The following is a 72,089-nucleotide window of genomic DNA, read 5'->3' as shown; positions in this document are numbered from 1 at the left end:
TGTCTTACTTAGGCGATATCTTGCTAGGCGATGTCTTGCTTAGGCGATGTCTTGCTTAGGCGATGCCTTCCTCTCGGGCGGTGACACGTCTCGGCGATAACCGATTACGTATACTGCAGAACGCCGCTTCTACACGCGGCGACTACGTTGACTTCTTGACCACCTACCCTTCTCTTGTCCACGTCATCATACCTGATGACCCGACCGGTACACATAAAGATGAAAAACAAGATATAGTGAGGATGATATGCAATTGCAGAATTGAAATGGCCACAAGGTAAACATCAATGGTGGACATGGCCTCCCAAATGATGCACCATACTCATGATTATGAGTGAAACCCAAAAGCAACAAATAAGAGAACTAAGAGACAAGAAGATAAAATGGAATGGAGAAAATGGATGGAAATGGAATGAGAAAACTTATGGTGGTGGGTGAGAAATGTCACGCCACTTGGAGGGTGGCTTTGCTCCAAGATGAGTGTGTTGGCCACCACTTGAGAGCTTCCCAAATCACTCGAGATAAGATCTGAAACCACAATGCAATTCATGCACATTTAATTTGTCTTTCATGGTATTATAATTCATTTGAAAGGACCATACTCAAACGGTAATGGGTTCAAGATGAACTACATATGAAAAAGATTTCCACTGTCATTCTAAGATACTTAAGTCTTGTTGAAATATTTGTCATCTCAATGACATTCTCATGCTTATTACGAGAACCATCAAATTTCATGGTAGTTATGGTACTCATTAATGTCTCAGCAAGAGACTTATCTGTAGTTTGGAAGCGCTCTTCCACAAATCTCATAATTTTTTTTGCACTATCAGTTTTGGGAAGAGCATACTTAATATTACTTGTTATGCTCATTCACATAAATATCAGGCTAAGTTTGTTTGACCATTTTCAAGCCCTATAATGAGCTTTCTCTTAAATTTTGCTACCATTAGTAATAGTAACAGGTTTTTTAACTTCAAAGGCCAAGTCAAGATCCAACACACTTAAGTAAAACTGGACTTGTTCACTCCAATAAAAATAAAATCAATCCACTAAAGAATGAAACAGACTTAGCATGCGAATGTAAAGACACATGAACAAATACTTCAATTAACACATGCTTATCATTAAAACTTTGAGTCATAAACTAAACATACAATATAGATTCATATAACAAACAAACATTCTATGCATACTAATGTTCTCCTTTAGGTGATACATTAATACACAAAACATAATGATGCTAATAATATTAACATTATTTAATAGGACATACACATTAACTAGAAATACTTGTTATCTTTGGATATACAAATAAAACAAATAACATATACTCGCTATCAACAATCATATCCGTTAATTATAAGGACAACTAATCAACCTTTGGGTGATCAAAAAATGCCTTATAATAATGAATTTCAATTAACTTATAAACCAATAATTTAGATCCACTCTATAGGTAATTGAAATAAATTTCATCACTAATTTGGAAATAAATAAAACATGAAGATTTGATCAATTTGGCGATTACAAATCTATCATACAATTAATTCCATAAATAATATCATTCATGAACAAAATATACAAATATATATTTATGCCATTACTTTTATTTATCACTAGTGGGCACACAGGCGCTCTCGCGTATGTGTATCCGCATTTTTTATTTTTTCATTTATATATATTTATATTTAATATTAAAATTTAAAAAAAAATGTTATTATGATTTTTACATAATGATGATGATAATGTCATTTTTTAAACATAATGTATTATAAATTTATATTGTTAATATAAGTGTGTGATCGAATGAACGAATAATATCATAATATGTATACATAACATGTGAGTGATCAATCATGTAACATAGTAATTAATACATTTGGTTATGACAATCACCTTTTTATTTATAACATAATGTATTATAAATTTATATTGTTAATACACTCGCGCCTGTGTATCTGGATTTTTTATGTTTTTATTTTTATTATTATTATATGTATATTGATATTTATTTAAATGAAATATAGATTTATATGTATTCATATTTTTTAATTTTTTTCATAAACTTATGTGTATCTATATTCTATAATATTTGACAATGTATTTGTATTTTATAGTATTTGACAATATTTGTGTATCTGTATTATTTGACAACACTCCACTTATGTAGATACATATAAATTTATGAAAATAAAAATATAGATAGAGATATTGTCACACTTGTGTTTTCACGAATTTTATAATATTTACGTTAAAAATCATATTGAAAAATTAAAATTATTAATAAATCAGTTTGATTTGAAAAAAAAAAATCAAATCAAATCAAATTAAATAATATGTACACTGTTAATAAAATCAAATATAAAAACTGATTATTCAATTTAGTTTTTATTTTAATTAAATATAAAATTTAATTAAATTAATAATATTTTAAAATTCAGTTTCACACCAAACATTGGATGGACACTAATAATTAAGATGAAGCGTTGATTCAATTTTTTTTTGTTTTACCTATTTATTTATTCTATATTTTACTGATTTAGGCATTAGTATATATGAGAAAAAAAGAAGGTTCATTAGTGTCTTTATTTTAATTATTATTAGTATATGTTGGTTCTTGTTATTAATAGGATTTAGAAAAAACATGAGTTTAGTCCTATACAACTTACGCTTTAAAACATTAATTTAGTCCTCATCTTATAATACAAAATATTAAAAAATAACTAATCATAATTAACCAGTTAAAAATTTTTAAAAAAAATAATGTTTACAAAGATATATCTTTAATGACATAATAAAAGTAATTTCTCTTAGCGAGTAATATTTTATTTTTCATTTTTCACTGGAATTAAGTTGCAAATGAATCATTCATCATTAAATCTACCATTGCTTAGGAAATTGGTATTGGTATAAAGTCCTTGACGATAATAGAATTGGAACTTTAATGCTCCATCATTGATCACCATTTACCTTTAAGTTGCAAATGAATCATTCATCATTAAATCTATCTCACACAAAGTACTTTACATTCCCCTTAAGCCAAAAATTTAGTAAGATAAGTGCAATGTACTAAGATAAAAAAAAAACAAAAAAACCACATGTCTCCAACCACAGTACCAACAACATGGCATGATTATATATAGTTATTGTGCATAATGTATTTCTTTATTTTAGTGAATATTTAAAACATATAAATTTTTAACAAAATAATAATATGTAAAAGTAAAAGTGAATCTACTTTACACCATAAAATGGAAAGACTAATCTCGGTAATATTGGTAGCATGTCCATTTCCATTGTAAATGTTGTTGTGATTCTACAAACAACTTTTTCGCCCAAACATCTTCATCTCAATTTGGTCAATTTGGCTTCCATCATGACTCGCTGCAATCAAGGTCTTTTCAAACATTGAAAAGCAAGTAACTACAATGACCACACACCAAATTAGTTACAACAAACAAATTCACCTCTCACGATATAAACAATATTAAAATTGCAGTCACAGAAGGAAGGAATGAATAGGGTGCAGACATTGTTTTGTGTTGAGAAGAGTTGGTATAATAAACTTAAAAGATTGAAGGAGAAGTAAAAGTATGAGCGGAAAGTGACGAAACAAAATGAAGAACACAACAACATATCTTTATCTTAAAAGCATAAAGCTCTAATCCAGTCCACCCATAAACCCCATTTTTGGTATGTACACAATTTAAAACAGAAAAAGCTACCAAAGCGGTCATGTTGTTACTATAGTAAATACTTATACAATAGTAATAGAAAACCAAGATCTCTATAATCCCAATTGTAAAACCAACAAAGCAATTATCAAGCACAGCGACATAAAAAAAAAACTTTGCAATAAAAGAGTAAACCTTGAGAGAAAGATCTTACGGGATGAGAGGAACCAATTCAAAGCTTCAAGGCCTCACCAATGGCCTTATTGACCGAAGAGGCAAGGCACCCCTCGATCCTTCCCAAATACTCAAAGAAAAAATAATTAATGTATTACAAAAAAAGATCACATTTTCTTGTAAGGGAGACACGTGAAGCTACGTGATACTCATTGGTGGGATTGGAGGGTGCAAGGATAAAAAGCGACCAATGCTTCTTCCTGTTCCTTATTCTTTTTTTTTTCAACACTTCCTTCTTATCTTCTTTGTTATTTTCTCTAATATTTTTTTTCTCTCCGAATTTGAATAGTTACTCCCATTATTTATGCAAGTGATCTTGAAAATAAACTCTGATTTTGAAAATAAACTCCCTTTCTTTATGTAACTGAATTTGAAAATAAACTTCCTTTCTTTATGTAACTGATTTTGAAAATAAACCATCTTTTTCAATTCATAACCACTCCTCCACATCTTTTTCAATTCATAACCACTCCTCCACCTTTCTTTCAATTCATAATTGTTCCTCCACATCTCTTTCAATTCAAAACCGCTTTTCCACATCTCTTTCAATTCAAAACCGCCCCACTACGTATACCAAATATTGTAGAAAAAATAAAAAATGACACAATGACCATAATACAATAATAAAATTAAATATTAATATAAGGATAAAATGAGAAAAAAAATTAAGAACAGTTAAGAGGGGAATAAGAAATGACACTATGACCATAATACAATAATAAAATTAAATATTAATATAAGGATAAAATGGGGAAAAAAATTAAGAGCGGTTAAGAGGGGAATCCCCTTTATATATAGGTATAGATAACATTTCCCTCTTGCATGAAAATAAAATTCATGAGTTGTAGTGCAGTGGAAGATTTCATGGTTTTAGTTTGAAATAAATTCATAATGCAACGGAAATAAAGGGATAAATTAAACCTTATGTATCCTCAAACACTATTATTTTTCTTTGCAATATTTATAATTTTAAAATTAGGGTTCATAAGATTGGAAAAAACATCATTAATGGAGAATCATAAATTTGAGCAACCATGACTCTTATACCACATGTAAAATCAAAGCATACAATAATCACTACAACAAAATATCAATACAACGACCCCCACACAAAGACTGTTCAACGAAAACCATCATTAAAAAAAGAGCGGTGACAAACTTGTAATTTTAAAGCAATCGAAGGCATTTATAATAACAATACTAGGGAGGAATCGTTGTTACTATGGTGTTTTTGGCATTTATAACGACGGTTCTGGGGCTGAACCATCATTATATTGAGTTTTCAAATGCCCACACATATACACTGTAAGTCCCTCTTCTTTCACTTTCACACCTCGTTCCTTCTTCACTCTTCCACTTTTCAGTTTCTGCTCCGTCTTCACTCTTCACCACTACAACAGCCGCCGCTCGAGAGCTCCTCACTGCACCGCTCGACGTCGTGCCTTCGTTCCATCAACCTTCAAAGGGTTTGGATTCTTCAAAGCTTGAACACACTTGATTCAACACAAAACAACCTTGAAATGACATAGATGTTTATCTTAATCCATTGATTGAAGATTTGAAAATTTTGTGGAATGAAGAAGGGGCTGATGTGTTTGACGCGTTTGAAAATGAATCTTTCTGATTGCATGTAATGTTATTTTGTACTATCAATGACTTCCCTACATATGGAAACTTGTTAGGTTATAGTGTGAAAGGTTATAAAACATATCCAACATGTGAAGAGAAGACATCATACGAGCAATTGAAACACGAAAGAAAGACCGTGTATCTTGAGCATTATAGATTTCTAACAAAATACCACTTGTATCTTAGATTGGAAAAAGCTTTTAATGGATACCAAGAACATGACATTTTTCCCACTCCTTTAAGTGGCCTTGAAATTTATGAAAAGATAAAAAATGTTAATGTACTGGACCAGAGCGTTGGGCTCGGTGCTCAGGTTGTTACACTAAGATTGTGTGACAACGTAACAGAATGTCTTCCCATCAAACCTACTTTCACTCGAGATAAGGTTCTCGTGAGAGGGGGGTTGTTACAATGAGGTAGCCTGAAATGGTTTGTAAAAGGGATTTGTGATCCCTGGTAAAGGTACACCATTTCTAAGACTGAAACTATTTACTTACTCACTGTTTCTTAGCCTAGTACTGACTTGATCGTTAGAGTGCAATCAACAGGTAGGGCCCCCTCTGTTTCAAACAGAGCCACATTCCAACATCCCAAAGAAAGAGCAAATTCTCGCAGAGGCAGACGGAGTCACGACCTGCTCCCAGAGTCAACTGGTGACCAGATCAACCTGCAAAAACATTTGGCACCCACCGTGGGGCCTGATAAAACTAGGTCCCATCCACAATTATGATCAAAGCTATCAAACGACATGAGGAATACAAGGTAAGGCACCGCTAGATAGAAAGAAGGCGACAACGTTACCATGCATAAACTCATGGAGACTATCCGCACTCTTCAGCAGACAGTGGCGACATCCAAAGCTGATCATAAAAGGGTTTTGGATGAGGTTCGAGCCGAGCAGGCACTCAGGCAAGACCAATTCAAGTTCGAGTTGGATGCGTCGCGCACAGACAATGAGGAATTGTGCAGAGATCTGCAGTGCATGGGGGAACGGGCATTAGGGGAGCACAACCCACCCATTCCAGTTAGGGATCGCCCCATGCCATTCTCCCAGGCGATCATGAATGTCGTGTACCCACCCATTTCATGACTCCAAAAATGACTTTCACAGGTACTGAAGACTTCGAGGCTCACATCACAGCTTTCCACACTCAAATGATGATCCTGGGAGGAACAAACGCCATGGATTGCAAGTTATTCATGGGAACATTCTCAGGCACAACATTGGATTGGTTCATCAGTCTCCCCGATGGACACATCACCTCGTTTGATCAATTCTCTACATTATTCAAGGAACAGTTCATAGTCAACCGTGCTCCACCCCCTGTCTCTTTCGACCTTTTCGATGTGAAGCAGTACCAGGGGTAGCCCCTGAAGGACTTCCTGAATCGGTTTGGGGCACTGGTGGTAAAGTTGTACAACAAGGATGAAGCTATGATGGTGCACGCCTTCAGGAGGGGAATTCTGTCAGGGCCCTTCAGCGATTCCTTAATACTGTGTCGGCCAAAGACGTTTAGCAAAATCCGGCGTCGAGCTGTCGCCCACATCTGTGTAGAGGAAGAGGTAACGGTAAAACGAGGAAGCGTTCGACCGACAAGACCTCGGGAGAACAGTCGAGCATAACCCATGAGGGTACATGAAACTGCGACGGAGAAGACACCACCGCTTAGGCATGGATCTTACAAGAAAAAAAAAGAACCAGACTAGGGCACGAGCGCAGAGAGGCATGCCCTGTAGACACAAGTTCAGAGTAAACCTCAAGGAGCTGATCGCTTATTGTGAGTTGATTTTAGATTCATTGATTTTATGACACTTTTTAAGAATTAAGATCAAAATTCTTAGCATTTTTAAGGTGAGTCACCTAAGGAAAATCCCCACTAGACATTAACTTAACAAGTGTTAAGTAGATGTGAAGGTTAGTTTCCAAAGGTCCAAGGTAAAAACACAATTACAGGTGAAGAATGATGACAATTAGGAGCTGCAAACAAAGGCAAACAATTCGGTACAAGTGGAGGAACTTAAGGAAACATCAATGGAGTTCAATGCCTTCCAAATGATGAACTAAACTCTTGATCGAGTGCCATTCCACAAAGAACCGATTCATTAACTCAATACAAATTGGAACCAAATTCAAATACAAGAAATGAAACACAATGACTGAATATAATCAAGCTACAAATGTAGAATTAAAAAGGAAACACAAGATGAACAAGATTAACCAATTGAAATGAAAGAACAAGACAAAGGAACACAAACAACCGATTGAAATTTACTAAAACATGATTCAAAAATGGAAATGGAGATGAAATAAGAAAGACTTATGTGGTTGAAACCATGAAGGAGAAGAACATGCCACTTGGATGGTGATTGATCCAAGATAAGTGCAAGATGCCGCCACTTGAGAGCTTCCCAAACACTCACAAGATGAGACTAGGTAGGAGAAAGCAATTCTCACAACTCACACAAAATTGTGTATAGTAACTTTACTCTAATTCATTCATCCTTTTTCAAGAGCCAAGCACCTCTATTTATAGTGTTTATAGGGCTGCAAAAGAAGAGGGAAATCTAACTCATAGGCATTATCATTAATCCTCTTGATGATTTGAAAAGGACCATCACCGCGAGGCATAAGTTTGGACTTCCTTTGAGTAGGAAATCTATTCTTTCTCAAGTGAAGCTAAACCCAATTGTCGGGTGCAAAGATTAATGCCTTGTGCCTCTTGTTGGCAAGTTCAACATACTTGCCAACCTTCTTCTCAATTTGCAACTTAATGTGGTTATGCAAGTCTTTAATAAAAGAAGCCTTTTCAAAACCATCCTTGCATAAAGCCTCATCAAGTACAGGAATTGGAAGAAGATTTAGAGGTGTAAGGGGATTGAACTCATAAACAACCTCAAAAGGAGAATGGCTAGTGGTAGAATTTACTACTCTATTATATGCAAACTCAATATGAGGTAGTAAATTCTCCCATACCCTTGGGTTCCCGGAAATAAAGCATCTTAACATTTGACCCAAAGTTCTATTAACCACCTTAGTTTGACCATCAGTTTGGGAGTGACAAGTAGTAGAAAACAAAAGTTTTGTGCCAAGTTTGCCCCATAAGGTCATCCAAAAGTGGCTTAAGAACTTGGAATCTCTGTCGGATACTATACTTCTAGGAAGCCCATGCAAACAAACAACTTCCTTAAACAAGAGATTTGCAATATAACAAGCATCATCAACTTTGTGGCATGGAATAAAATGACCCATCTTAGAAAAACGGTCCACTACCACAAAGATGGAATCCTTACCCTTCGATGTCTTGGGTAGTCCTAAGATAAAATCCATAGAAATATCAACCCAAGGCATTGTTGGGATAGGAAGAGGGGTGTATAAACCATGGGGATGGACTTTAGATTTAGCTTTCCTACATGCTATACATTTATCACAAAAGCTATGTACGGATTTGTGCATGTGAGGCCAAAAGAAATGTTCATGCAATGTTTCTAAAGTCTTATATATCCCAAAATGTCCCATAAGCCTGCCCTCATGAGCCCCTCTAACAAGAGATTGTCTTATAGATCCTTGGGGAACACAAAGTCTTTTTACTTTAAAAAGAAAACCATGATGTAAGAAAAAGTCTTTGTGTCCTCCTTTGGAACACTCTTGATATATTAAATCAAGGTCATCACGATAGAGTTCCTTTATGTGATCAAAACCTAAGTATTGAACATCCAAAACATTTAACAAGGTATATCTTCTTGAAAGAGCATCAACAACCACATTAATTTTACCTTATTTATGTTTGATCACATAAGGAAACTGCTCAATAAACTCCACCCACTTAGCATGTCTCTTATTAATCTTGCTTTGGCTTTTCAAATATTTAAGGGACTCATGATCACTATGGATCACAAATTCTTTTGGAAAATGATAATGTTGCCAATTTTGCAAAGCTCGAAAAAGAGCATAAAGTTCTTTATCATAAGTGGAGTAATTGATATGACCCCCTTTGAGTTTCTCACTAAAATAAGCTATGGGGTGACCCTCTTGAAGGAGGACAACCCCAATGCTTATACTGGAGGCATCACACTCTATCTCAAATGTCTTAGCAAAGTTAGGAAGGGCTAAGATGGGGGCTTTAATCAATTTGTCTTTCAAAGTTATAAAAGCATTTTCTTCCTCTTGTCCCCACTTAAAAACCACACTTTTCTTTACTATGGCATTTAAAGGTGCGACAATTGTACAAACCGCCTATAAAAACTAGCAAGTCCATGAAAGCTTCGTACCTCATTAACATTGGTAGGTGTTGGCCAATGTTGAATTGTTGCAACTTTTGTTTGATCAACATGCACCCCTTTATAACTTATAACAAACCCTAGGAAGTCTATATGATCTAATGCAAAGAAACATTTAGCATGGTTAACATACAACTTCTCCTTCCTAAGGATTTCTAGAACTTTCCTAACATGCTGCTCATGTTGTTCTAAAGGCAAGCTATATCTGAGAATATCATCAAAATAAACTACAACAAACTTGCCAATGAATGCTCTTAAGACATGATGCATGAGTCGCATGAAGGTACTAGGAGCATTAGTCAAGCCAAAAGGCATGACTAACCACTCATATAAACCAAATTTGGTCTTAAAAGCGGTTTTCCATTCACCCCCTTGTTTAATACGAATTTGATTGTAACCACTCTTAAGATCAATTTTGGAAAATATTTTAGACCCATGTAATTCATCCAACAAGTCATCTAACCTTGGAATGGGATGCCTATATTTGATGGTAATGTTATTTATAGCACGACAATCCGTACACATCCTCCATGTTCCATCCTTTTTAGGGACAAGTATGACAGGCATAGCACATGGGCTTATGCTATCTTGTACCCACCCCTTAGCTATTAAGTCCTGATGTTGTTGTTGAATTTCTTTGGCCTCCATGGGATTGGTCCTATATGCTGCACGATTTGGTAAAGAAACCCCGAGCATGAAGTCTATCTGCCGTTTAATCCATCTTAGAGGTGGTAAGCCTTTAGCAGGATCTTGAAACACATCTTCAAATTCCTTTACCAAATTGTCCAAACATGTGGGACTATCTTTAGCCGAATCACTTTCAAGGATCCTAGGAATAGCTAGAAAAATAGGGTTTTGAGAAACTATTACCTTTTTGACTTGTTGTGTGGACATGAGAAGGCTTCTCTTGGAACTTTTTTTATCATTTTCTTTCTCTCTCTTTTCCTTCATTTTAATTTGGCCCTCATGGACTTCCTTTGGAGAGAGAGACTTAAGTATCACCTTGTGCCCATGGAAATTAAAAGAAATTTTGTTGGTAAAGCTATCATGAAAAACTTTTCTATCAAATTTTGTTGGCCTACCCAAAAGAACATGAGTTGCTTCCATTGGGACAACATCACACAAGACCTCATCTTTATATTTACCAATGGAAAAAAGCAATGAGGACTTGTTTGTTAACTATGATTTCCCCAACCTCACTCAACCATTGAAGTTTGTAGGGCTTTGCATAAGAGATAGTAGACAATCCAAGCTTATCTACTACTCTTGTGCTAGCTACATTAACACAACTTTCCTCATCCACTATTAAAGAACATAACCTATCATTAATGAGACATCTTGTATGAAAAACATTTTCTCTTTGACTTTCATCAAAGGGTTTCAAAACTTGACCAAGCATTCGTCTCACTACTAATAGGTCACCTTAATGTGAACTTTCACTCTCTTGCTCACTTGGGGATCTAGAAGGTGTGGAAGATCTAGAGGAATCCGATCTATGCGCATTCACCACCACCCCATCATGTATCATCATATTTCGTTTTGAAGGACAATTAGCCGCTATATGACCATAGCCTAAGCATTTAAAACATTTCTTGAAGATTTAGATGGTGATTTAGGAGTAGAAGTGGAAGGCTTAGAATCTCTAGGTTTAAAAGTAGAGTCTTTAGAAGGATACTTTGAAAAATATTTATTTTTGTTTTACCAAGAACAGTGGTTGTAGTCATCATTATTAGAATTTTTGAAAGAATTTTTCTTTGCAATTTGAGATTCTACCTTGATGGCAAGGTGAACTAAAGTTTCTAAAGAAGAATACTCATAAAGCTCCACTACATCTTGGATTTCCCTTCTAAGACCACTAACAAATTTAGCCATTTTAGCTTCATCACTTTCATGCATATCAATTTTGATTAAAAGCGTTTCAAGTTCTTTAAAATAACCATCAACACTAAGCGTGCCTTGATGAAGTCTTTGGAGCTTCAACAAAAGGTCTTTCCTAAAGTGTGGAGGGACAAATCTAGCGCGCATACATGTTTTTAAATCATCCCAAGAGACCACGGGCGACCTCTTGTTTAGCCCAATGTCCATAAGAGTTTTGTGCCACCATTGCATGACACAATTCATGAACTCTGAAGAAGCTAGCCTAACCCTTTGGTTTTCTAGTGTTGAAGATGGTTGCTGCCCCTTCAAGACATGTGTTCGATGAAGACTTTCATGTACAATTCATGTATATTTCCTTTTGCTTTAAGAATGTCTTAGGTAGAGTTTAGATGTTGTTTAAGAGTAGGCTTTTTGCTGAGTAACTCACCTCTTAACCCCTGACCATGTGATAAGAGCAAGCACAACATTTCTTAAACTGTTTTTCACATGTTTTACAAAAAACACGTTTACTGCATAAAAATAAATATGTTCTTTTCTAAATAAACAGATTCATTTTTAAACTGATGCCTTGGCTAAGTCTTGTGAAAATTAGATTTTGTGCATCAAGTATTTTGACTAAGTCTTCTACCTTTCAAAACGACTGTGTTTAAATAGTTAAAGCCTTTGCTGTTATCGTTTTGAAAAATAAATCTGTTCATCTGTAAATGAATAGATTCTTTTTGACTCTGGTGCCATGTTTAGCTTAAACGGTTTTTAGTTTTGTTCCTGCACCATAATAGCTGACTAAGTCTCCTCACACAACAAATTCTCTAACTGCTTTTTGAAAATAAATCCGTTCATTTTATTTTCAATCTGTTCATTTTATAACAACTTTAACTGTTTTTCAAAAATCTGTTATAAGTTGGTTTTCTATAAAATGAAAACTTGTTTCTGAGTTTAAAAATCGATCATACAATTGAGAAAACGAGTTTTGCATCAGAGAATTAAGGATTTACAAAGAATTAGCATCTGTTCTTGAAAGATTTCGAAAATCAAAAAGTGCTTGTTCTTGTTTGGTTCCAAAGCTTGGTGAGAGGTGCTGCTATAGTTTTAGCAATCTGTTCTACTGGTTTAAGGCAGGTTTCTGCATCCTCAATCAGGTGTAGTCGTTTCACATTTCTTTTCTTGTAAAAGTTTGGTTGTACACTCTTCTTGATAGGGTTTCTTGAAGAGTGTTTAAGCTGAAATAGGGTTTTTCAGCAAGTGTACCTAAGTTCTTGTAGGGTTCAAGAACAGTGGGATCTGTGTTTGTTTGAATTGTGATTTACTGAATTTCACCTTGGTTTAGGTGAAGACTGGATGTAACTCAGTTGAGTGAACCAGTATAATTGCCTTGTGTTCATTCTCCCTTAATCTCTGCACTTAAATTTCTGCATATCTGTTAAACTGTCAAGAAATAAATCTGTTCAATTAATAATAAATTTGTTCTTTCTGGGCTTGGTTCATATTGTTCTTAATTTTTGGAAAACTGTTTGATTTTGAGAAGAACATAAATAACCTGTTAAAAGCCACTGAAACAGATTGTTTGTGATAGGTTACTCAATTACTTGTCAAGCTATCAATTGAACCTTAATCACTTGCTTAAAATTGAAGCTTGCTGTTTTGTGATTCACGGTTTTTTCTTCATTATATCAATGTGTGTGTATCTGGAAAATCAATTTGCATAATCTTGTGATTAACTTGACTGTATAAACATTTTTCAAACACAAACAATGCCAAAATAAATCTGTTCAATTTCAAATAAATCGATTTATTTTATGTACACTGTGATAAATACTGATTATGCGAGAAACTTTTAAAAGATCAATTCACCCTCTCTTGAACTTTGGCACTATTAAACCCAACAATTGGTATCAAGAGCTAGGACTTGTATTTTAATGAAGTTTGTTTGCAATAATGTCTGAGTTTAAAGTGCTTTTTGCTGAGGGATCTACTGTTAATAGACCACCTATGTTCAATGGAATGAATTATGCTTTTTGGAAAATTAGAATGCGAATTTTCATGGAATCTATTGATGTATTAATTTTGGAAGTTGTGGTCCATGGACCCTATGTGCCAATGCAGGTTGTCAAGGATGAAGAAGTGGTGAAGCCAAAATCTGAATGGAATGAGACCGAAAGGAGGAAGGCTCAATATGATCTTGTGGCCAAGAACATCATAACCTCTGCATTAACAATGGATGAGTTCTTCAGGATATCCCAATGTAAGTCAGCTAAGGAGATGTGGGAAGTCTTAGAAGTCACTCATGAGGGTACTGAAGATGTAAAGAGGTCAAGAAAACATTCTCTCATCCAAGAATATGAATTGTTTAGAATGCAACCCAAGGAAAGCATTGCTGATGTGCAGAAAAGGTTCACTCATATTGTGAATCACCTTACTGGTTTGGGAAAGGAATTTGATAGAGAGGAACTCAACATAAAGGTATTGAAGTGCCTCGACAGAAGCTGGCAACCAAAGGTGACTGCCATATCTGAAAGTCGTGATCTGTCAAAGTTGGGAACTGCTGCACTCTTTGGAAAGCTAAAGAAGCATGAGCTAGAGCTCAAGAGACTCAAAGAGCAGGAAACAGCAGAGATAAAACCCAAAGGACTTTCACTGAAAGCAAGTGAACAGAATGAGATCAAGGAGGAAAAAGAAGATGCTGAAAATGATGAAACAATCAGTCTTCTTACAAAAAGATTCAGCAAATTCCTGAAGAAGAAAAGCAGAGATAGGAATCAGCAGAAAAGAAGGTATCCTAAACCTAATGATTCAAATTCCTCTAACTATACTTGCTTTGGCTGTGGCAAAACAGGGCACATCAAAACAGATTGTCCAAACAATCAATCAAAGGATAAATTTGCCAGCAAGAAAGTTGAAAGGAGCAAGGGAAGAAGAGCTTACATCTCATGGGAAGAAAATGAAGTATCTTCAACCAGCAGCTCTTCAACTAAGAATGAGGAAAACAATCTGTGCTTCATGATGAAGGATGAGGAGTCAATCTCTGATTCAGTAAGTGAATTTTCTGTGGATTCTGATAACTATGATCAATTGCTTGGTGCTTTCAAGGAAACACATGATGAAGGAAATAGGTTAGCTATAATATGCAATAAGTTGCAAAAGGTAAATAATGTGCTTGCACCTAAAGTAAAAGCACTTGAGGAAGAATTGCATAAGGCCAAAACAGATTTGGTAAGCCTTGAATTAACATGCTTGCATGCCTCTATTAAAACCTGTGAAAACTGCAAAAAATTGGAAAAACAAGTGGAGTATTTGCTAAAAACCCTTTCCAATTTCACCAAGGGAAGAGAAAACCTTGAGTCTCTCCTTGGCTCACAGAATGCTGTTTTCAATAAAAATGGTCTTGGTTATACGCCTGGAAATGTAACCAATGTCAAAAAGCTTTCAAGTTTTTTTGTTCCAACAAAATCAGGTTTTTCAGCTTTTAACAGTGACAAAAAGGCATCTCATGTAACCTGTTTTTACTGCATGAAATCTGGTCATACCTCTAGGTCATGCATTGCTAGAAAGCATCTTGTTCCTAAGAATTTAGCAAAATGGCTACCAAAGAGAAGGTTTTAATCTGTGCTGGACCCTATACTGAAAAGGGTACCATTTGTATTATTTTTATTCTGTTTTGCAGATTGGCAGCAAGAAAAATCAGTGGTACTTGGACAGTGGCTGCTCCAAGCATATGACTGGAGATCTTACAAAATTCACTAGCTTGAAGCTCAAAGCAGAGGGACGTGTAACCTATGGTGATAATAACCGAGGAAGAATTTTGGGCAGAGGCACTATTGGAACAGGGAATTCAACCACTATTGAGAATGTGCTTTATGTAGAAGGACTCAAACATAGCCTTCTCAGCATAAGTCAACTTTGTGACAAAGGATACAGGGTGAACTTTGAGTCAAAGGGCTGCACAATCTCAAGTGATTCATCTGGTAAGGTACTGTTTACTGGTAAGAGAGTGAATAACATATATCTTTTGAATATCATGGAAACTAACCCTTCAAATGAGTGTTTGCTGTCTAGAAGTGATGAGTCTTGGCTGTGGCACAGGAGGTTAGCTCACACACACACTAATCACTTAAATAAACTGAAATCTAAAGATTTAGTTTCTGGTTTACCTAACATTAAGTTTCAGGATAACAGGCTCTGTGATGCTTGTGTGAAAGGTAAACAAATCAGATCCTCTTTCAATTCAAAAGATATTGTTTCTACAAAAAATCCATTGGATGTATTACATATGGACTTATTTGGACCATCTAGAGTTGCTAGCTTGGCTGGAAATTTGTATGCTTTAGTTGTTGTGGATGACTATAGATTTACATGGACTTTATTTCTTGCACATAAAAATGATGCTTACAATGCCTTTAAAAAATTAGCTAAGGTTCTGCAGAATGAAAATGGTTGCTGCATTAAATCAATTCGAAGTGATCATGGGTGAGAGTTTCAGAATGCTAGATTTGAAAGGTTCTGTGAGAAGCATGGGATATCAAACACCTTTTCAGCCCCTAGGACACCCCAACAAAATGGTGTAGTTGAAAGGAAAAACAGATCATTAGAGGAACTAGCTAGAACCATGTTAAATGAATCTAAGCTCCCTAAGTATTTTTGGGCAGATGCAGTCTATACTGCAGCTTATGTGTTAAATAGAACCTTAATTAGACCCATTCTTAAGAAAACTCCATATGAATTGTATAAGGGCAGAAAACCTAGTGTGAGTCACCTTAGAGTTTTTGGGTGTAAATGCTTTGTATTGAATAATGGCAAAGAAAATCTTGGTATGTTTGATGCTAAATCTGATGAAGGTGTGCACATTGGTTATGCTTTGAATGGTCATGCATATAGAGTCTTCAATAAAAGGTTGCTCATAGTAGAAGAATCAATGCATGTTGTTTTTGATGAAACTGATCATAGCATATTTAAAACTGCTGCTGATGATCTTGACAGTAATGAATTTAAATTTGTTTTAAATCAAAATGAATCGATTCATTTTGATACTGCTGATACACATGCTATGCAAGAATCTACTGTGTCTGCAGGTTTGCCAAAAGAGTGGAAAACCCCTAGAGACTTAACCCTTGATAATGTCATTGGGAACATTGAGAAAGGAGTATCAACTAGGAAATCCTTGAACAACTTCTGTGAAGCAATGACCTTTGTATCTCAAGTGGAACCCAAGAATCTGAATGAAGCTCTCAAGGACAACAACTGGATTTTAGCCATGCAAGAGGAACTGAATCAATTTGTTCTTAATGAAGTTTGGACTCTTGTTCCTAGAATACCTGAGATGAATATAATTGGAACAAAATGGGTATTCAGAAACAAGATGGATGAGCATGGAGTGATTACTAGAAACAAGGCTAGGCTAGTAGCTAAAGGGTACAATCAAGAAGAAGGGATAGACTATGATGAGACATATGCACCAGTGGCTCGGCTAAAAGCTGTTAGATTGCTGCTTGCCTTCTCCTGCATCAAAGGGTTCAAGCTATTTCAAATGGATGTGAAGAGTGCCTTCTTGAATGGTTATATAAATGAAGAGGTATTTGTTTCACAGCCACCAGGTTTTGAAGGCCATCAGCATCCACAATACGTGTTCAAACTCAAAAAGGCTCTCTATGGGCTCAAGCAAGCTCCTAGGCAATGGTATGAGAGGCTAAGTGATTTTCTCACCTCACAAGGCTATGACAGAGGCACATAAGATAAGACCTTGTTCATTAAGAAGAAAGGGGATGACACAATTCTAGTACAAGTATATGTGGATGATATCATTTTTGGATCAAACAATGAAGAACTGTGTGAAACTTTTGTGGAAATCATGAAGAGCGAGTTTGAAATGTCAATTGTTCCCGCTGGTTGACCAGAGTCGTCTTTGCGCGTGGCTTGTCCTTGCAAGCTAGGGCACCTTCGTTATGCTCCGTCTGTGATACCTGAAAAGAAGTGAACAAAAGGGGCGCCCTCGCGGTCGTTTGCACTCCGACGATCAAGTCAGCTAGCGAGAAACATCAAAGGTGACACACCCTCTGAAGGTGGTCGGAAACTATGCTGAATGACTAAAAATGTGTTGCCCTAATCTTCTCGTGCACACAGTGGGTGCACCGTGAAAACAACTAGGGTTTGTGCTTTGTGTAGGACTACGAGTATTAGGTCAAAACTCGGATCCCTTTTCAAATGCCCCAAGGTCCCTTTTTATACATCTCTCGTGTTTAAAACGCGTTAAAGCGCATTAAAAGCGTATAAAAATAATCCTTGGAACGTTCGAATCTTAACTGAATTAGCATGTACCTTGGCAAACTTTCATTGAAACATTTAATGAGCACGTGCTTATTGCCACGTGCTCTTCTGACTTGATCGTTATTCTGTGCAGAGGGTCCCACAACACCGCAACCCAACTTAGGGTTATTCCATTGTGTGAGCCCTCTTTCCTCGAAGTGCTTCTGGCGCGTGGGGTGATGATGGAAACCAAGTAGAGGACACCCAAGCCCATGACGCCCAAGCCCAAGAAGGGGCCCAAGCCCAAAGAATCACTAGGAGCATGGCAACAGCTTTGGGACAAGAGTATCAAAAGATGACTTTTCTTATTTCTATTGTATAGAGTAGGGGTGCGGATATTAAATAAATAGGTGTGAATGTATTAGAGAGAGTCACATTGTCCATGTGACTTAGTAGGGGTGTGTAGGTGTCATATAGGAGGTGCCAAAACTAGGAAGGAAGTCACACCTTCCTCATGCTCTAGTTGGCGCCATTTTAGTGTCATTTATGAGGGAATTTGCATTTGATTTAGCTTCTCATTTCAGCACCTCTTAGGCTATAAATAAGGTGCTTGCCTTTGTAAATTTCAGAATTGGAAACTAGATGTAGAGAAACTATACTCAAGTTTAGAGAGAAATTGTGAGTTTTTGTTGTCTCCTTCTTCCTTTGCCTTATCTTGTGTGCCAATGGAGAGCTTCAAGTGGCGGCAACCTTTCACTTATCTTGGAACAAAACTCCAAGTGGCGTGATGCAGTTCCAAATTCTCAAATCCAGCAAGCTTCGTCCAATAAGTTTTCATTCTTTCATCTTTTGCAATTTCAATCAGTAGTTTGGTTTGTTTTAGTGTTCTTCATCCTTTTCACCGTTTGGTTTTGTTTTTCTTAGCTTGTTCTTCAATTTTTGTTCGGTTCTTGTGTTTCTGTTTTCAATTGCGCTTTTATCTTGTTCCATGGAAGTGTACAAGGAAATAGCACTCTTATTGAGTTTGGATCATCATTTTGGAAGGCTATGACTCCATTGATGACTCCTTAAGCTTCCTTGATTCCATTTCTGTTTTCAGCTTGTTGTCTTGTGGTTTTAATTTCGTTTCCTTTGTTTTAAGCACTCCTTGATCCTTAAATTGTTGTTAATTTTCTCATATAATGTTGTATTCAAAAGTTTTAAAGTGTCTATGTTCAATTCAACTCATATCATGTGGTATCTAGAGCTATGGTTATGTGCAAAAAAATTTTTGAGTTGCTTGTCACTTTGATTCTGTTTTGTGATTATAATTCTTAGGCTTAATTTGAGTTTTATTGCTGTTTTCTTAATTGTGCCTATCATGTGTTTGAGTCTTTTCCTTTTTGAATCCATAGAAGTTTTGTCATAGTCATGTTTTTCCAAGATTGTCATCACTTATTGTAGTACTTTTATTGCATTTATTGTTTCTTGCTTTGGTGTAATACAGTTTATGAGTTTAATTCTTGATCCTTTGTGCATTTTCTATTTTAGTATTGAGTTCATACTTGTATTTTAGACCTATACAAGTTCTTATACATCATTTCCATTATGTCTTTGCTAGTTCTTAATACTGTTTTTCATTCCTGTTAGGATTCTTCTGTTTTTCTGAAAACGTGCTTACTGTTTCGATTTATTGCAATTGATTTACTTACTGGAAATTTCTGAAATTCTGGATTTGTGTTCTTTAATGTGTTATAAAAAAGTAGAAAAAAGAAGTACTTCAAAATTCCAAGTACAAAAAAATTGATAAATAAAATACAAAAAGTGTGCAATTCTGTCGAAAAAAATACGGTAATCTGGCAGCGATTTTAGAAAATTTATCTCAATTAATTGGCTTACCCTTTTTGAGTAATTCCAGTGCCATTGTTGAGCTAAGATCTTTAACTTTCTGTGGTTAAAATTTCATAATCCAGTTCGCTTTATATCGTTCCAGTTAAATCAGTGAACATCAAGCACAGTTTGCATAAAAATATTTTCCAGTAGCTCTGTTTTTGTTTTCTTCATCTACTCTAGTGCATTTCTTTTGGACTCTTTTGTGTGCCTTCTTTTTCATTAAGTTCCTTAATTTCTTGCTTGTCTTTTAATTCATATTGTTTTCCAGTTTTGTCATATATTGCATTCTGTTTTGGTTTAGCTTTTCTTGCTTATACCTTTTCTTGCTTGTCTTTTTGTTCTTCTAAGTTTTGTGGAGACTTGTTCTTAAGTGAGTGTGGTTTGCTTTGACATTTTTCATTTGAAGCTCCTCCAATCCACAAGAAAGGCTTGGTTAAGGACAAAACACTTTCTTGGAGTGGTTTGAGTACTTTCTTTTGGCATTTTCCAGCAACCTACATCTCACTTTATTTTGCTAACAAGTTTCTTTAATTGTTTGTTTCTGTTTTTTTTGTACTTTTTGATCATGGCTAATTTTTCTAGTGGAGAATCCTCCAAACCTTGCTCACCTCAAAAGGCAGCTCTCTTTGAAGATTTAAAGAATGCTAGACAATCAAATGCTCAATATCTTGATGTGATAAGACAAATGGAGGCAAGGCTCCAAAGCTTGGAGTTAAGCCGTGAAGAAGTCCATCAAAATCGGGAGAGAAGACATCATCCTCCTCTTCGGCATTCTTCAAGGAATTCTCATTCTTCTCATGGATATTATGAAGACAATGCACGACCAAGGCACCATCACCATGAAGAGAGGCGCCAACATGTGGCTGGCCCTTATTCACCTAATGTAAAACTCCTTAGCTTTAGTGGTGAAAGTGATCCTAATGTGTACCTAGGGTGGGAGGCTAAGGTTGAGCAAATCTTTGATGTAAATGGGGTTATAGATGAGCATAGGGTTAGATTAGCATCCTTAGAATTCTTAGACTATGCCATGCAATGGTGGCATCAATATCTCATGGACATTGACCTACATAAGAGACCGCCCGTGGTCTCTTGGGACGATTTAAAAGCTCGTTTACGCGCTAGATTCGTACCCCCACACTTTAGGAAAGACCTATTGTTGAAACTCCAACGGTTTCATCAAGGCACGCTAAGTGTGGATGATTACTTTAAACAACTAGACACGCTTTTAATAAGAGTTCATATGGATGAGAGTGAGGAAGCTAAGATAGCTAGGTTTGTGAGTGGCCTTCGAAGGGACATTCAAGACGTGGTAGAGCTAGAAGAATATTCTTCTTTGGAAAATGTAGTTCACCTTGCTAGTAAAATTGAAAATCAACTTGCAAGGAAAAATGCTTTCAAAAATTCTTCTAAGGATAGCTACTACCACTCTTCTTGGAAAAATAAAAAATAGCTCTTTTTCAAATATCCCTTCTAAGGACTCTACTTTCAAACCTAGAGATTCTAAGCCTTCCACTTCCACTTCTAGACCTAAATCACCAACTAAATCGTCTAGTAAGAAGTGTTTTAAATGCTTAAGCTATGGATATATTGCTTCTAATTGCTCTTCTAAACGAAATATGTATATGCATGATAGGGTAGAGGGTAGTGAGCATGAGTCTGAATCTTCTAGACATTCCTCACCTTCTAGATCCCCAAGTGAGAGTGAGAGTGAAAGCCCACATGAGGGTGACCTATTAGTAATAAGACGCATGCTTGGACAAGTTTTAAAACCTTTTGATGACACTCAAAGAGAAAATATTTTTCATTCAAGGTGTCTTATTAATGATAGGGTATGCTCTTTGATTGTGGATGGGGGGAGTTGTGCGAATGTGGCAAGCACAAGAGTGGTAGACAAACTTGGATTACCTACCATCTCTCATGCCAAGCCCTACAAGTTACAATGGTTAAGTGAGGTAGGTGAGATTGTTGTTAACACGCAAGTCCTCATTACTTTTTCTATTGGTAAATACAAAGATGAGGTCTTGTGTGATGTTGTCCCAAAGGAAGCTACACATATTCTTTTAGGTAGGCCATGGCAATTTGATAGAAAAAATTTTCATGATGGCTTTACCAACAAAATTTCTTTTAACTTCCATGGGCAAAGTCATTCTTAAGTCTCTCTCTCTAAAGGAAGTACATGAGGACCAAGTCAAAATGAGAGAAAAGAGAGAGAAAGAAAATGATAAAAAAAGTTCCAAGAGAAGCCTTCTCATGTCCACACAACAAGTTAAAAAGGTAATAGTTACTCGAAAGCCTATTTTTTTAGCTATTCCTAGAACTATTGAATGTGAGTTGGCTAAGGATAGTCCCACATGTTTGGACAATTTGGTAAGGGAATATGAAGATGTGTTTCAAGATCCTCCTAAAGGCTTACCACCTCTAAGAGGGATTGAACACCAAATAGACTTCATGCTCGGGGTTTCTTTACCAAATCGCCCTGCATATAGGACCAATCCCCAAGAGGCCAAAGAGATTCAACAACAAGTTGAGGAATTATTAGCTAAGGGGTGGGTACAAGATAGCATGAGCCCATGTGTTATGCCTGTCATACGTGTCCCAAAAAAAGATTGGACATGGAGGATGTGTACGAATTGTCGCGCTATAAATAACATTACCATCAAATATAGGCATCCCATTCCTAGGTTAGATGACTTGTTGGATGAATTACATGGGTCTAAAATATTTTCCAAAATTGATCTTAAGAGTGGTTACAATCAAATTCGAATTAAACATGGTGATGAATGGAAAACCGCTTTTAAGACCAAATTTGGTTTATATGAGTGGTTGGTCATGCCTTTTGGCTTGACTAATGCTCCTAGTACCTTCATGCGACTCATGCATCATGTATTAAGAGCTTTTCTTGGCAAGTTTGTTGTGGTTTATTTTGATGATATTCTTATATATAGCTTGTCTTTAGAAGATCATGAGTCACATGTTAGACAAGTTTTAGAAACTCTTAGGAAGGAGAAGTTATATGCTAATCATGCTAAATGTTTCTTTGCATTAGATCATATAGACTTCCTAGGGTTTGTGGTAAGTCATAAAGGGGTGCATGTAGATCAAAAAAAAGTTGCAGCAATTCAACATTGGCCTACACCCACCAATGTCAATGAGGTACGAAGTTTTCATGGACTTGCTAGCTTTTATTGACGGTTTGTGAAAGACTTTAGTACAATTGCCGCACCATTAAATGCCATAGTAAAAAATGATGTGGTTTTTAAGTGGGGACAAGAGCAAGAAAATGCTTTTCAAACTTTGAAGGAAAAATTGACTAAAGCCTCCATTTTAGCCCTTCCTAACTTTACTAAGACATTTGAAGTAGAATGTGATGCCTCTAATATAGGGATTGGGGCTGTTCTTCTTCAAGAAGGACACCCCAGAGCTTATTTTAGTGAGAAACTCAAAGGGAGTCATATCAATTACTCCACTTATGATAAAGAACTTTATGCTCTTGTTCGAGCTTTGCAAAATTGGGAACATTATCTTTTTCCAAAGGAGTTTGTGATCCATAGTGATCATGAGTCCCTTAAATATTTGAAAAGCCAAAGCAAGCTTAATAAGAGACATGCTAAGTGGGTGGAGTTTATTGAGCAATTTCCTTATGTAATCAAACATAAACAAGGTAAAATTAATGTGGTTGCCGATGCTCTTTCAAGAAGATATACCTTGTTAAATGTGTTGAATGTTCAATATTTAGGATTTGATCACATAAAGGAACTTTATCATGATGACTTAGATTTCTCTCTAATCTTTCAAGAGTGTTCCAAGGGAGGTCACAAGGACTTTTTCTTACATAATGGTTTTCTTTTTAAAGGGAAAAGACTTTGTGTTCCCCAAGGATCCATAAGACAATCTCTTGTTAGAGAGGCTCATGAGGGTGGGCTTATGGGACATTTTGGGGTAGTTAAGACTTTAGAAACATTGCATGAACATTTCTTTTGGCCTCACATGCGCAAATCCGTACATAGCTTTTGTGATAAATGCATAGCATGTAGGAAAGCTAAATCTAAAGTCCAACCCTATGGTTTATATACCCCTCTTCCTATCCCTACAATGCCTTGGGTTGATATTGTTGAAGCTGGAGGAAGCTTCTTCCCTACCAAGGCTTGATGTGTGTTTGATGAAGAAAATGGCTTGAGTGCTTTGAAGATTGTAATAGGTTTTTAGATTCATTTGTAATTAGGCTTGTAAGTGTGTATGATTGCCTTTTGCTGTATAACCTATCCTAGATGCCTAACCAAGTCTAGATCAAGCACATGATGTGGTTAAATGGTTTTTGAAAAGCTTTTTAAAATGATTTTAAAAGTTTTAAATCAGTACACAAATAAATCTGTTTTAAGGAGAAAGAATTTGTTTATTTCTTCTCTGTTAAAAGGCCTTTCTAAATTTCTGTAAGGGCACCAAGGGAAAGGTTAGTTCGTTATTTCAGTTAAGCTGAGCTGGCCTGTTTGTCATACTTTAATCTGTTTTATTGTGAAAGAACAGGTTTATTCTTTGGTCTGCTGAAAGGTTTTTCACAAGTTAGTTAGGGCACCAAAGGTGCAACTCAGACAGTTATTTCAGTTAGCTGAGTTGGCGGTTTTCACAAAATAAATCTGTTAAATTCAAAAATGAATTTGTTGTTTTCATAACTGCTTTTCAACTGTTTTTTGAAAAGAAGTTAGAAACTGTTTTCTATATAAAGAAAAGTCTATCTCACATGAATAAGGGCTGAGGAATTACGCTTTTGACAGAGATCAAACAATTTCCATGTGAGAAGAAGGATTGAAAGATTTTTTGAAAGGTTTTCCAAAGAGATTTGCAAGTGTGCTTTGTTCTAGGAAACCTTTGATCTTGGTGAAGGTGCTGGTGCAGTTCTGCTGCAAATTGAACTACTGGTTTTGAGTTCTTGCATCTTCTTTTCAGGTGTAATCTTTCCTTTATTCTGTTTTGTAAAGGTGTAAGTGTTAGTCATTCCTTGATAGGGTTTCTTGGAGTGCAAGGTGTGCTGAAATAGGGTTTTTCAGCATTGTGTGTGTTGTTCTTGTAGTGTTCAAGAACTGCTGTGTTTGTAAGTGATTGGTATTGTTTTTAGTGAATTCCACCTTGGGGTAAGGTGAGACTGGATGTAGCTCTGTATGAGTGAACTAGTATAAAAACTTGTGTGCCTTGTCTTCTCATCCCTGCACTCATTTCTGGTTTTTGCTTAATTCTGTCAAGAACTAAATCTGTTCTTTTGAAATTGAATCTGTTAATTCTGGGTTTAAGTGAAAATTGTTCTTCCTGATTTGTTAAAGTTCTCTGATCATAAACAAGGCTGCTGTATATAATGGTTTAAGTGATTTGTGAACAAACTGTCCATTCATTAAAACCTGAGAAAGGATCATTCCTCTTAAAACCTTGTGTTGAGTAATTTTGTTTGATTTCTAAGCATAGCTGTATCCTTCATCCTCACAATATTAAGCTGACCTGGTTCTGTTATAATTCTCTGTTGATCACAAATTTTACATTGAACAAAATTCAAATTGTGCCAAGACTGCTCTGAAGAATCAATCTGTTTCATGTAAAAACAATCTGTTCTTTTTGCCTCCGTAATACTGAAAAATTGTGTGTTCTTGCGAAAATTTTATAAGCTCAATTCACCCCTCCCCTCTTGAACTTAGACACTAATAGACCCAACAATTGGTATCAAGACCTAGGGCTTGTATTTTGCTCAAGTGTGTGTATGATGTCTGAGTTTAAAATGCCTTTTGCTGAAGGTGCGTCTATTAATAGACCTCCTATGTTTGGTGGTGTTAACTATGCTTTCTGGAAAATCAGGATGAAGATCTTTATGGAATCTATTGACATGGGAATCTGGGATGCAGTGGTCAGTGGACCTTTTATACCTATGCAGGTTGTCAAAGATGAAACAATAAAGAAGCCTTGGTCTGAATGGAGTGAAACCGAGAAGAAGAAGGCCCAATATGACTCTTTAGCCAAGAATATCATCACCTCTGCACTGAATATGGATGAGTTCTTTAGAGTCTCTCAATGTAACTCAGCAAAGGAGATGTGGGATGTACTAGAGGTGACTCATGAAGGGACTGATGATGTGAAACGGGCAAGGAAACACTCACTAATTCAGGAGTACGAGCTGTTCAGAATGCAATCTGAAGAACGTATTGCAGATGTGCAGAAACGATTTACACACATTGTAAATCACCTCACTGGCCTTGGTAAAGTCTTTGACAAGGAAGAGCTTAACATTAAGGTATTAAAATGTCTTGATAGGAGTTGGCAGCCTAAGGTAACAGCAATCTCAGAATCCAGAGATTTATCCAAGATGTCCACTGCTGCACTTTTTGGAAAGCTGATAGAACATGAAATTGAGCTGAAAAGATTGAAAGAACAAGAAACAGTGGAAAAGAAGGCCAAAGGAATTGCTCTGAAAACTACCATGGAACATGATACAAGTGAGGAAGAAGGTGATCCAGAACATGATGAGACTGTGAGTCTGCTCACCAGAAAATTCAGCAGATTTCTTAGAAAGAAAAACCGTGACAGAACTCAGCAAAGAAAGAGGTATTCCAAACAACCTAATGATTCAAATTCTTCCAATTACACGTGCTTTGGATGTGGTAAACCAGGTCATATAAAAGCTGATTGTCCAAACAATCAAAGTAAAGAAAAATCAGCAAGCAAGAAGAGTGACAAAGGCAAAGGTAGAAGAGCATATATCTCATGGGAAGAAAATGATGTATCCTCATCTAGTAATTCCTCAACTGAAAGTGAAGAAGCAAATCTTTGCTTCATGGTGAATGATGAGGGATCCAACTCTGACTCAGTAAGTAATTTCTCCACTGATTCTGAAAACTATGATCAGCTGCTAATAGCCTTTAAGGAAACACATGATGAAGCAAACAGGTTGGCTATAATGTGCAACAGATTGAATAGAGTAAATAGGGTACTTGAACCAAAGGTCAAAGCTCTTGAAGAAGAACTGCACAAAGCTAAAACTGAATTGATCAGTCTTGAATTGACATGTTTGCATACATCAATTAAAACTTGTGATAATTGTAAAAAGCTGGAAAAACAGGTTGAGTATTTGTTAAAAACACTTTCAAATTTCACTAAGGGAAGAGAAAATCTTGAAACCTTATTAGGTTCACAAAATGCTGTTTTCAATAAAAATGGTTTAGGATATAATCCTGGAATGAAAGGTAATGTGAAAAAGCTGTCCAGTTTCTTTGTTCCTTCCAAAACAGGTTTTTCCTCTTTTAGTTATTCAAAAACAATGCATATTGCAACATGTTTTTATTGTATGAAGTCTGGTCATGTATCTAAAAATTGTAAAGCTAGGAGGTACCTTGTTCCTAAAGGATTGGCCAAATGGCTTCCTAAGGAAAGGTATTAATCATGCTGGACCCTAGACTAAAGGGGTACCATAAGTGCTAAATCTGTTTTGTTGCAGAAAAACAGCAGGAGAAACCAGTGGTATCTTGACAGTGGCTGCTCAAAACACATGACTGGTGATGTGACTCAGTTCATAAATTTGAAACTCAAAGCTGAAGGGCATGTCACATATGGAGATAACAATAAAGGAAAAATTCTTGGAAGAGGAGATGTTGGTACTAAAGACTCAACTACTATTGAGAATGTCCTATATGTTGAAGGGCTAAAACATAGTCTTCTAAGCATTAGCCAGCTGTGTGACAAGGGGTACAAGGTCAATTTCGAAGCCAACACTTGTACAATTTCAAATGAAAATTCTGGTAAGGTGTTGTTCACTGGAAAAAGGGTAAACAACATTTATCTCCTAGACATTATAAAAAGTTGTTCTGAAAATGAGTGTTTGTTATCTAAAAATGATGAGTCTTGGCTGTGGCATAGGAGACTAGCTCACATTCACACAAATCACTTGAATAAGCTAAAATCTAAGGAACTTGTTTCTGGTTTACCAAACATAAAGTTTCAAAATAACAGATTGTGTGATGCCTGTGTAAAGGGAAAATAGATTAGAACTTCTTTTAAATCAAAAGATATGGTTTCTTCAAATAAAGCTTTGGATGTTTTGCATATGGACTTGTTTGGACCATCTAGGACTGCTAGCTTAGCTGGAAATTACTATGCTTTGGTGATTGTTGATGACTTTTCAAGATATACATGGACTTTGTTTCTTGCTTCTAAAAATGATGCATATAAAACCTTTAAGAAACTTGCTAAGGTTCTGCATAATGAAAATGAAAATAGGATAAAACAGATTCGTAGTGATCATGGGGGAGAATTTCAAAATGCAAAGTTTGATAAATATTGTGAAAAACATGGGATCATACATAGTTATTCTGCTCCTAGGACACCCCAACAAAATGGTGTTGTTGAAAGAAAGAATAGATCACTAGAAGAGTTAGCTAGGACTATGCTAAATGAATCTGGTTTACCTAAATATTTTTGGGCTGATGCTGTATATACTGCTTCTTATGTGCTTAACAGAACATTGATTAGACCAATTCTTAAGAAAACTCCCTATGAATTGTATAAAGGTAGGAAGCCTAGCATTAGTCATCTTAGGGTGTTTGGCTGCAAATGCTTTGTTTTAAATAATGGTAAAGATAATCTGGGGAAGTTTGATCCTAAATCAGATGAAGGAATACATATTGGTTATGCTATAAATGGTCATGCTTATAGAGTGTATAACAAAAGATTGCTTGCAGTTGAAGAATCTATACATGTTGTGTTTGATGAAACAGATTTTTCTGTGCCCAAATCTGTTATGGATGAACCTGGTATGGATGATTTAAGAACAATTATGCAACAGAATCAGTCTAGTGAGCTTGATGCTACTAATCCAAATTCTGTCAAAGAATCTACTGTGAATGCAGGACTGCCTAAAGAATGGAAGACACCAAGGGATCTCACTCTTGACAATGTAATTGGTAAAATTGAGAAAGGAGTATCAACAAGGAATTCACTCAACAATTTCTGCAGAACAGTAGCTTTTGTGTCACAGATTGAGCCTAAAAGCCTGGAAGAAGCACTGCAAGACAGCAATTGGATAACAGCAATGCAGGAAGAGCTGAACCAGTTTGAATACAATGAAGTATGGACTTTGGTTCCAAGAAAGCATGAGATGAACATCATAGGAACCAAGTGGGTGTATAGGAACAAGATGGATGAACATGGAGCTATCACTAGAAATAAAGCAAGACTGGTTGCTAAAGGGTATAACCAAGAAGAAGGTATTGATTTTGGTGAAACCTATGCTCCAGTAGCACGTCTTGAAGTTGTCAGACTTCTTCTAGCATTTTCCAGCATACAAGGTTTCAAGCTGTTTCAAATGGATGTCAAGAGTGCATTTCTAAATGGCTACATAAATGAAGAGGTGTTTGTATCTCAGCCTCCAGAGTTTGAAGATCACAAAAATCTAGAACATGTGTACATGCTTAAGAAGGCCTTATATGGATTAAAGCAAGCACCTAGGCAATGGTATGAAAGGCTAAGTGAATTTCTGCTTTCTCAAGGTTATAGCCGTGGCAATTCAGATAAAACTCTCTTTCTAAAGAAGAAAAGTGAAGATATCATTCTTGTGCAAGTCTATGTAGATGATATTATCTTTGGATCCACAAATGAAGAGATGTGTGAAGACTTTGTGAAAACCATGAAAAGTGAGTTTGAGATGTCAATGTTAGGAGAAATGAATTTCTTCCTTGGACTACAAGTTAAGCAACTCAAGGATGGAATTTTCATAAGTCAAGAAAAATACTGCAAGGAACTGCTTAAGAAGTTTGATATGAATCAATGTAAAGCAATCAGCACTCCTATTTCAACAAGTTGTCAGTTGGATCAAGATTCTGCAGGAAAATCAGTGGATCAAACGAAGTATAGGGGTTTAATTGGTTCCTTATTATATCTAACTGCCAGCAGGCCTGACATTATGTTTGTTGTATGTCTATGTGCTAGATATCAATCTGATCCAAAGGAATCACACTACAATGCAGCAAAGAGAATTCTGAAATATTTGCAAGGATCTAAGGATGTTGGATTGTGGTATCCTAACAAGGTATCTTTGAATTTGATTGGTTTTTCAGATTCTGATTTTGCAGGCTGCAAAGTTGATAGGAAGAGCACAAGTGGGACTTGTCACATGCTTGGATCATGTCTAATCTCTTGGCATTGCAAGAAGCAAGCTTGTGTTGCTCTCTCCACAGCAGAGGCAGAATACATAGCTACTGGAAGTTGTTGTGCTCAAACCTTATGGCTAAGGCAGCAGCTAAGTGATTTTGGTATTCTGTTAAATAACATACCTATAAATTGTGATAATACTAGTGCCATAAATCTGTCGAAGAATCCTGTCATGCACTCAAGGACTAAGCACATTGAAATTAGACATCACTTTCTAAGAGAACATATAGCTAATGGAACATGTGATATACAATTCATTGGTACTGAATTTCAACTAGCTGATCTATTCACTAAACCACTTGCTAAAGACAGGTTTTATTTTCTTCTAAATGAATTGGGTATTATTAGCTTAAATTGTCCTCTGCAGTGAAAATTTCAATATGTTGTTTTATGTTTTAACATGTTTCGTTCCCTGTTTCAGAAATCACAGCTGTGACTAGGAAAGAAAAAGATTTATTTTTTCTCTCTCTCACTTTATTGTTGACTGCTTTTACGGTTATTGACCAGCAGATCCATGCAAATCAATGTGTGGGTATCCTAACTAATTGGATTTTGTGTAGATGCAACAGATTTGATGTACCAAAATCAGGTTCCAAGATATTCTTACGTGAATCCACACCTGAACCTGCTGCACCATTGGAATAAAATCTGTAGCATATCTGTGGGATTTGATTTTTCTTCAAAATTCATTATTTCCAAAATCTGATTACATTGCCCTGAATTAAAATTTGTGCTTTTCAATTTTGGTTTAATAATCCTATATAAACCTAGCACAATTTAGCTCATCCCTCACACCATCTCACTTGCACTATAAGCTGTCCAGGTGCACATTGCTTCACCACAGGTTTTGTTTCTGCTTTTGAATAATAATCTGTAATGTCTTTCTTCTAGAATTGTATGGTAATATATTGATGCAGGGAAAAACAGATTAAGCATGGCATCCTCCTCACATAGAAAGAAGAAATCCAAGGAGCAATCTCAAAGCAGCCAAGGTATCCAGGAAAACTGGTTTGCTGGAGATTCAGAGGCAATGACAAGGTTCATACATGAGACTGGCAGGAAGCAAATCAATGTACCCAAGTTGCTTGAGTTCTCATGGCTGAGAGAGGAGAATTTGATAGAAGCCAAAGACTTGCTCAAACATCAAAAGCTGAAAGGATTTCTGGAGATGAATGGAAATGTTTATCCAGATCTTGTGAAGGTGTTTTACTGCAACCTTGAACAAGATGGTAAAAATCTGGTTTCTCATGTGACAGGAGTGAAGCTGAAGATCACTAGGGAAATCTGGAGCAGTATGGGTGGAATCAAATATTCAGGACTGAAAGTGAGTAAAGGAAACACTGCTGGAATTCAAGGGTTCAACAAATTGCAATTCTATAGAAGCTGTGTGAGGAATCCTACTGAACCAGTAGCTAGGTATCACGCAGGTAGCCTAACTCTAATTCCTAGACTCTTAGCTCATATAATTGCTTGGCAGCTTACCCCTAGAGGAAGTAATCATGCTGTACTTCATGAGGAAGATTTGATACTGTTGTATTGCATCATGAACCAACTTAAGGTAAATTGGGTAAGTACTATGGTTGAACATATGCTGAAATCTGCAAGACTACCTGATTATCGTCTTCCCTATGCAATATTTGTGTCAAAACTAATTGATCACTTTAAAGTGGACACTACCAATGAAAGGAATGACTCTATTAAGGCTGCAAGTGAAATAGATAACTCCACACTCATGAAAATGGGATTCTATAAGGATGAAGATGGCTGGGTTTTTAGAAGAAATGTTGGACAGAGGGCTGAGCAAGAAGCTGCTCCTCAAGGAAATGAAGAAGAAGAAAATGTTGATGGTGTGCAACACATGGACGAATCACCAGTACATTCTGTTGAACATGAAGATGTTGCTGCCACGAGTCAGAATGCAATAGTTGCATATGAGGCACCTGAGTACAGAGGTGAACCTCTGTCTATGTTTGAAAGACAGGTGCTAAGCAGGCTGGACATACTCACAGATGAGCAGAAGGCACACTATGAGATGACTTACGCCAGGTTTCAACACTTGGATGATCAACTTGAAGGAGTTCAAGTGCAGCTAGCTGAGCTCTATTACAACAACAAGTGATCCTATTTCTAAGTCTTTATCTTTTATATGTTGTTGAACAATTTGGGATTAATCTGTATTGTTTTTTTTTTCTGCACTGGTTTTTAGTTGTTTTGTGGTTTGTAATGAACCTCTATGTTGGTTTTATTTGAACTGTTATGTATGGCTATTATTTTTATTTGGTATTTTGTGCTCCCATTCTGTTTGATAAATCCAAAGGGGGAGAAGAATAGCCTGGTACAGAATAGCCTAAGAATAGCCTGGTACAGGTTCTGCAGATGATATTCACAGTGGCTGCTGATATGATTCAGATGTTAAATCTGCAGGTATATCATTTCTAAATCTGTTTGTTCTGCTTTAACACCTGTTTTCTTTGTATATAGTTCTGTACAGATTTGGTCATGATCTTTCTTCAAAGCTGTGCAAAGCAAAGGGAATTTGTCTCCATCAAACAGGGGGAGATTGTTGAAGCTGGAGGAAGCTTCTTCCCTACCAAGGCTTGATGTGTGTTTGATGAAGAAAATGGCTTGAGTGCTTTGAAGATTGTAATAGGTTTTTAGATTCATTTGTAATTAGGCTTGTAAGTGTGTATGATTGCCTTTTGCTGTATAACCTATCCTAGATGCCTAACCAAGTCTAGATCAAGCACATGATGTGGTTAAATGGTTTTTGAAAAGCTTTTTAAAATGATTTTAAAAGTTTTAAATCAGTACACAAATAAATCTGTTTTAAGGAGAAAGAATTTGTTTATTTCTTCTCTGTTAAAAGGCCTTTCTAAATTTCTGTAAGGGCACCAAGGGAAAGGTTAGTTCGTTATTTCAGTTAAGCTGAGCTGGCCTGTTTGTCATACTTTAATCTGTTTTATTGTGAAAGAACAGGTTTATTCTTTGGTCTGCTGAAAGGTTTTTCACAAGTTAGTTAGGGCACCAAAGGTGCAACTCAGACAGTTATTTCAGTTAGCTGAGTTGGCGGTTTTCACAAAATAAATCTGTTAAATTCAAAAATGAATTTGTTGTTTTCATAACTGCTTTTCAACTGTTTTTTGAAAAGAAGTTAGAAACTGTTTTCTATATAAAGAAAAGTCTATCTCACATGAATAAGGGCTGAGGAATTACGCTTTTGACAGAGATCAAACAATTTCCATGTGAGAAGAAGGATTGAAAGATTTTTTGAAAGGTTTTCCAAAGAGATTTGCAAGTGTGCTTTGTTCTAGGAAACCTTTGATCTTGGTGAAGGTGCTGGTGCAGTTCTGCTGCAAATTGAACTACTGGTTTTGAGTTCTTGCATCTTCTTTTCAGGTGTAATCTTTCCTTTATTCTGTTTTGTAAAGGTGTAAGTGTTAGTCATTCCTTGATAGGGTTTCTTGGAGTGCAAGGTGTGCTGAAATAGGGTTTTTCAGCATTGTGTGTGTTGTTCTTGTAGTGTTCAAGAACTGCTGTGTTTGTAAGTGATTGGTATTGTTTTTAGTGAATTCCACCTTGGGGTAAGGTGAGACTGGATGTAGCTCTGTATGAGTGAACTAGTATAAAAACTTGTGTGCCTTGTCTTCTCATCCCTGCACTCATTTCTGGTTTTTGCTTAATTCTGTCAAGAACTAAATCTGTTCTTTTGAAATTGAATCTGTTAATTCTGGGTTTAAGTGAAAATTGTTCTTCCTGATTTGTTAAAGTTCTCTGATCATAAACAAGGCTGCTGTATATAATGGTTTAAGTGATTTGTGAACAAACTGTCCATTCATTAAAACCTGAGAAAGGATCATTCCTCTTAAAACCTTGTGTTGAGTAATTTTGTTTGATTTCTAAGCATAGCTGTATCCTTCATCCTCACAATATTAAGCTGACCTGGTTCTGTTATAATTCTCTGTTGATCACAAATTTTACATTGAACAAAATTCAAATTGTGCCAAGACTGCTCTGAAGAATCAATCTGTTTCATGTAAAAACAATTTGTTCTTTTTGCCTCTGGAATACTGAAAAATTGTGTGTTCTTGCGAAAATTTTATAAGCTCAATTCACCCCTCCCCTCTTGAACTTAGACACTAATAGACCCAACAGATATTTCTATGGATTTTATCTTAGGACTTCCCAAGATATCGAAGGGTAAGGATTCTATCTTTGTGGTAGTGGACCGTTTTTCTAAAATGGCTCATTTTATTCCATGTCACAAAGTGGATGATGCATGCCATATTGCAAATCTCTTCTTTAAGGAAGTTGTTCGTTTACATGGACTTCCTAGAAGTATAGTATCCGATAGTGATTCCAAGTTCTTAAGTCACTTTTGGAGGACCTTATGGGGGAAACTTGGCACAAAACTTCTTTTTTCTACTACTTGCCACCCTCAAACTGATGGTCAAACTGAAGTGGTTAATAGAACTTTGGGTCAATTATTGAGATGCTTTACTTCCGGGAATCCAAGGGTTTGGGAGGATTTACTACCTCATGTTGAGTTTGCTTATAATAGGGTAGTAAATTCCACCACTCACCATTCTCCTTTTGAGGTTGTTTATGGGTTTAATCCCCTCACACCTCTAGATCTTCTTCCTGTTCCTATACTTGATGAGGTTCTATGCAAGGACGGTTTTGAAAAGGCTTCTTTTATTAAAGACTTGCATACCCACATCAAGTTACAAATTGAGAAGAAAGTTGGTAAGTATGCTGAAACTGCCAACCAAAGGAGAAAGGCATTAATCTTTGAGCCCGAAGATTGGGTTTGGCTTCATTTGAGAAAGGATAGATTTCCATCTCTAAGCAAGTCCAAACTTATGCCTCGTGGTGATGGCCCTTTCCAAGTCATCAAGAGGATTAATGATACTTATCTTGGTAGTAATTCTTTCAATGTTACTGATCTAACTTCTTTTGATGCAGGTTTTCCAAATTCGTGGACGAATTCTCTCCAAACCGGGGAGTATGATGGAAACCAAGTAGAGGACACCCAAGCCCATGACGCCCAAGCCCAAGAAGGGGCCCAAGCCCAAAGAATCACTAGGAGCATGGCAAGAGCTTTGGGACAAGAGTATCAAAAGATGACTTTTCTTATTTCTATTGTATAGAGTAGGGGTGCGGATATTAAATAAATAGGTGTGAATGTATTAGAGAGAGTCACATTGTCCATGTGACTTAGTAGGGGGGTGTAGGTGTCATATAGGAGGTGCCAAAACTAGGAAGGAAGTCACACCTTCCTCATGCTCTAGTTGGCGCCATTTTAGTGTCATTTAGGAGCGAATTTGCATTTGATTTAGCTTCTCATTTAAGCATCTCTTAGGCTATAAATAAGGTGCTTGCCTTTGTAAATTTCAGAATTGGAAATTAGATGTAGAGAAACTATACTCAAGTTTAGGGAGAAATTGTGAGTTTTTGTTGTCTCCTTCTTCCTCTGCCTTATCTTGTGTGCCAATGGAGAGCTTCAAGTGGCGACAACCTTTCACTTATCTTGGAACAAGACTCCAAGTGGCGTGATGCAGTTCCAAATTCTCAAATCCAGCAAGCTTCGTCCAATAAGTGTTCATTCTTTCATCTTTTGCAATTTCAATTGGTAGTTAGGTTTGTTTTAGTGTTCTTCATCCTTTTCACCGTTTGGTTTTGTTTTTCTTAGCTTGTTCTTCAATTTCTGTTTGGTTCTTGTGTTTATGTTTTCAATTGCGCTTTTATCTTGTTCCATGGAAGTGTACAAGGAAATAACACTCTTATTGAGTTTGGATCATCATTTTGGAAGGCTATGACTCCATTGATGACTCCTTAAGCTTCCTTGATTCCATTTCTGTTTTCAGCTTGTTGTCTTGTGGTTTTAATTTCGTTTCCTTTGTTTTAAGCACTCCTTGATCCTTAAATTGTTGTTAATTTTCTCATATAATGTTGTATTCAAAAGTTTTAAAGTGTCTATGTTCAATTCAACTCATATCATGTGACTTCCTGGGTGCCAACTCATGCGCCCCAACCTCTAGTCACTCACCTTGAGAGTGTATCTACCTTTCTCTCGTACCATGCACGTGGTTCTCCCCTGGGTGTGGCCTCCTCATGGGTCGTATCTGTCCCAGGGTTTCCCAGCGGTGGCGTGGGTACTTCACGAGTCAGGTTACCCCCTACTGGTACTAGAACTTATGGCTTTGAAGCCACCTTTCTCTTCTCTTCATTGTTGTTCTAAGCCTCCGGGGCCCGAGACTTCCTCACGGTATTACCCCCCTCCATGGTCTTTCCTGCCCATGGGTATCGGGGGGTAACACCGTCGATGTATTAACTTGACTATTTCTTAATTTGGTGACGCCTTAACCTGGCGATGCCTTAGCCTGGCGATGCCTAAGCCTGGCGACACCTTTCTTGGGCGACGCCTGATGTGATTCCAATAGCCACATAGAACAAGATTCTTGACACTTTGAGGAATCACCTTGAGCTGGAAAATGTAGAGGCACTTTCTTAGAAGTTGGATCATAGTTCTAAGATCAAGAACTCACCAAAACAAGTACCAAATCCCAAACTCATTTGGATGAACCAAATATTGTCAAATTGAATCAACAAAGGAGAAGGAAAAGAACAAACCGAACAGAATTGAACTTCAAAACAAAAGAACCGAACAGAATTTAAAAACTAAACAGAAAATAGGTGCTGGAAAATTAAAGGAACCGAAACAAAAACAACTCAAAACTCAAGGCAATAAGAACAAATTGAAGAAGAAGAAAGGAAGGAGAAGAGAATGCTCATGAAGATGGAGGAATGGTTGGATGATCACGCCACTAGAAGAATGGATGCTCCTAGATGAGTGTGGAAGCCGCCACTTGAGGAAACCATGGTCCTTCAAGATAAGACTAGAGAAGAAGCTCAAAGCTCTCCAAATGCTCACTCCAATTTTGAGTATAGTTTCTTTAGATAAAATTCAAATCTGAATTTTACAAAGGAAGCACCTCTATTTATAGCCTAAGGTGCTGAAAAATAGGTGGGAAATTTCAAATAAACTCATTTGAAATTCCCACCAAAAACAAGTCACATGGGAGGTGTGACCTTTTTCTACTATGATACCTCCCAAAAACTACACCTACACCTATCTACTAATACACCCCCCTAAAGGTCCTATTTAAAACCTAAAAGATGCTATAACAAAAGAGGTTTCTAAGGTTTCCCTCTAAGCACCTTCAACTAAAGACACTACAAAAAGAGAAAATAAATGTCCTCTTGCTCCCAAGGCTTTGAACATGCTTCTTGTAATCCTTTGAGGTGGACTTTGACCTCCATGGGCATCCTCCATTTGTGCCTCCACCTCTTCTTGAGCTTGATGAGTGACCTCCATGTTCTCTTGGGCTTGATCTCCATCATACTCCCCGAGTTGGAGAGAATTCGACCACGAATTCTGGAGACCTACAGAAAAAGGAGTTAGATCGCTGACATTAAAAGTATGACTACCTAAGAATGTATCAGGCATATCTAACTCATAAGCATTGTCATTAATCCTCTTGAGGACTTGGAAAGGTCCATCCCCTCGAGGCATTAGTTTGGACTTCCTTTGAGTAGAAAAACGATCCTTCCTCAAGTGAAGCCAAACCCAATCGCCCTCATCAAACAACAATGCTTTTCTCCTCTTATTGGCAAGTTCAGCATACTTGCCAACCTTCTTCTCAATTCTCTTCTTGATGTCTTTATGCAAAGTTTTCACAAAAGAAGCCTTTTCATCCCCATCTTTGCACAAGACATCGTCAAGAAGGGGAATAGGAAGAAGATCAAGAGGTGTTAGGGGATTAAACCCATAGACCACCTCAAAAGGAGAATGGGAGGTGGTAGAATTTACTACTCGGTTATATGCAAACTCAACATGGGGTAGTAAATTCTCCCACACTCTAGGATTCCCCGAAATAAAGCATCTCAATAGTTGTCCCAAAGTTCTATTTACCACCTCGGTTTGACCATCGGTTTGTGGGTGGCAAGTGGTAGAAAATAAAAGCTTAGTTCCAAGCTTGCCCCACAAGGTCTTCCAAAAGTGACTCAAGAACTTAGGATCTCTATCGGACACTATAGACCTAGGAATCCCATGCAAGCGAACCACTTCTTGGAAGAAGAGGTTTGCAATGTGGCATGCATCATCCACTTTGTGGCAAGGAATAAAGTGAGCCATTTTTGAAAAACGATCCACTACCACAAAAATGGAGTCCTTTCCCTTTGATGTCTTGGGTAAGCCTAAGATGAAATCCATAGATATATCTACCCAAGGCATTGAAGGGATAGGAAGAGGAGTATAAAGACCATGGGGATGCATTTTAGATTTAGCTTTGCGGCAAGCTATGCATTTATCACACAAACTATGAACATGTTTATGCATATGAGGCCAAAAGAAATGTTCATGCAACACATCCAAAGTTTTAGCAACCCCAAAATGTCCCATTAAGCCCCCCTCATGAGCTTCTCTAACAAGAGATAATCTAATAGAGCATTGGGGAACACAAAGACGTTTTCCTTTAAAAAGAAAGCCATCTTGAATAAAAAAATCTTTGTGTCCTCCCTTAAGACACTCTTGATAGAGGAGAGAAAAATCAAGGTCATCATGATAAAGTTCCTTAATGTGATCAAAACCAAGATATTGAGAGGTTAAAAGATTTAGCAAGGTGTATCTTCTAGAAAGAGCATCCGCCACAATATTTATTTTGCCTTGCTTGTGTTTGATCACATAAGGAAATTGCTCAATGAATTCCACCCACTTAGCATGCCTCTTGTTAAGTTTGTTTTGGCTTTTCAAATATTTAAGAGATTCATGATCACTATGTATCACAAACTCTTTGGGAAAAAGACAGTGTTGCCAAGTAAACAAAGCCCTAACAAGTGCATATAATTCCTTATCATAGGTGGAATAGTTGAGATGACTTCCCTTCAATTTCTCACTAAAATAGGCTATGGGGTGGCCCTCTTGAAGGAGAACAGCCCCAATACCTATGCTTGAAGCATCACACTCAATCTCAAATGTCTTAGTGAAATTAGGAAGGGCCAAGATGGGAGCATTAGTCAATTTTTCTTTCAAAGTATCAAAAGCATTTTGTTGTGCTTCTCCCCAATGAAAGACCACATCCTTTTTCACTATGTCATTGAGTGGTGCGGCAATGGTACCAAAGTTTGGGACAAATCTTCTATAGAAAGAAGCAAGCCCATGAAAACTTCGGACCTCATTCAAAGATTTCGGTGTAGGCCACTTTTGAATGGCCACCACCTTGGTTTTGTCCACATGGACCCCTTTACAACTCACAACAAACCCTAGGAATTCTATATGATCAAGAGCAAACATACATTTAGCAAGGTTAGCATACAAATGTTCCTTCCTAAGGGTTTCCAAAACTTGCCTAACATGCAACCTATGGTCATTCAAAGATAAGCTATAAATGAGAATGTCATCAAAGTAAACCACAACAAACTTACCAATGAAAGGTCTAAGAACATGATGCATGAGGCGCATGAAGGTACTTGGTGCATTAGTTAAACCAAAAGGCATAACTAACCACTCATATAAACCAAAGTTGGTCTTAAAAGCCGTCTTCCATTCATCACCCGGTTTGATACGGATTTGATTGTAGCCGCTTTTAAGATCAATCTTTGAAAAGATTTTTGAACCATGTAATTCATCCAACAAATCATCTAATCTAGGTATGGGATGCCTATACTTAATGGTTATGTTATTTATGGCCCTACAATCCGAACACATTCGCCATGTGCCATCCTTTTTTGGCACTAAGATGATAGGCATAGCACAAGGACTCATGCTATCTTGCACCCACCCTTTTTCAATCAAAGCCTCAACTTGTTGGCGAATTTCCTTGGTTTCACTTGGATTGGTCCTATATGCGGGACGATTTGGTAAAGAAGAGCCCGGTATCAAATCAATTTGGTGCTCAATCCCTCTCAAAGGTGGAAGGCCATTTGGAGGATCTTGAAACACATCTTTGAACTCTTCTACCAAATTTTCCAAGCAATGAGGACTATCAACAAGTGTTTCTATGCTAAGAGTTCTAGGGATGGCTAAAAAAAGAGGATGATGAGCCACTATTTCCCTTTCAATGTCACGCCTAGACACAAGGAGTGTAGGCTTAGAACTCTTATCTTTTTTATCTTTTTTATCTTTTTCACTCTCCCTCTTTTTCTTCATGATAACTTGGTCCTCATGGACTTCTCTTGGAGAGAGAGATTTTAAAGTAACCTTGTGACCATGGAATTCAAAAGATAATTTGTTGGTAAAGCCATCATGTAAAACTTTTCTATCAAATTGCCAAGGCCTTCCCAAAAGAACATGAGTGGCTTCCATGGGCACAACATCACATAATACCTCATCTTTGTATTTTCCAATGGAGAAATGGATGAGGACTTGTTTATTAACAATTATTTCTCCTACTTCACTAAGCCATTGTAATTTGTAGGGCTTTGTATGAGAGATAGTAGGCAATCCAAGCTTATCTACTACTCTTGTACTAGCCACATTTGCACAACTACCCCCATCCACTATCAAGGAACAAATGTTGTTTTGAATAAGACATCTTGTATGGAAAATATTTTCCCTTTGACTTTCATCAAAAGGTTGTGAAACTTGTCCAAGAAGTCTTCTCACAACTAACAAGTCCCCTTCAAGTGGACATTCACTCTCTTCCTCACTAGATGCATGAGAATGCAATGAATGCTTTGAAGAATCCGAATCATGCTCACTAACTACAATGCCCTCATGCATGTACATACTTCGTTTTGAAGGACAATTTGCAGCAATATGACCATAACCCATACATTTAAAGCATTTAGTGTTAGATGTTCTAGTGGGAGACTTAGGTCTAGATGTTGATGGCTTAGATTCCTTGGGTTTGAAAGAAGAATCTTTGGAAGGATGTTTTGAAAAAGAAGTTTTGTTTCTCCAAGACTTGGAGTAGTATCCATTATTGGAAGCATTTTTAAAAGAGTTTTTCTTAGCAAGTTGGGCTTCCACCTTCATTGCAAGATGAACTAAAGAGCCCAATGATGAATACTCTTGTAACTCAACAATGTCTTGGATATCCTTCCTAAGACCACTCACAAACCTAGCAACCATGGCTTCTTCACTTTCTTCTAATTCAATTTTAAGCACAAGCGTCTCAAGCTCCTTATAATATTCATCCACATTTAGCGTGCCTTGTTGAAACCGTTGGAGTCTCAACATGAGGTCTTTCCTAAAATGTGGGGGCACAAACCTAGCGCGCATATGATCCTTTAAAGAGTTCCAAGAGTCCACGGGAGGACCCTTGTGATAGATAATGTCCTTTACAATCCCATGCCACCATTTCATGGCATAATCACTAAACTCTAGGGTGGCTAGCTTGAGCTTATGCTCATCTTGGATCTCATGGATCTCAAAAATTTGTTCACACTTAGCCTCCCAATCTAAATACACATTTGGATCACTAGAACCATTAAAACAAGGTAGTTTGACCGAAGGAAGCTTGGACTTTGCATCATGGTAGAAGCCATTGCCGTAGTGAATTCTTTCCCCTTGGTGATGATGTCTTTGTCCATGGACTTGGGGTGGAGGTCTCCTTCTCCTATGCTCATCTTCACGGCCAACATCATTTGAAGAAGCTCTTGAAGATGGTCTATGAGAATGATGTCCATCATGGATAGAAGGAGATGGTCTAGTTTGTTTGACCTCCATCTTTTGCAATTTCTCTTCCAACCTTCTAATTGTTCTTTGAGCTTCATGTAATTCACCAAGAATTGAAGCTTTGGAAGGAGAATTCTGCTTGGAGGATGCATCACTTGAAGATCCAGCCATTTGTAATTAAAAAACAGCAAACACACAAAACAGCAAACAAGTTAAAAATTAGCAAAAACAGTGAGCTTTCCAATTGAAACTGCCGAAGTGAATTTAAGGCTGAAAAGATATCACTCTCAAAGAAATAATGTTCTTGCACCAATCTGATCTTGAGGCCTTGGAATCCTCAAATGAAATATGTCAAAGCAAGCACACCAATCTTAAGAGCAAACCACCACAAAACCAATGAAACAATAAAGACAAACAAGAAAAGGTATAAGCAAGGAAAGGTAATTGCAAAAGGAAAACTATGTGTAAGACAAACTCAAAGAGTAAGAATGAAAGACAATCAAGAAAATAAAGAACTCAATGAGAAAAGTAGGCACACAAAAGAATACCTAAGGAAAAGCACTAGAGTAGATGAAGAAAACAAAAAAAAATTTAGCTACTGGAAATTTTTTTTTAATGCAAACTGTGTTTGATATTCACTGATTTAACTGGAACGTTGTAGAGCGAACTGGATTATGAAATTTATACCACAGAAACTTCAAGATGTTAACTCAAAAATGGCACTGGAATCAATTAAAAACAGTAAGCCAATTGAGAGAAATAAATTTTTTAAAATCACTGCCAGATTACCGTATTTTTTTCGGCAGGAATGTACACTTTTTTTATTTTATTTATCATTTTTTGTGTACTTCATATTTTTGAATGATTCTTTTTTCTATTCTTTTCTAACACTTTCAATATCTCAAATCCAGAATTTCAGAATTTTACAGTACGTAAATCAATTGCAATAAGGAAAAACAGTAAGCACTTTTTTCAGAAACAGAGGAATCCTAATAGGAATAAAAAAACAGGATGATGAACTAGCAAAGACATAATAGAAAATGATGTATTGGAACTTGTATAGGTCTAGAATACAAGTATGAACTCAATGCTAAAAAGAAAATGCTCAAAGGATCAACATCAATTCAGAAAAAATATATGACACCAAAGCAAGAAACAATCAAAACAATAAAAGTACTACTAGAAGTAATGACATATATGGAATAACATGACTAAGACAAAACTTAACAAGATTCAAAAATTAAAAGACACAACACAAATTGTAACAAGTGGAAGGAAGCTTAAGGTAAACTCTAGGAAGGATAATGCCATTCCAAAAGAGCAACCATACTCATAAGAATTATGAGTGCCATAAACCTTTCCACAAACACTTGGAGCAAAAGAAAAACAGCAAGAATACTCAATTAAAATTCTAAAACAGAAACTTAAATTGCAAGAAAAATTAAAGAGCTCTTGAAATAAAGTGCACACAACTCAACAATTAAACAAGAATGAACCTAAGACTCATGATACCACATGATGTGATTCCAATAGCCACATAGAACAAGATTCTTGACACTTTGAGGAATCACCTTGAGCTGGAAAATGTAGAGGCACTTTCTTAGAAGTTGGATCATAGTTCTAAGATCAAGAACTCACCAAAACAAGTACCAAATCCCAAACTCATTTGGATGAACCAAATATTGTCAAATTGAATCAACAAAGGAGAAGGAAAAGAACAAACCGAACAGAATTGAACTTCAAAACAAAAGAACCGAACAGAATTTAAAAACTAAACAGAAAATAGGTGCTGGAAAATTAAAGGAACCGAAACAAAAACAACTCAAAACTCAAGGCAATAAGAACAAATTGAAGAAGAAGAAAGGAAGGAGAAGAGAATGCTCATGAAGATGGAGGAATGGTTGGATGATCACGCCACTAGAAGAATGGATGCTCCTAGATGAGTGTGGAAGCCGCCACTTGAGGAAACCATGGTCCTTCAAGATAAGACTAGAGAAGAAGCTCAAAGCTCTCCAAATGCTCACTCCAATTTTGAGTATAGTTTCTTTAGATAAAATTCAAATCTGAATTTTACAAAGGAAGCACCTCTATTTATAGCCTAAGGTGCTGAAAAATAGGTGGGAAATTTCAAATAAACTCATTTGAAATTCCCACCAAAAACAAGTCACATGGGAGGTGTGACCTTTTTCTACTATGACACCTCCCAAAAACTACACCTACACCTATCTACTAATACACCCCCCTAAAGGTCCTATTTAAAACCTAAAAGATGCTATAACAAAAGAGGTTTCTAAGGTTTCCCTCTAAGCACCTTCAACTAAAGACACTACAAAAAGAGAAAATAAATGTCCTCTTGCTCCCAAGGCTTTGAACATGCTTCTTGTAATCCTTTGAGGTGGACTTTGACCTCCATGGGCATCCTCCATTTGTGCCTCCACCTCTTCTTGAGCTTGATGAGTGGCCATAAATAACATAACCATTAAGTATAGGCATCCCATACCTAGATTAGATGATTTGTTGGATGAATTACATGGTTCAAAAATCTTTTCAAAGATTGATCTTAAAAGCGGCTACAATCAAATCCGTATCAAACCGGGTGATGAATGGAAGACGGCTTTTAAGACCAACTTTGGTTTATATGAGTGGTTAGTTATGCCTTTTGGTTTAACTAATGCACCAAGTACCTTCATGCGCCTCATGCATCATGTTCTTAGACCTTTCATTGGTAAGTTTGTTGTGGTTTACTTTGATGACATTCTCATTTATAGCTTATCTTTGAATGACCATAGGTTGCATGTTAGGCAAGTTTTGGAAACCCTTAGGAAGGAACATTTGTATGCTAACCTTGCTAAATGTATGTTTGCTCTTGATCATATAGAATTCCTAGGGTTTGTTGTGAGTTGTAAAGGGGTCCATGTGGACAAAACCAAGGTGGTGGCCATTCAAAAGTGGCCTACACCGAAATCTTTGAATGAGGTCCGAAGTTTTCATGGGCTTGCTTCTTTCTATAGAAGATTTGTCCCAAACTTTGGTACCATTGCCGCACCACTCAATGACATAGTGAAAAAGGATGTGGTCTTTCATTGGGGAGAAGCACAACAAAATGCTTTTGATACTTTGAAAGAAAAATTGACTAATGCTCCCATCTTGGCCCTTCCTAATTTCACTAAGACATTTGAGATTGAGTGTGATGCTTCAAGCATAGGTATTGGGGCTGTTCTCCTTCAAGAGGGCCACCCCATAGCCTATTTTAGTGAGAAATTGAAGGGAAGTCATCTCAACTATTCCACCTATGATAAGGAATTATATGCACTTGTTAGGGCTTTGTTTACTTGGCAACACTATCTTTTTCCCAAAGAGTTTGTGATACATAGTGATCATGAATCTCTTAAATATTTGAAAAGCCAAAACAAACTTAACAAGAGGCATGCTAAGTGGGTGGAATTCATTGAGCAATTTCCTTATGTGATCAAACACAAGCAAGGCAAAATAAATATTGTGGCGGATGCTCTTTCTAGAAGATACACCTTGCTAAATCTTTTAACCTCTCAATATCTTGGTTTTGATCACATTAAGGAACTTTATCATGATGACCTTGATTTTTCTCTCCTCTATCAAGAGTGTCTTAAGGGAGGACACAAAGATTTTTTTATTCAAGATGGCTTTCTTTTTAAAGGAAAACGTCTTTGTGTTCCCCAATGCTCTATTAGATTATCTCTTGTTAGAGAAGCTCATGAGGGGGGCTTAATGGGACATTTTGGGGTTGCTAAAACTTTGGATGTGTTGCATGAACATTTCTTTTGGCCTCATATGCATAAACATGTTCATAGTTTGTGTGATAAATGCATAGCTTGCCGCAAAGCTAAATCTAAAATGCATCCCCATGGTCTTTATACTCCTCTTCCTATCCCTTCAATGCCTTGGGTAGATATATCTATGGATTTCATCTTAGGCTTACCCAAGACATCAAAGGGAAAGGACTCCATTTTTGTGGTAGTGGATCGTTTTTCAAAAATGGCTCACTTTATTCCTTGCCACAAAGTGGATGATGCATGCCACATTGCAAACCTCTTCTTCCAAGAAGTGGTTCGCTTGCATGGGATTCCTAGGTCTATAGTGTCCGATAGAGATCCTAAGTTCTTGAGTCACTTTTGGAAGACCTTGTGGGGCAAGCTTGGAACTAAGCTTTTATTTTCTACCACTTGCCACCCACAAACCGATGGTCAAACCGAGGTGGTAAATAGAACTTTGGGACAACTATTGAGATGCTTTATTTCGGGGAATCCTAGAGTGTGGGAGAATTTACTACCCCATGTTGAGTTTGCATATAACCGAGTAGTAAATTCTACCACCTCCCATTCTCCTTTTGAGGTGGTCTATGGGTTTAATCCCCTAACACCTCTTGATCTTCTTCCTATTCCCCTTCTTGACGATGTCTTGTGCAAAGATGGGGATGAAAAGGCTTCTTTTGTGAAAACTTTGCATAAAGACATCAAGAAGAGAATTGAGAAGAAGGTTGGCAAGTATGCTGAACTTGCCAATAAGAGGAGAAAAGCATTGTTGTTTGATGAGGGCGATTGGGTTTGGCTTCACTTGAGGAAGGATCGTTTTTCTACTCAAAGGAAGTCCAAACTAATGCCTCGAGGGGATGGACCTTTCCAAGTCCTCAAGAGGATTAATGACAATGCTTATGAGTTAGATATGCCTGATACATTCTTAGGTAGTCATACTTTTAATGTCAGCGATCTAACTCCTTTTTCTGTAGGTCTCCAGAATTCGTGGTCGAATTCTCTCCAACTCGGGGAGTATGATGGAGATCAAGCCCAAGAGAACATGGAGGCCACTCATCAAGCTCAAGAAGAGGTGGAGGCACAAATGGAGGATGCCCATGGAGGTCAAAGTCCACCTCAAAGGATTACAAGAAGCATGTTCAAAGCCTTGGGAGCAAGAGGACATTTATTTTCTCTTTTTGTAGTGTCTTTAGTTGAAGGTGCTTAGAGGGAAACCTTAGAAACCTCTTTTGTTATAGCATCTTTTAGGTTTTAAATAGGACCTTTAGGGGGGTGTATTAGTAGATAGGTGTAGGTGTAGTTTTTGGGAGGTGTCATAGTAGAAAAAGGTCACACCTCCCATGTGACTTGTTTTTGGTGGGAATTTCAAATGAGTTTATTTGAAATTTCCCACCTATTTTTCAGCACCTTAGGCTATAAATAGAGGTGCTTCCTTTGTAAAATTCAGATTTGAATTTTATCTAAAGAAACTATACTCAAAATTGGAGTGAGCATTTGGAGAGCTTTGAGCTTCTTCTCTAGTCTTATCTTGAAGGACCATGGTTTCCTCAAGTGGCGGCTTCCACACTCATCTAGGAGCATCCATTCTTCTAGTGGCGTGATCATCCAACCATTCCTCCATCTTCATGAGCATTCTCTTCTCCTTCCTTTCTTCTTCTTCAATTTGTTCTTATTGCCTTGAGTTTTGAGTTGTTTTTGTTTCGGTTCCTTTAATTTTCCAGCACCTATTTTCTGTTTAGTTTTTAAATTCTGTTCGGTTCTTTTGTTTTGAAGTTCAATTCTGTTCGGTTTGTTCTTTTCCTTCTCCTTTGTTGATTCAATTTGACAATATTTGGTTCATCCAAATGAGTTTGGGATTTGGTACTTGTTTTGGTGAGTTCTTGATCTTAGAACTATGATCCAACTTCTAAGAAAGTGCCTCTACATTTTCCAGCTCAAGGTGATTCCTCAAAGTGTCAAGAATCTTGTTCTATGTGGCTATTGGAATCACATCAACGCCTTTGCGAGGCGACACCTTTCTGGGGCGACGCCTTTGCGAGGCGACACCTTTCTGGGGCGACGCCTTTCTTAGGCGATGCCCCAAGCGGTCAACTTGTTGGCCTTCCTTCCCTTCTTTGGGGCCCTCGAGCGGTCCCACCATGTGTTGACTTTGACTTTGACTTTTGGTCAACGCCCCGGGACGGTACATCAATGATGGATGAGTTGAACTATTTTCTAGGCTTGCAGGTCAAACAACTCAAGGATGGCATTTTCTTGAATCAAGCTAAGTACTGCAAGGATATGCTGAAGAAATTTGAAATGGACAAGTGCAAACTAATCAGCACACCCTTCTCAACTAGTTGTCACTTGGATCATGATGAAGCTAGAATTGTTGTTGATGAAACCAAATACATAGGACTCATAGGATCACTACTGTATCTCACTGCCAGCAGACCTGACATAATGTTTGCAGTGTGCATGTGTGCTCGATTTCAATCTGCTCCTAAAGAATCACACTACAATGCTGCCAAAAGGATTTTGAAGTATTTGCAAGGAACTAAAGAAGTTGGCTTGTGGTATCCAGGTAACATTTCATTAAGCTTGACTGGATATTCTGATTCAGACTTTGCAGGTTGCAAAATTGACAGGAAGAGCACCAGTGGAACTTGTCACTTGCTTGGATCAAGCTTGATCTCATGGCAATGCAAAAAACAGGCTTGTGTTGCTCTCTCCACTACTTAAGCAGAGTACATTGCAGCAGGGAGTTGTTGTGCTCAAACTATATGGCTAAGACAACAATTGAATGATTTTGGTATCTTACTCAACCATATACCTCTGTTGTGTGACAATACAAGTGCAATCAACTTAACCAAAAATCCTGTCATGCATTCAAGAACCAAACACATTGAAATTAGGCATTATTTCCTAAGAGAACACATTTCAAATGGAACATGTGAGATTAAGTTCATTGGTACTGATTTACAACTTGCTGATTTGTTCACAAAACCATTGGCTAAAGATAGGTTTAATTTTCTGCTAAATGAATTGGGTATTATAAATGTCAATTGTGCCTAGTAGTGAAAAATTAAATATGTTTATTCGTAATTGAATGTGTTTATTTTTGGTACTGATATGCATTGATGACTAGGAAAGAGAAATTATGATCTTTGACTGCTTGACTGACATAGTGGGCATTAACCTCTGTACCTTTGACGGTTTTGGTCATGATTATGTAACCGATTTGATGGTTTGGGTGCTCAATGAAGGTATGAGTTGTGTGCATCGTGACCCTAAATATTTGCTGCATATTTTCAAAGATTCTCTGCACAATTTCAGAGCATAAAATCTTCATGCATATCCATTCATAACTGCCATATCAACCTATTCATTTCTCAATATAAATCTGTGTGAAAATCTGCTACCCACATTGGCTACCTATTTTCGGTTCTCACCATTTGAAACAAGAGAAAATTCTGGTTCAACCATGGCTTCTTCTTCAAGACAGAAACAGAAACATAAGGGCAAACAAAGCACCTTTCAAGGTGTGCTAGAAGGTTGGTTCGCTGGAAATGAAGAAGGTATCAATGCCTACATCCATGAGACAAGCAGAAAGCAGATTAATATACCCAAGGTGCTGGATTTCAACTGGCTGAAATAAAAAAAATTGGCAGAAACAAGGGTTGTATTGAAGCACCAAGAGCTGAAAAAGCTGCTGGAATTAACGGGTAATGTATATTCTGATTTAGTCTAGGTGTTTTACACTAATCTAACCTTGGATGGAAAGAACATTGTCTCTTATGTGAAAGGGATCAAAATGAAGATCACAAGTGATGTTTGGAATTTTGTGGCTGGAATCAAGTATGCTGGATTGAAAGTAGGAAAAGGAAACACCAGTGGGATTGAAGAATTCAATAAACTGCAATATTACAAGAGCTGTATGAGGACTCTACCCAGAGCATAAGCAGATTCCATGCAGGTCATTTGAACCTTACACCACGTCTTGTTGCCTACATTATAGCATGGCAACTCATCCCAAGAGGTACAAATCATGCTGTTTTACATGAAGAGGATTTAATCCTTCTATATTGCATCATGAACCAGATTAAGGTAAACTGGGTTTTCATTATCAATGAACACATGCTGAAATCCAAAAGGTTGGCTGATTATCGCTTTCCTTATGCTATACTTGTTTCAAAATTGATTGATTTCTTTGGTGTTGATGCTTCAAATGAGAGAAACGACCCCATCAAGGCTGTAAGTGAGATTGACAATTCAACTCTCACAAAGATGAGATTTCACAAAATAGAGGAAAATTGTGTGGTTCTCAAAGGCAAGAACCCTCAAGCAGAACATGAAGCCTCAAATCTCAACAATGAAGATGAGGATGAAGCTGTTCCCATGGAGGATGACACATTTCAAGCTGCAGAACACTCATGTTATGTTATCCATCACTCCTATGGGCAAGAACAATCTGCTGAACATGCTGGAAATCAAAGGATAAGTTCTCCATCTGTAGAAGTCAGAGGAGACTCACCTGCTCCCCAATCTGTGCATGAAGAAGCTGCTGCAACTCATCAGAATGCCATTGTTGCTTATCAAACTCCAGAATTCCGAGGTGAACCATTATCCATGTTTGAAAGGCAAGTTCTGTATCGCCTAGATGTCATGACTGCAGAACAGAGGGCATATTTTGAGACCACTCAAGCAAGGTTTCAGCATCTTGATGATCAAATTGAAGGTGTTCAGGTGCAGCTTGCAAAGTTATACTACAAGGATCAGTAGTATCTTGCTTTTCATGTTCTTTTATCAGTTTTTTTAAATCTTGTAATGCTGAATAGTTTGTCTTTATTTTCTGGACTATTATGGTTATGTTTCTGTTTTATCTTTCCCTATGCTTAAATGTTGTTTGATGAATCCAAAGGGGGAGAAAAATAGCTCACCATGCTAGGTGAAGCTAGCTGAAACAGGAAGTTAAATTCTGCACCTTAAAACCATTTCAAATGTTATGCAATGTTTCTATTTTTTTTTTGGTTTAGTATTTGGTGCAGTACAGGTTCTTAAAGCAACAGAGCTATGGGGATTTGTCTCCATCAAACAGGGGGAGATTGTTAAAGATGGTTGCTGCCCCTTCAAGACATGTGTTTGATGAAGACTTTTATGTACAATTCATGTATATTTCCTTTTGCTTTAAGAATGTCTTAGGTAGAGTTTAGAGGTTGTTTAAGAGTAGGCTTTTTGCTGAGTAACTCACCTCTTAACCCCTGACCATGTGATAAGAGCAAGCACAACATATCTTAAACTGTTTTTCACATGTTTTACAAAAAACACGTTTACTGCATAAAAATAAATCTGTTCTTTTCTAAATAAACAGATTCATTTTTAAACTGATGCCTTGGCTAAGTCTTGTGAAAATTAGATTTTGTGCATCAAGTATTTTGACTAAGTCTTCTACCTTTCAAAACGACTGTATTTAAATAGTTAAAGCCTTTGCTGTTATCGTTTTGAAAAATAAATTTGTTCATCTGTAAATAAATAGATTCTTTTTTATTCTGGTGCCATGTCTAGCTTAAACGGTTTTCAGTTTTGTTCCTGCACCAGAATGGCTGACTAAGTCTCCTCACATAACAAATTCTCTAACTGCTTTTTGAAAATAAATCTGTTCATTTGATTTTCAATCTGTTCATTTTATAACAGCTTTAACTGTTTTTCAAAAATCTGTTATAAGTTGGTTTTCTATAAAATGAAAACTTGTTTTTGAGTTTAAAAATCGATCATACAATTGAGAAAACGAGTTTTGCATAAGAGAATTAAGGATTTACAAAGAATTAGCATCTGTTCTTGAAAGATTTCGAAAATCAAAAAGTGCTTGTTCTTGTTTGGTTCCAAAGCTTGGTGAGAGGTGCTGCTACAGTTTTAGCAATCTGTTCTACTGGTTTAAGGCAGATTTCTGCATCCTCAATCAGGTGTAGTCGTTTCACATTTCTTTTCTTGTAAAAGGTTGGTTGTACACTCTTCTTGATAGGGTTTCTTGAATAGTGTGTATGCTAAAATAGGGTTTTTCAGCAAGTGTTCCTAAGTTCTTATAGGGTTCAAGAATAGTAGGATCTGTGTTTGTTTGAATTGTGATTTAGTGAATTTCACCTTGGTTTAAGTGAAAACTGGATGTAGCTCAGTTGAGTGAACCAGTATAATTGCCTTGTGTTCATTCTCCCTTAATCTCTGCACTTAAATTTCTGCATATCTGTTAAACTGTCAAGAAATAAATCTGTTCAATTAATAATAAATTTGTTCTTTCTGGGCTTGGCTCATATTGTTCTTAATTTCTGGAAAACTGTTTGATTTTGAGAAAAACATAAATAACCTGTTAAAAGCCACTGAAACAAATTGTTTGTGATAGGTTACTCAATTAATTGTCAAGCTATCAATTGAACCTTAATCACTTGCTTAAAATTGAAGCTTGCTGTTTTGTGATTCACGGTTTTTTCTTCATTATATCAGTGTGTGTATCTGGAAAATCAATCTGCATAATCTTGTGATTAACTTGACTGTATAAACGTTTTTCAAAAAAAACAGTGCCAAAATAAATCTGTTCAATTTCAAATAAATCGATTTATTTTCTATACACTGTGATAAATACTGATTCTGCGAGAAACTTTTAAAAGATCAATTCACCCCCCTCTTGAACTTTGGCACTATTAAACCCAACATCTAGGACCTCATGTACATGAAAGATTTGCTCAACCTTTGCCTCCCATCCCAAATACACATTAGGATCCCCCTCACCACTAAAACTAGGTAATTTTACACAAGGCAAATAAGGCTTTGCCACATTTTGGTGCCTATCTTCATAATGTTGGTGCCTCCTCCATTCGGTTTCTTCATGATGTCCATAAGAACTTTGAGAAGTTCGTGAGGAATGCCTATGATGATAATGATGTCTTCTCTCTCGGTTTTGATGAGTATCTTCATGATCCATCTCCAATCTTTGGAGCCTTGCCTCCATTTGTCTTATCACCTCATCCTTTTGTGAAATTGTTAGTTTGGCATCCTTTAATTCACCAATTAGGTATGTTTCTTGAGGTGAATGAGGCTTAGAGGATTACCCACTAGAAAGATTAGCCATGATAACAAAGAAACACAAAAAACAAAGAGAAAGAAAGCTTGCGGCAATAGGCCAAGAAATTCACTCAAACCACTCCGCACTAGTACAAAATGATGAAAAGAATACTCTTTATTAAGTGCGGCTTTGCGCTCGAACGCATTCGTAAAAAACGCGGTGGCATTTTTTAAATTAATTTGATTTACAAATGCGGCTATTCAAATAACCGCATTTGTAAATCAAGAACTTTTATTTACAAGTGCGGCTATTTGTATAGCCGCATTTGTAAATCCTTTTTTACCCTAAAATTTGAATTGCACCACACCACTTTCATATTTTCTTCTCCACTTTGCCTTTCGTTTTCATTGTTCCTGTGCTCGCGTACGTGTTCATTTCTTCTTTTGCATCTTCATTAATTTGTGCCATTGTGAGTTTCTTGAATCGCTTTCTTTCTTTTTCATTTTCCTTATATTTGTTTTTTCTCCTTGCATTGTGGTCGAACTGTTCCATTAGCATTCTCATCTCCATCGTTGCTTCGCTGCTCCGCCACCGTTGCTGGCACTCCCTTGCCACTCTTCACCACCAACGTTGGTTCACACACAAGGTTAGTGTTCTGTTTTAAATTTTTTGAATTTTTCTTTAATATTTTGAATTTATTTTTTTATGTATTATAATTTGTATATTATTTATAAATAATTTGTACATTGTGGGTTACGTTTGAACATATTTATTATTTTTTTTATTTACTGAAGCATATACAAGTGCGGCTAAAATAAATAGTCGTACTTGTAAATGGTATTTATAAATGCGGCTATATAGCCGCATTTGTATCTCTTCGATTTACAAGTGTGTGCTAATCAAATGCGGCTATATAACCGCATTTATATATTCAAAATAGTCGCACTCATTGTGTGTTTCTGCACCAGTGCTAAGAAAATATTTCTTTCCTTAACTAAGCCTCCCTTGTGGATTGGATGAGCCTCAAGTGAAATATGCCAAAAAAAAAATACACTTACTCAAAGAAAAATACACCACAAAACTTGAGGAAGAAGGAAAAAACAAGCAAGAAAAGGTATAAGCAAGAAAGCTAAACCAAAATGTGAAAAGAGATGTTGACAAAACTTTGAGGAAAGAAGACAAGCAAGTAAAAAGGCACAAAAGAGAACTCAAAGAAACCTACTAAACTTTTAATAAAGAAAGAAATGAATTGCTTTAGAAGATGTCAAAATAAAAGGATAAAAAATTCCACAATATAGATAACAATTTGCCAATCAATATGAATCCAACCTTGAAAATAAAATTATGTGCAAATGTAATGGCTAGATGCAAATCCCAAACTTTTTGGAAGAATTCGTTACTATTTTGGTATTGTTTATTTTTTTTTAAACTACATGAACATTATGGAAGAAACACACCATAGTTTGCTTCATAACAATTTTTAACAACATTCAATTTGCACAAAATTTTTTGTAATGGATTCAAGATAATTAAACACTTGAAATCAAATGTTTGGAACTCTAAATCAACTTCTACTAAACAAATATCTAAAGACAAAGAAAACTTTCAAAATTAAAAGCAAGTAAGTAGAAGCAAAACAAGGACACCTAAAACACTATTGAACATAAAACTCAAAGTAAAAAGCAAGATAAAAAAAAGGCATATACTAAAGACATGTTCCAAACGAAATAAGCTTTGAATATAAGGTGCTGGAATTTTTTTTTTGGCAAGAAATAGGTGCTGGAAAATTAAAGAACAATAATTAAAGACAAGAATTGAAAGGAACTTGAATGTAAAGGTTATAGAATTTAAATTGCTTCAAAGTAAAGTGTCAAATCAACTCAACAAACACAAAACATCACCATAGCTCATGATACCACATGATGTGAGTTGATTTTAGATTCATTGATTTTATGACATTTTTTAAGAATTAGGGTCAAGATTCTTAGCAATTTTAAGGTGAGTCACCTAAGGAAAATCCCCACTGGACATTAACTTAACAAGTGTTAAGTAGATGTGAAGGTTCATTTCCAAAGGTCAAAGGTAAAAACACAATTAAAGGTGAAGAATGATGAAAATTAGGAGCTGCAAACAAAGGCAAACAATTGGTACAAGTGGAGGAACTTAGGGAAACATCAATTGGAGTTCAATGCCTTCCAAATGATGAACCAAACTCATGATCGAGTGCCATTCCACAAAGAACCGATTCATAAACTCAATACAAATTGGAACCGAATTCAAATATAAGAAATGAAAAGAATCAAGCTACAAAGGTTGCCCTCTCCCTTGCCATTTCTACCCTCCACCTATCTTGCCCACCTAGATTTTGAATATAGTAAAGAAACTCTACTTAAGTGGTTAGTGAGCTTTGTCTCCTAAATGATTTGGGTCTTATCTTGAGTGTGAGCATTTCAAGTGGCGGCTCTTCCTTCACTTATCTTGGAGTTTCCCACTCTCCAAGTGGCATGATCATCTTCACCATTTTCACTATAAGCTTCATTCATCTTATCTCTTTTTCCATCCTTCCTTGTGTCATTTATGTTACTTGTTTATGTCATTTCCTTTTGGTCATCTTCATTCATCCTTTACTTCCATTATTCTTAAATTTTTCCCCTTGCATCATAATCACCTTATTCTTGTGTTTTTCTCTTTGCCCTTCTGAAGTGAACCATCACACTTAACCACTTGGTTAATTCGTGTCCAGTGAGAGTCTTCTTAGGGTTCTCACCTTAAATTGCTAAGCTCAAAATTGTAAGCAAGAGCAACCAATTAAAATGTGCAATCCTAAAATCAAATGACATCAAAAGGGGTCACAAACGGTAGACAAGATGACTTCTGCCACATAATCCAATATATTTATGAACTGCAATATCTTGAAATGACTAAGATTCCCCTTTTCACTATGAATAAATTGACCCTAGAATGGATGTTAGGAGGAGAGTTAATCCAGTATATAACACTGTAGAAATAAAAATGAGTAGAAGATAAGTTCCCTATGATCCATTCATCCTTCCACAAAAAGCAAGATAGGTTTATTATGTCTATTATCCAATGACATGTCAGAACTTCTGGCTGGTGCGTGGCCATCACAATAAAACCCCGAGGTCATGTTGAAATTGACAACATACTAGATGATTTGTCATATCAAACTGATGTAACATTAGATGTCGTACCAGTTACAAAAATTGAACTTGTAAAAGACTTAATTAACACTTATGTTCTGATGATAATGATGATGAAAATCTAAACCACTCAACCTCAGATGATGAAGAAGATCATTTCAATAATAACAAAAAGGATTCAGACTTTGATAACATTGATGACTAAAGTATATATGAATTGTTTCTAACATGTTATCATCATATTCACATTAATACAAAATTTAGATGATCCATTATGTTACTTTTTTTGCATGAAAAATGATTAGGAATGGGGTAGAAATCTCTTTATTATCATATGTGGCAATGTAGGGCATGGAGTTTCCACACCGCCCATCTAGCCATAGAGCTTGGAAGCATCTCCTATTCCAGTGTGAAACTAGGGGCAATTACTTTTGCTAATGGTTAGAAAAGTGTTCCACATTCCTCCACCCTTTCATCCTACACCCCCTCTTCCTAGAAATACGGGCACCCATTTGATTTGTCATCTTTGTTATCCATTGCTTTAGTTCCTGATATCGTTAGTGGGGAAAATGTTATATGACTTTCTAGCTTTCACTTCCCATCCAGGTTATCACCCTATCATAGAACTATGTCATCACCTCATGCCACTATATCTCCACTACTACACCTTATAGTAGGTCCAGCTGTATAGTCATTTTCTTCTCTGACAGACCATCACTTTTGGTGCTTAGAATTACAACCCATTGTTGCTCCCTCTATCCACACAACTCTTACTTCTTCTATCCACACCACTCTTGCCATACAATCCATCAGTACAAACCATAAACTTCCTAATAAGAAAGTACAATGTGATGCTAATGGAAGGATCATCAAGCAACCAATGGGTAAAGGGTACACAAACTTTGTTATTCGTATTTTATTTCATGCTAAAAAATGAAATGCTTAAAATATTCATTTTTATGTTGTGTAGTTGGACACCTAATTATTATGTTATTGGGGTGATTGTTCATGCAATTAGGTTATAGTTTAGAGGTCCCTACCACCATGATGAAGTCATGAGTGAGAAGGCCCAACGTAGATGGTGGACAAAATATAAGGTTAGTTTTATTATTAATTATAATGAATTACAAAGTCATGCTTTAATATGATCATATTAACTTAATTGTTCCTCAATTTTACAAGCCAGAGTGACTTAAGCCCCTCATGATAAGTGGCAAATTAGAAAGATATACAAGTCAAACGTCAAGAAACGACTCTATGAAGACTTAGTAAAGCTTGGGTGAAGGATTCTAGACCTACTTGGATAGGAAGCATGGATGAACTTTTGAACTATTGGGATACCTAAAAGTTCAAAGAAAAATCATCCCAAAACCAAATCAACCAATCTATAGATCGGGGTGGAACATTGCATTTAAGTGGCCGAAAATCACACTTGAATATTGCATTAGGTCTTTTAAGTATTACTCATTTATGTCTACGAAATCACATGTCATTCAATTAAAATATACAAGACATAAATTATTTGGAACTAGATGAATGTAAATATGGACAATCTGTTGAACCAGATGAATTATTCCTCACCATTCACACAAACAAGAAGGGTGATTGGGTAGATGGTCATTCCCGAGAGTCTTATGTAAGTAATTACTTTAAATTTGTTACTTCATTTATATTTTTAACGTAAATTACTAACATTTGCAAATTCCACTACTTATGTAGGAAACCTACCATGACTGGTTAAGGATGATGTAATCAGAGAATTCAGAAGGATCAACTTTTGGTGTTCCTCCCATGGATGCAGGAACAAAGCTTTAGTGATGAAAAGATGTTGGTTGCTTACTTCTGCCATGGTGCCTCATCCCTCACTCAACTCTCTGTATTAGCTTCTTCCATTGATCATGATGAGAAACTTACTGAGAACTCATAACTTAGACAAAATCCTATAAGCAATTGAAAAAGAAAACCATGTTAATCAAATAACTGCATAGTTAGAGGACACAATGAGGTTGATACAATAACAATTAGCTATGATGATGGAACAAACACTTCAACAGGTACCAGACAGGTCCACCGCCACTATGTCGAAGACTCTATGATGATTATCCCTTTACTTGATGACCACTTACAATGTAAGTTAAGTTACTTGCTCATTGTGTTCTATATTTTTATTTCCTTCAATTTATCTATAAATACAATTTTTATTTCATTTTAATTGTTGTTATTTTTTATTTCAGTCCCATTGCCCACTTGTTATGCTTTGGGAAACACTATATATGTTAAATTGAACATTCTTCCCTTCTATGTAATATTTGACAAAATTTCATACTTTCTTTCATTAACACACTAGTACAAAATATCAATTTAACGACCACATACAAAGACGGTTAAACTAAACCATCGTTAAAAAAAACGGTGACAAACTTGTAATTATGAAGTCATTTTAACAACGATTACTGAGAGGACCGTCTTTAAAAGTCATTTCAGACCATATATAACAACAGTTCAAATACTTTTAGACCATCTTAACTATTATTACATTTTAATAATTACTTCTTATGTTTTGTATATTCAATTTTCATATGTTGTTTTCAGATTAATTTGTTGATTTCAATTTGAACTTTTATATGGATTAGAAATTACCAACTGCAATTAGATTGTTGCTGGAAGATTTCAAATTATAATTCAAAGATTGGATAATATTTGAAAATGTATAATTATGTGATTCTAAAATTCTAAATAGGAGCAACAAACTTTTATTTATTTTTATTCCTACTACGCGTGGTCTTAGCGAGAGTCAAGCCCACTCCTTTTCATATTTAACCTAACTAAGACTTGGCTCGTACTACATAATTTATACCAATCATTAAGTTAGGGTTTGACCCTCAGTATTTGGTTCTTTATTTAGGTTAGCTAGGATTTAGCCCTCTCTAGGATAGAGTGAGTTAGGGCTTCGCCCTCTTTAAGTTATAGTAAACTAAGGTTTGACCCTCTCTAAGTTCTATGGTATCCTTAACTAGAGTTTGGTTATCTCTAAGTTATATTGAACCAGGTTTGACCCTCTCTAAGGTCGACGTGATTCTTAGATAAGGGTTTGACCCTATCTAGGTTAGAGTAAGCCAGAGTTTGACCCTCTCTAAAGTCTACATTATCATTAGGTAGGGTTTCACCCTCTTGATGTTCGGGTGAGCTATGTCTGACCCTCTTTAGATTAAAGTGAAAACTTCTTATCCCTAGGACTTATCCCTCGCTTTTAATTAGCTTCTACTAAGTGAGGATCTAGTCTTTACCATTAGCTTCCATTTAGACAGGACTCAATCTACATTAATAGTTACATGTCGATGCAAAAAATTAGATTTCAGCGTCCACCCTGTATGAATGCTAAGCCGACACTATTTTACAGGTAGGGTCTGATTCTTCCCCTGTTGTGTTCGTGTTTGGCCTATCTAAATGATATATTTCTTATAGTGTAAGTATATGAGAGTACATATAAATTCATATATGTTTATAAATAAAACTTTTATACTAGAAGTACGACTTAAAAATATATTAAGGATAATAAGAAATATTTTAATTACGGACAAATTTTTGGAACACACTTATACTTAGGAAGTGCATCTAACGATGAGTATACAAATGCAGTTATAATCACGGAGCAAACCCCCATTAGATAAAGGTACAAACACTGTGCATGCGTCTAACGCATCAAACAAATCTATAACACTTCGTTGATGAGAACTAATGCTGACAAAACAGATTTATATACAATTAAATAATGGTGTCTTTATAATTTAAATATTAAGCTAACAGATACGTCAGACGTGACAATATTTAGAATAAAGATATATAAAACAAGAAATAACGTTAAAATGAATTAACATTTGAAATAATTTAATTTAATTGTGTAGGACGTTGTAGTTCTCTATAACACCGTTTCTGCCAAAGATTATCCAGTATAGGGCATGCATATCACAGTTCATAGATAAATCCAACTTCGGCACGTTGAAGATTCCGCAGGGTATGCAATGGATTAGTTATTTTATAATTATATAGATGCTACGTTAATACTTATTTAATAGTATAAACGCAATGCTCTTTGTGAGTGAATGTGTGAGGTCACATGGATAAAAGAAATTGCTTCTTAATTCTATTAAACTCATGCAGGTGCAGTAAAATATCGCTTTAACATGTATGATCAATAGATAAAAATAGTCCCCAAGCTTGGTAAACCGATGAATACAATAAAATTATCTGATGTCAGTAATCAGTAATTGCTTTACAGTTATATATTTTAAGGAGCCAAACCAAGTGAACAAGAATCAAATGGAAAAAGATATGATTAGTAGAAAAAAATGTTAGAAATTCAAGATTTGGTGAAACTTTTATATGGGATAAAATTGAGGAAGATGGACTATATGTAGAGAGATTTATTGGCTTAAGGTTTTGGGTTAAAAATATATTGGAATATAGATTATGACTCATTGATATTGAATTTCTCTATGTATTTGCTCTCAAAAAACCTAACAGTGATATCATATTTAGATTTGTCTTGGTGACACTCAAACAATTAGTAGGTGGGTGAAGGTGCCTCATAATATATAAGAAAGAAAGCGAACAAATCATTATCTTAAAATCTTGAGTTGGAGGTTTTGTTGTAGTCTATTATAAAAACCTAACACAAAATTGCATGTGTATTGGATATCCTCCTCCTTCCTCTCTTTCATTTCTCTTTCCAGTTATTGTGGTTCCCTTTATTGTGATATTCAAGATATTAGAAACCCCCAAAGATCTAGACTTTGTTCCAACTTAATGGAATATTCTTCTTCAGCAGCTTCTGAAATAAAATATGTTGTTTTTCTTTCTCTCTTGATTATTTCAATTTTGAAAGGTGTAGAATCAAAGCAACTGTCAGATAATGTTCCTCAAATAAAGTATGATGTGTTTGTTAACTTCAGGGGCGAGGACATTCGTCACAGTTTTCTCGGTTATCTGACTGAGGCTTTTCATCAACACAAAATATATGCCTTTGTTGATGATAAACTTGGGAAGGGAGATGAAATATGGCCATCCCTTGTTGGAGCAATTAAAGGATCCCTGATTTCCTTGACCATATTCTCAGAAAACTATGCTTCTTCTCGTTGGTGTTTGGAGGAACTTGTGCAAATACTTGAGTTCAGGGAGAAATATGGACAAATTGTATTACCTGTTTTCTACCATGTATATCCCAAAGATGTGCGACATCAAAAGAGGAGCTATGAAAAAGCTCTTGCTGAACATGAAAAGAAATATAATTTCACCACAGTGCAAAACTGGAGACATGCATTGAAGAAAGCTGCTAATTTATCAGGAATAAAGTCTTTCGATTACATGTAAGCTCCCACTCCCACAATCATGCTTTATATGCTTTGCTATGTTATAACTAGCTATATATATGCATGTTATCACAAGGTATTTGCCTAATTATAGTTACATGGTATACGATTATTTTCTATACTGTTAATTTTTTATAGAATGTTACTTGCAAATATTAATACTCAATCTGAAACTGGATTTACTTTGAGCAAAGATTGAAATTAATGGTTAATATCTTTGCACTTGTAATATCATTAGAATACCAATACCCACAATTTTATGCACTTTTTTATGTTCATTACAAGAAAATCATCAAATAGAAACCAATTTTTAGAGAACAAAATCATTAGTTGCAATAGTAACTAAATTAGAGACCATTTTAGAAACTAAAAAAAAATTGGTTTCTAAATTAGTTTATATTATTGTTAAATAGTTTTTAAATTGGTATCTAATTAGAAACCACGGTTTTAACTACCAATTATTTAGTAAGGGGTTCTTGACTGATGTATATGGGTTGGAACGCTCCTGAAGTGTCCCATTTTTAATTTTATTTATTCTTTGCTGATAAAAAAAAACTAATTTATAAACCAATTTTTTTTTTAGTTTCTAAAATGATCTCTAATTTAGTTACTATTGCAACTAATTATTTTGGTCTCTAAAATTTGATTATTATTTCATGATTTTCTTGTAGTGGTTGAGGTGTTATGGATTGAGGACTGGTTCTTATAAAAGATATTCATTCTTGGTAGATAGACTTTTGTAACCTCTAGAAAGTTTACTTTAGTTAAGCATATCCTAGGTGAAATGTTTTGCTTACATATGATCAAATTTTTTAGTTTGCTGATGAAAAAAAAAAGGTTTAATGAAATGTCACCATACATATGACACAGCATTAGTGAATTGAGAGTTTCAGGGGGCCTATAAAATAAGTTTTCCCTATGTGTTTCTAAAGAAACCATTAATATAGTTTAGTTGCAATGAAAAGCTAGATGTTTCATGGGATTTGTGCAAGGTGAAAATTTGATTCAATCACATTGACTTGGTCAGAAGAAAACACCTATTAAGCAATGTCGTTAATATACCCCACTTCTAACACACATTAAAGTTAAATTTTGACTCCTGCCATTTAGATTGTTCTCAAGGTGGATGACTGTGCTGCAATAACCTTCCAAAAGACACTGATTTTTTGTAAGGACAGTATGAAAAGAACATGTAAAAAAAGATGTTATATATAAGTTTTTCTCAAGGATATAATACTTTTTTGTCATAAATATGCTAGATAAATTCAACAATGTCATTAATTAAAAGAAAGAATATGATACTAGAATTTGAGTGATTAGTAAAATATATATGCTTTCTTCTTCATGTGATCTTATATACTGAAATAGAACAATGTCTAATTTTTAATTTTCTTGTATAGGACTGAAGTTGAGTTGCTTGGAGAAGTTATCAATATTATTAATCTTGTGCTGAGGAGGTTGGGCGAGCATCCACTTAACTTAAAAGGAGTTGTGGGAATTGAAAAACAAGTTCAATATTTAGAATCATTATTGCTTCAGGAGTCAACAGATGTCCGTGTTATTGGAATTTGGGGTATGGGTGGTATCGGAAAGACAACAATAGCAGAAGAAATATTTAACAAACTATACTCCAAATATGATGGTCACTGTTTTTTGGCCAATGTAAAGGAAGAAACAAGAGGACATGGGACAATTTCTTTGAAGGAAAAAATGTTTTCTATGCTACTAGCAGAAAATGTGAAAGTGAACACAGCAAATGGATTGTCAAATTATATTAAGAGAAAGATTGGTCGTATGAAGGTTTTAATTGTTTTGGATGATGTGAATGATTCTGATCTACTGGAAAAATTATTTGGAAATCATGGCTGGTTGAGACAAGGTAGTAGAATAATTATAACAACTAGAGACAAGCAAGTGCTTATCGCTAATAAAGTTGATGATATATACCAAGTAGGGGCATTGAAATCAAGTGAGGCAATAGAGCTTTTCAGCTTGTATGCCTTTAACCAAAATAATTTTGATATGGAGTATTACAAGCTATCAAAGAGGGTGGTCAATTATGCAAAAGGCATTCCATTAGTTCTTAAAGTTTTGGGTCATCTTCTTTGTGGAAAAGATAAGGAAGTATGGGAAAGTCAGCTAGACAAACTCAAAAACATGCCAAATACAGATGTTCACAATGCAATGAAACTGAGTTATGATGATCTAGATCGCAAAGAGCAGAAGATTTTTTTAAATCTAGCATGCTTCTTCGTGCAATTGAATTTGAAAGTGGACCGCATAAAAGATTTATTGAAAGATGGAGAAAGAGATAATTCAGTAATAGTTGGGATAGAAAGGTTGAAAGATAAAGCTCTTATAACCATTTCTGAAGACAATGTTATATCTATGCATGATATTATACAAGAAATGGCTTGGGAGATTGTTCGTCATGAATCTATTGAAGACCCTGGAAGTCGTAGTCGATTGAGGGATGTGGATGACATTCATGAAGTATTACAAAATAATAAGGTAAAAGCCTAAATTAAATATAACATGGTGTTTGTAATATTTTAGTTTTTGTGGGTAATGTGACTTCTTACTGAAATGGCAGGGAACTGAGGCCATAAGAAGCATAAGGGGAGATTCGTCAGTAGTTAAGAATCTAAGATTAAGTCCTTATACATTTACTAAGATGAGCAAACTACAATTTTTGTATTTTCCAAGTGAAGATGTCTTTGATCTTCTTCCTCAAGGGCTACATTCTTTGCCAGTTGAGTTAAGATATCTTGCATGGACGCATTACCCTCTGAAATCGTTGCCAGAGAATTTTTCTGCTGAAAAGCTTGTTATATTGGACTTGTCAGATAGCCAAGTGGAAAACCTTTGGGATGGAGTGCAGGTAAACACATGAATTCATAGTATAATTTTTTCCAAAATTCAATGAATTTTAACGGCTTAGTCCCATGTGTAATTTGTATTATTTTGTTATAGAATTTGATGAATTTAAAAGAAGTCAAACTCTCTGGTTCTAAAAGCTTGAAGGAGCTGCCAGACCTTTCAAAAGCCACAAATCTTGAAGAACTGTATATCAATTCTTGTCCTCAGTTGACCAGTGTGAGCCCCTCTATTTTCTCCCTCAAGAAGCTCGAGAAGTTGGATCTTGGTTTCTGTTCCCTTACCAAGATTATAAGCAGGAACCATTTAAGCTCCCTTAGTTATTTCAACCTTATATTCTGCAACAAACTAAGGGAATTTTCAGTGACATCAGAGAATTTGGTTATGCTAGATTTGTCATTCACTCCTGTTAATGCATTGCCTTCATCTTTTGGACGTCAAAGCAAGCTTGAAATCCTATTGCTAATAAACAGTGGCATCCAGAACTTGCCTTCAGACTTCAAGAATCTTACAAGACTTCGATATCTGAATGCTTATAATTCCACAGAGCTTCATACTCTAACGGAGCTTCCACCTTCTCTTCAAACTCTAGATATCACAGGATGCACATTATTGAAGACCGTGTGGCTTCCATCAATTTCTGAACAATTGAAGGAAAGCCGGAGAGAAGTTCTCTTTTGGAATTGCTTGAAATTGAACAGACACTCTCTTAAGGCTATTGGGTTAAATGCACATATTAACGTGATGAAATTTGCGTACCATCACTTATCTGCACCAGATGAAAATTATGATGATTATGATCGTAATTATAGATCATATCAAGTAAGGTTTGTGTATCCAGGAAGCAGAATTCCAGAGTGGCTGGAATATAAGACAACAAAGGATTATGTTGTCATTGATCTCTCTTCTACTCCACGCTCCTCTCCAATAGGCTTTATTTTCTGCTTTGTTATTTCTGGCCCTAAGGTGAGGACAATGAAAGGTTATGGCTTCATATTTTATATCACTATCACTAAAGATGAGGATGAAAGTAAAAAAGATTCTATCTACATCTACATGTATAGCCCTGTTATGAGGGTTGCATCAGATCATGTGTGTGTGATTTATGACCAACGATGTTCTCACTACCTGAACAACAGAGCCAAAACCCTGACAAAACTTAAAATCAAGGTTAAAGCAATTGCAGGAAACATGCACCATCAACAGGGTGTGGGGTTAAAGGGGTTTGGGGTTAGCCCAATAAACACCTCAGCATATCACAGTTTCATGGAACGCATAAACCCTAGAGCTACAGCTTATCACAATGTCATTCAACAAATAAACGCCTCAGCGGATCACAGTTTCTTTCAACAAATGCATTTCATTCCTATGCTTGCTATTGTGCTGTTTCTATCCCTCTTGTGGTTAAGATGCAGACTATGATTAGTGCACTTTTACCTTCATAATTTATTTCACAATAATTGTTGAAAACAGGTGCCACAGTTTGATTGTACTTCTCCCTGCAGCAACTGATAAAGGCAAAAACAGAGTCTTGGGCTCCTTCTTAAAGGCACCGAAGATCAATACAAGGAGGAAACCCTATTGGATTTTCGAACATAAGATAGAGAGAAAACAGGGAAGGGATAGCTAGAGGTAGAAGAAAAACGTGATGTATTATTGCTCATTAATTTTCAAATACAATAGATCTATTTATACAGCTAATGAAGCTGTGAGTAATGAAAAGGTGAACGGTGAATCATATAATCCCTAAAACCAACTTTTTTATGTAAAGTCAACTACTTTCATAAGTTCTTCCAAACACCAACTTGAAGAAGCAGAGTTTGTTCAGAATATGGTCAATGAAATCAGTGATCCTTAAATTGCTCCAACCAGATATGGCCATATTTCATCTTCCTTCTCAAGGTGATATCTACAAATGCATTTATATGTTTTTCATGAAAAGCATCAACCAAATAAGCAAGAAAACCGTGATGGATCTCCTCACCCCTGAAGTTAACAAAAACATCAAATTTTCAGAGAACGTATTTTCTTTCAGAAGCTCCAGAAGAAGAATGTGCCATTCAATTGGAACAAATCTGGATCTTTCCACACTACAATCTCAAATATCACCATACATGGAGCACCAAAAACAAACAAAATGATAGAAAAAGTTAGAATGCATGCAAAATCTTAAATCTTAAAAGTTCAAATTAGTGGTTACGCAGAAAGACAGAAAGGAAGAGGATATCAAATAAATAAGCAATACCAAATAAATACCAGATGGATATTGTTAGATATTATTAGATTTTTTTGAGACATTATAGATATTGTTAGATATTATTAGATATTTTGAGACATTATAGATATTGTTAGATATTTTTATTTACGTAATGGGTTTAATCAATATGTTTTTTTTTCTATATAAACATAACCCTATGTGTTCAATATACACAAGAAATTATTTTTCTTTTCTTTTCTTTTAATATGGTATTTAGATCATAGGGTTAGGATTCAATTTTTTTTGTGAACCCACTATTCACCGGTATTTTCTAGTTGTCGTCCCATTGCCTCCTTGATGCCGGAACCACCACTGGAGTCACCGCCGAAGTTTTGCCGAATTCTCGTCGGAGTCTTGCCAGAGCCTCCACTAGAATCTCGTTGGAGTCTTTGTCGTTGTAGCTACCGCCAATTGGTCGATGACTAGATCTATCCTTGTCATCTATGACGCCTTCCATTGCCATTATGTCTGATCCATCTATTTATACTCATTATGTCAATGTTCATCTTTCCATTGACAAATTGGATGGAACCAATTATGACACTTAGGCCTCAGATATTAAATTATAGCTAAAGAGTCAAGGTTGCATTGATCATCTTACTCGTCCCAGTGTTGCTGAAAATGAGGTTTCTAGTTGGTTGAAAATTAATGCTCAATCATGCATTGTTATCAAATCTACCATTCACTCATCTTTAAAACAATTTTTTCAATCCTATGAGACACAAAAGTTTGGAAACAGGAAAAATTATTATACGCTAATGATACTCAACATCCTTATGGTGTGTGTCAAAATCTCCTCATAGTTATTGCTCCCGAAAGTATTGATGGTATAATGGCAGAATATTTTGGTAAACTTCATGTCATTCTTCATGATTTTAATGAGTTATTGCCTCATGCCTCCACTCATTCTCAAGAACTAAAGCAAAGATCCAATTTCTTCATGTTATTGGGCTTACATGGCCTTCCTGGTGATTATTCTTATGTCCGTGATCAAATTTGGGATCTTCTATCGTGCCCAATTTTACTTCCACTTGTTCTACCCTTCTACATGTGTCAGGTAAACACAACACTAATATAATGCCCTATGTTGATGACTCTTCTGCTTTAGTCTCCCCCTCACAAGTCGAGCAAAGGGCGTCACAAGTGTGATTATTGTGCAACTTGGCCCAAAATTGACAAATGTTATGCTTTATATGGTCGTACTCCTAGATCTATAACGGTTGCTCAATCTGCTCCTCTGCAACGTTCTACTGTGGATCTACTTCATTTGATATCCCATTTTCAATGAATTTCTTAAATGGTATAAGGATCATCAGAACTCTGGTTCCATTGCTTCTATTGCTCATTCAGGTACATCTTTTGTTGGCCTCACCCACTCTACTTCCCTTGGCCCTTAAGTTCTACATTCAGGTGCCACATATCACATTACTGGTAATAATTTTTTTGTCTCTTCCCTATATACTACAGGTTATTTACCTTCGGTTACCATGGCCAATGGATCTAGGGTACCATCACATGGTGTTGATAGTATTAATCTTTTTTCTTTTTTTTATCTATTATTGTTCTTTATGTCCTTGGGTCTCCATTTAACTTATTATCCATTAGTCATCTCACTCGTCCCCTTGATTGTGTTATTTCTTTTACCAAAGATTTTGCTTCTTTACAGGACCGAAGTTCGGGATGGAGGATTGGCACCAAATGTGAGTCTCACGGACTTTATGAACTACAGATCTTTGCACATGTTGGCACGATTATGGATTCTCCATCTCTTATTCATGCTCGGTTGGGTCATTCTAGTCATGCCAAGATGTAGCAACATGTTATAAGTTTTTCTAATTGTTCTCCCCGGCTGACCTGAATCAGGTTTTGGTGCTGGATTTTGGGCCAACTTTTCTTTTCCGTTGTTGCTGCTTTGAGATGCTTGAAATCCACAATGAGGGCAGCTCCACCTATTAAGAAGACTCTGACGATCAAGTCAGTGAGAGCATATAATTATGAGTATAGTGACTAGTGTATGGAATGACACCTACTTTTATTCAGGGTCTCAAGATTCTTTTATAGTGTTCGTAGATCCTCCCTTTATGAGGTAACAACCGTAAATATATTCTGTTAATATATCCCCTTTATTATAGGGGTGTTGGAAGAGCATTATCTCTGACTGTTTGTTTTCAACGAATTTAGAGTAAATATTTGTGCCTAACTGATTCAGTTGTTTTATTTTATTTTGCTCGCCATTTGTGTTGACTTCTCAATACAAAATTGGGCCTGCTACTGTTTGGATCGAGTTAAATATTTGCTTTTTTAGACTACGCGGGCCAGAGTAGTATGCTTAAGTGCTCAGGTCAAGCCCCGAGCACGTCCAACCAGTACACAACCCCCCAGCCTCGAGCCGAGCAGGGTAAGGCGAAGAGGATTAATTGTATAATAGATACGTTACCAGATTAGCCCGAGCCTTAAGGTTCCGCTAAAACGACATGTTGAAGACGACGTCATCGAGTTAGTCCGACCTTAGGGTTCGACTAAATGATGTGTTCTACGTTACAGAATTAGCCTTACCCTTAAGGTTTCTGCTAAAACGATATGTTGAAGACAACATCGCCGAGTTAGTCCGACCTTAGGGTTCAACTAAAGGATGTGTATAGTAGATACTTTACTGAATTAGCCCTACCCTTAAGCTTCCACTAAAACGATGTGTTTTAGATGACATTATCAAGTTAGTCCGACCTTAGGGTTCGACTAAACGATGTGTATAGTAGATACGTTACCGGATTAGCCCTACTCTTAAGGTTCTGCTAAAACGATATGTTGAATACGACTTCACCGAGTTAGTCCGACCTTAGGGTTCGGCTAAACGATGTGTATAGTAGATACATTATGGGATTATTGTTGAACTTGAAGCTTTAATGTCTCCAAATCCATGAAGATTGCTTGAAGACTAGGTTGCTGCTTGTGGGCATGGGTTCTAGGTAGATTAGAATTTGTCAATCCACTCTTAGCTTAATCCAAAACTAAATCAATCAGGTTCTTTAAAAGAAAAATGTTTTTCAAAGTAAGTAAAAAACAACCTGTTGATTTGTCGTTTCAATCGGTTGTTTTACACTTGGTGGATTTGGAAAGGATTTGAAAAATTTGAAATTAGTTGACCTCACAGTCAAAGCCAATTCAATTGATTAATTCATACTTTGAATCAATTGTTTTTTTAAAACTTAACAGAATTGGTTAAATCTGTTTTTGCTTGATTCAAATCTATTTTGGCCTCTGATTGAAAGTCTAAAACGACTATTTTTTAGGCTATATAACTGGTTCTTAAATCTATAATTAAAGAGAGAGATCAAATAACAAAAGATTATAAGTTTTTCAAAGATTGCAAGATTGCTTAAAGCTTTGCATTGATTAAGAGTGGAATAGGATCTATTGTATTCGTTTTGTATCAGGTGTGATCCTTCTTGTTCTTACTTGTTTCTTTTCAATTCATATTTGTAAAATTGCAAGATACTGGTGTCTACAGTCAGAGGGTGTTCTTACTTGTAGTGTTTGTGTTTCAAAGAGGGTGAGTGTTCTTGAAGGGTTCAAGATCACCTCTTTGGTGTTTGTGTTGTGTAATCTGTGGTTGATTACTTAATGAAATACCCAGGAGTTTCTGGGGACTGGATGTAGCTCAGGTTAAGAATGAACTAGTATAAACTTTGTGTGTTGAATCTTTCTATCCCTTACTGCTATTAAAACTGTTTGATCTGTGTTTTTGCAAACTGTTGATAAGCAACCGATTGATTTTCTGGAATCAAATTAAATCAGTTTTGTTTTTTGGCTAATCTGATTGCTTCTTCTGTGATTTTGCATTCATTCTTGTCCAGAATTTTCTAAAATCTTTCATTAAACAATTCACCCCCCTCTTGTTTAAGGCCTTTAAATCTAACAATTAACTCTACCCTTAAGGTTTCGCTAAAACAATATGTTGAAGATGATGTCACCGAGTTAGTCCAACCTTAGGGTTCGACTAAGGATGTGTATAGTAGGTACGTTACAAGATTAGCCCTATGCATAAGGTTTCGCTAAGACGATATGTTAAAGGCGACGTCATCGACTTAGTCCGACCTTAGGGTTCGCCTAAACGATGTGTATAGTAGGCACGTTATCGGATTATAATATGTATAAAGTGGCGATTTTAATATGGCGGTTATTAATAACCATCACATGTTTCCGTATAATACATTTTAGTAACCGCCACAATTATCCTTTAAAATATGTCATTTTTAACTGTCACAATTATCCTTCAAAATAAAAATCCCGCATTTTCTTTCCCTCTCTACACCATTCCTCTTTATTCTCAATTTTTTTTTGAAAACTTGTTGGAAACTGATTTTTTTTTTAAATGTGCTTTCACTTGGAAACCAAATTCACTCTTTGAAAACCAAAACATGTCTTCCCTCTCTTTTCCCCCTCTCTCTGCTAATGAAACCCAGCGTTGCCTCCCACAAAACCCTAACGCGATCTTCATGAAACCCTCCCCTGGCCTTCACGAAACACTCACTCTTCCCTTCACTCATTGTTGCCTTCCTAACGCTCACTCTAACGCCCTTCGCTGTCCGTCATTGCCACCTCTGCGCAAGGTTTTTTCAGGTTCTTTTGCTTTCACACCTTCATCAACCTTCGTTCCCTTAGTTCTCTGTGCTTTTGGATCGGTCAAGGAACTTCACTAGGTGTTTCTCTGTTTCCACCTCCGCTTTCTTTGTTGCTTCTTTGTTTTTCTTTTTTGCCTAATTCATTACACAACGTCAAATGAATTGGAAACTTGTCATAATCAATTTCTCCAGTGAGGAATTCAACTTTTTTTTTTCTGCTTTCTCAAGTCAAGAATTCAGAAGTGAGATTGTTGAATTTTTGCTATTTTTTATGTTGATTTTTTTAGTGTTCGTGATTCGGGAAATCAGAGGATCTGTTAGTGCAATTGTTGCAGTGGCCTTTTTAGTTTCTTTAATTAGTTTGAAGCGTGGAGGTGGTTTTGAACTTTGAAAAGATGAGCTACAACAACGTATTCTTCATTCTATATTGATATGATTTCAATAGCAAGATATAGATGATTCTTTGACATTTTATGGAATCAACTTGAGTTGGAGATTGAATAGGCACTTTTATAGAAATTGATCAATGTTCTATGTTTCAAGAACTCACCAAAACTTGCGCCAAAAACCAAAACTCATATGGAAGTCCCATTTCTTGTCAATTGAACCGATTAAAAGATGCAAGAATTCAATTGAACCGATTAAATTGTCTTAAAAGTGAAATGAACCGAACAAAGTAAGCTAGAATGAAGATGAACCGTTTAAACTCAGCAAGGAAGAAGATGAACCGAACAAAATGTGAAATAAAGGCAAAGCACCGAATAGAATTGCAAGAAAAGAACCTAAGACATGTTTAGGAGTTCATATGAGCACGGAAATGGAAGAAATAGATGGAGAAGAAGGAAGACTTGTGTGGTTGTAGTTCTTGGTTGATGAACACGCCACTTGAAGTGTGAAAGCTCCAAGATAAGTGTGAATTGCTGCCACTTGAGGGAACCAAGGCTCTCAAGATGAGACTAGGAAGAGGAGAAGGCAAGTTCTCACTACACTCAATCACCAATTTGGGAGAGTTTTGTTACTTCAAATATCAATTCTGAATTTAGAAGGACCTAAGCCCTCCTTTTATAGGAGCAAGGGTCGGTCATGAGGCTTACAAAGCTTGTACCACAAGCTAACCAAAAGTCTCCTAAGCTAACGCCTATAGTGACTCATGAAGAGTCACCTTCTAGAAAAATTCTAAACTAATGCCTAAAGATGCTTTACAAAAGAGGTATCTTAAGGTTTCCCTCTAAGCACCTTCCTAAACATTATTCTATATTATTTACAATTTTATACAAAAGAAACTATAAAGAGAGATATTTAATTGAAGCCCATT

General features: G+C 36.2%; 2 protein-coding genes across 2 annotated transcripts; both read left to right on the top strand.

Annotated features, from left to right (window-relative positions):
• The first annotated feature begins 13,631 nt into the window (after positions 1 to 13,631).
• LOC150024244 (uncharacterized) lies at positions 13,632 to 30,916 on the top strand. Its single transcript, XM_090296074.1, has 3 exons — positions 13,632 to 14,726; positions 14,784 to 14,837; positions 30,902 to 30,916. The coding sequence occupies exons 1-3, from the start codon at positions 13,632 to 13,634 to the stop codon at positions 30,914 to 30,916; spliced, it is 1,164 nt and encodes a 387-aa protein (XP_090152200.1).
• Positions 30,917 to 30,918: 2 nt separating this feature from the next.
• Positions 30,919 to 65,752, top strand: LOC137814766 (disease resistance protein RML1B). The gene is made up of 7 exons (XM_068617668.2): positions 30,919 to 31,936; positions 49,810 to 50,209; positions 54,542 to 54,570; positions 60,535 to 61,015; positions 62,419 to 63,529; positions 63,612 to 63,899; positions 63,992 to 65,752. The coding sequence occupies exons 1-7, from the start codon at positions 30,919 to 30,921 to the stop codon at positions 65,315 to 65,317; spliced, it is 4,653 nt and encodes a 1,550-aa protein (XP_068473769.2). The 3' UTR covers positions 65,318 to 65,752.
• Positions 65,753 to 72,089: the final 6,337 nt, after the last annotated feature.

This window comes from Phaseolus vulgaris, chromosome 10 (genome assembly GCF_051622355.1).
Source record: "Phaseolus vulgaris cultivar YP4 chromosome 10, ASM5162235v1, whole genome shotgun sequence".
Taxonomy (NCBI): Eukaryota; Viridiplantae; Streptophyta; class Magnoliopsida; order Fabales; family Fabaceae; genus Phaseolus; species Phaseolus vulgaris.
This window is presented reverse-complemented; position numbering and strand designations above follow the sequence as displayed.

What these genes read in the sequence shown, in the direction of transcription:
- LOC150024244 (XM_090296074.1), top strand. Translation starts at nt 13,632, where the DNA reads ATGTCTGAGTTTAAAGTGCTTTTTGCTGAGGGATCTACTGTTAATAGA. An exon ending in AGGAGTCAATCTCTGATTCA is followed by an intron (nt 14,727 to 14,783) that starts GTAAGTGAATTT and finishes GGTGCTTTCAAG; the next exon opens with GAAACACATGATGAAGGAAA.
- LOC137814766 (XM_068617668.2), top strand. Translation starts at nt 30,919, where the DNA reads ATGGCATCCTCCTCACATAGAAAGAAGAAATCCAAGGAGCAATCTCAA. An exon ending in AAGTTATACTACAAGGATCA is followed by an intron (nt 50,210 to 54,541) that starts GTAGTATCTTGC and finishes AGTGTTAAGTAG; the next exon opens with ATGTGAAGGTTCATTTCCAA. An exon ending in ATAAAGTCTTTCGATTACAT is followed by an intron (nt 61,016 to 62,418) that starts GTAAGCTCCCAC and finishes TTTCTTGTATAG; the next exon opens with GACTGAAGTTGAGTTGCTTG.